Source organism: Macrotis lagotis, chromosome 7 (genome assembly GCF_037893015.1).
Source record: "Macrotis lagotis isolate mMagLag1 chromosome 7, bilby.v1.9.chrom.fasta, whole genome shotgun sequence".
In the NCBI taxonomy this organism is placed as follows: domain Eukaryota; kingdom Metazoa; phylum Chordata; class Mammalia; order Peramelemorphia; family Peramelidae; genus Macrotis; species Macrotis lagotis.
The window spans coordinates 11,755,541-11,827,629 of NC_133664.1; positions in this window are offsets into that span (position 1 = coordinate 11,755,541).

A 72,089-nucleotide genomic window follows, 5' to 3' on the forward strand; every position below is an offset into this window, starting at 1 on the left:
CTTCTATACACAGACACTGTGCTGAGATCTTTACAAATGTTATCACATTTGATCCTCACAACAATGTATAAGGCAGGCATTAATGTTATTCCATTTCACAGTTGAAGAAACTGAGGTGAAGCGCCTTGCCTAGGGCCACACAGTTAATAAATATCTGAGTTGTATTTGAGTTCAGGTCTCTAAGCCCAGAGTTCAGTCCACTCTGGCATCTTCTAGCTGTCCACAAGAAAATAGCTCTGGGAAAAAAAAAGAAGAAAAAAGAAGAAGAAAAATAGTTTTAACTCCAAGCCCTTCCTCTGGGCTCTTTGGAGCCCCTTGGCTGTATTCTAGCATTTTGAAACCCAGGATGCTCTTCAGATGGTTTTTGGTAGTGTCCATCTCTTCCTGACCCCATTTGGAGTTTTCTTGGCAAAGATATTGGAGACCTGGGACATTAGGATCCAAATGTGATATTTTCAACCTCCCTGATGATGAAAAGAGATCCTTTGAGAAGCTTCAACAAAGAGATCCTTTGAGAAGTTTCTTCTTCACTATCTCTCTTGTCATCTCTTTCCATGAATACTCATTGGAAAAGTGAGGTTGAACATCACATCAAACTTTCCCTGATGGACTAATTTTCACTTCACTGCTTTTCCCTGTTTGTAATCAGAATTTTCCCTGATAATGTTTTACAAATGAGTTTGTGCTCTACATCAGTGTGACCCTTGACCCTGCCTCTGTCCCTTTGGTAAGGGACTTACGTTTGCCAATACAGACTGTTTCTAGGCTCCGTTGGCCTCTTCATCATAGCAATAGTCTTCTGATATGACTAGCTCATGGAAAGCAAGCTCATCTATAATTGAGACATCATTAATACAGATGCCAATGCCTTAAGAGAAAGTCTTGAAAATGTCTGTAATATTGTCATGACTGTAAGGTTCATTGACCAATGACCAATCTTGTGGTAAATTCTGCTCTATTTAGTTAGAAATAAATGGATTACACTGGACAGATACAACAGTAATTTTAACCATCCAAGAGGCTTACACACTTGCAAGCCATTTGTGTGATTGTCTGTTCCCCTGATGGGTGAGTTCCTGCTTCATACCACCATTTTTGTAGTGTCCAAGAGATGGATAACTTACCATCATCTCATGCCAATACCTCTTAGGAAAATTTCCAAAGCTAAGGTGATATCCTGAAGATCTTCCTTGTAAACAAATGGCCATGAACTGAGATGAACCATCACAAGTTATTTCAACAAGTCATTTACCCTTAATTTTTGCCTGTTTTCTCCTTTATAAAATAAGAATAAAAATAATACTTCCTACAGTTGTGTAGATAAAATGAGGTCATTAGGAAGTGCTTTGCATGTTTAAACCATTATATTTATTCTCGCTCTTATCATTATAATTATTCATCTAAATTGAATTGAATTGAGTTTAATTGATTGAGAAATGTTCTTTCAGCAAAGCCAAAGGTACAAAGCAGCACATTCTCAGACTCACAAGCTCAGGGAGGACGTGGCACAGATACAAACAACATTATCCCATTCCAAAATGTAAACACCTGGCCACACCTGGCTGGTGGCGTCTGCTCCCCTACCTTGGCTGTGAGTCAAGCCAGCCCAGTCTGATCCTTCTCAGTACCTTGAGACTTTAAAAAGAGGCCATTGTGGGCCTCTCTCCCAGCTCCCAGATTGGCAAGACATGAGGGTGCCTCTAGCAGCTTGGAATTGTTTATAAGACAATGTAAACAAGCAAAATCTTGTTCTGGTTTTTCTTGATGGAGTAAATGCAATGAAAATAAATGAGTGGGGAATCTTGTTCAAGACTTCTGAGCAACTTAGGAAATGTGACTTTCAGTATGAGTTCCCCAGAAAACAGTGTTCTCAGTCTGTCATCCCTGAAAAAAAGACTTCTCTTGGAAGAATTAGTCAATACACATAACACATACAAATTTGGGATTGGGAATGGATCAAGTACAAGAGAAAAGGCATCCTGAAGACATCGAACTAGTTTTGATGGAACGAGGGAAAGACTTCAGGTTTGAACAAAGGATTCCATTTTTTCAAACTCTATCCTCACTGTCCCTTTAATGATGCATGTCCCCATATATCTTAATTATGTGTCCAACGTTAAAATCAGTACGGGCTAAAATAAATATAGGATACTAGGTGCAAGATCCAGTATGACCTTGTCTAACTCAGGCTAGTTGAGTGTCAGCTACCTGAGAGTAAGTCTCACGTTTTTTTTTTATTTCGATGCCCACTAACTAGCATGATGTCTTGGACATATTAGCAACTTAATAATTGTTTCTTGGTTATTTGGTGGATTTTAGAACACAAAACAAATACCAAAGGTTATGTATTTAGTTCCTCTCATTTCCTAGTGTTGGAAATCCAGTGACCATTCTCATTTCCCAAAACCTGAATGGCCACAGTAGCCTTGAAGCTTTCATAGAATTAAAAGGGATCTTGCTCAGCCCATTTATTTTACAGGATACGTGAAAGAGGCCACATGAACTCAAGAGCATAAAACAGGTGCTTCTACTTCCTTTACTCTCATTGTCTTAACTCTACAATCTGGTTTCTGATTTCATCAATCTATCTGAAACTTCTCTGTCCAAAGTCACTACTGATCTCAACTATCTAATGACCTTTTCTCAATCCACATTGATCTTGACCTTGGCAACATTTTCTCCCAGGTCTCTTCCTACCTCTCACAATGTTCCTTCTCTTTCTCTTTTGCAGATCTTCATCTGAGTCTTGCCCAGTAATTACTGCCATCTGTTCTAGGTCTTCTTTTCTTCTCCTTCTATATTGTATCACATGATCATCTCAGCAACTTCAAAACCTTCCATGATCATCCAATCATATAGTCAGAGATGAATACCAGACCCAATCAGCCAGCTTTAAACTTCTTTCCCTATCTCCAGTTTTGCATCTCTAACTGCCTATTGGTCATCTTTCAATGGGTCATCTCATCAGCTCCCATGGATCCAACTATTATCTCTATACAAATGATTCTTAGATTTCTTTCTCTAACACTCTCTTCTGACCTTCAGACTGTCACCTTGAACAGAATGGTCAATAGACATTTTAAATTCAGTTCATTCAAAACTGGATACTAAAAGCTAACACTGATATAATACTTGCCTAAGCTCTTTATAATTCCTATCTCATTTGATCCTCACAAGATTAAGTTCTATTATCCCCATTTTATAACTGAGTAAACTGAGGCAAGGAGAGATGAAGGTGACTTACTTTTCCAGCTAGGAAGTATTTGAAACTGTATTTGAACTCAGGTCTTCCTCACTCCAAACCTAGGGCTCTATCTCTTGTGCTAGCTGCCTAACTCATTTTCTCTTCCCCCAACTCCTCCCACCTTCCTAATTTCCCTATTATTTTCTGATCTATCTTCCCAATCTCCCAAGCTTATACCCTAGGTGTCATATGTAATATCCCACTCTCTATCAGCCCCAATAAGCACTCAACCCTCAAGGGCTGCCATTTCTACCTTTGCCACATCTCTCAAATATACCACCTTCTCTCTTACCCTGCTCCTCCCTCCCAGTGAAGGTCCTTACCCTGTCATGCCCAAACTATAGCAATAGTCACTGGTCTTTCTCCCTACCCTGTGTCCCTTCTCACATCAATCCATCTTGTACTCAGCTATCAAACTGAGCTTCCTAAAACATAATTCTGACTATATCATATCATGCCCTTCTTGAATGAACTGCAGTGGTTCCCTATCACCACCAGGTTCAAATATAAAATCATCCATGCAGCTATTAATTCCCCTTCATATCTTGGCCCCTTCCTCCCTTGCAAGTCTTCTTAAACTTTGTTCCTCTCCATTAACTCTGCAAGTCAGTGACCCTGTTCTCCTTGATTCATTTCCCCATAAGCATTTAAACGATCTTTCCCAAATCCCTCTCCCTCCTCATTTTTGCTTCCTAACTCCCCATCTTCCTTCCAATTTAAAAGAATGAATTCAGCACCTTTTCTAATATCATCTTCATAGAGCCTGCCATAGTTGTTTGCCTGGTGTCTCCCAATTTGCTCCTTGAGACTAGGAACTGTCTCTTGCCTTTCTCTGTAGGTATTTAATGATTACAAGAGAACTTGATGCCTCATTTACCCCAGTAACACAGAAAAGAGGGATTCAAACCCAGATCCCTTGAATCTATCATTAGATTTCTTGCCACATCTGACTCATCCTTATAGCTTCAGTTTCTTCTTTCCTCTAATCCACCCTTGAAGCCACAAACAGATTAATTTACCTTCCTAAAAAACCACTTTGATCATATCACAGCCTTTCATTGAATGCCCATCACCTACAAGATGGCAGATCAATCACTTACTCCAGAATTTCCCATCTTACACCAGATTCTTTGAACAGTCAAGCTTTGGCTTGGAAAAACATTTGTAAAAATCCATCTTTTAACTTCAAGATCTGTCCTCTATCTCTTTCTGCCTTGGAATGTTGCTTCTAACTCATGTCTGAACGTGTCACACCACAATGAATCCATTTGACATCAGACTTCTACAGAAGAAAGTTGTGCCAACAGGGACTGAGCTTGCACCAGGCATGCCAAACTACAAGGGTGTCAAGTCACAGACTGAGTCCCAGTAATAGCTTAGACTAGCTAAAATCCTATAGAGGCCTATCACCAAGGGTTGGTCTGTTTTTTGTTTTGTTCTGCTTTTTTCAAAGTTAAGTGACTTGTCCAGGGTCACACAGCCTGTATGTTTCAAGTGTCTGAGGCTAGATTTGAACTCCAGGGAAAGTGTTCTATCCACTGTCATACTTAGCTGCCCCTCATAGTCTTGAAGTAATCTTTTGGGATATTCTCTCTTGAGCAAGGTTCTGAAAGCTTAAAGAATATTACTGTGACCTGAGGCAATGGCTGGACAAGTCTTAGTATTAGAGTGCTAGCAGGATGTGGACTTAACTGCTTCCACATGATCCTGGGGCTGGAGTGATTTATACTGAGAGAGAGAGAGAGAGAGAGAGAGAGAGAGAGAGAGAGAGAGAGAGAGAATGTAGATATATAGATTATATATGTGTGTGTGTGTATATATATATATATATATATATATATATATATATATATATATCCCAATTTATACCCCAATATGCTGCCTCTCAATGACTTCAATGAGAGTGTTCTAATCCATATTGTGGGAATCTCCTATCTTTGTTTATCTCATTCCAGAAAATGGAAACTCCCACGGGTCTATGAGCTCATCAACTTGGGAAATTCCTCCAAAGGTAGAGGTGGCCAGCTCCCCACTCCAGGCCTGTCCATCCTGCACCCTAGAGGTTCAGCCCTGTGTTCTCAGAGCTCTTCTGACTTTCTCCTGGCCTTCTATGGTCACTGAAGCAAGTTACCGGTCATCCATGGGACCACAATCCCTCATTCTCTCTATGCTGAGTCTAGTTCTTTTGGACTTCCATCTTTCTTTCAGATCTCTTCCTTCTCATCCCTCCCTAGCTCATGATGCGCTCTCCTGCCTCCATGAACTTCTCAGTCTTCAGAATTTGCAGAAACCTCACACTGAAAACATAGCCTTGTTGTTTTTCAAGAGTTTTTATTTCACAAAGGAGATTGGGTTCAATGTCATGATGTTGCCGTTTCCCAAAAGTACTCAAGCCCATTCTCCAATTCTCAATTCAATTCATTACCCATTTCCATTCTCCAAACACCATACTGGGTAATGGTAGTCATTTAACCTGCCTGCAGAATGATTGGTTTTGAATGTTTGTATAGGCATGCAGAAAAATGTCTATAGGTAGATATATACATACGTCACTATATATAAATATATTTCTTTGCATGTGTATCCTCAGCAACTAATATTTTTTTAGTTTTTATTTTTTTTGCAAGGCAATGGGGTTAAGTAGCTTGCCCAAGGCCATACAGCTGGGTAATTATTAAATGTTTGAGGCTGGCTTTGAACTCAGGTACTTCTGACTCCAGGGCTGGTGCTCTATCCACTGCGCCACCTAGCCACCCCCTCAGCAACTAATATTAAAAATAAACATTCTCATAGAAATATAATCTTTGCAAAGCACTTAAATAGATGATTTCACTTGATACTTCCACACTTACATGGGGTAGGTGCTGTTATTATTTCCATTTACAGATGAGAAAACAACCTGAGAACATTTGTATGCTCTGCCGAGAATCATACAGCTAGCAACTGAGGAAGGATTGAACCCAGTCTTATCTTGACTCCATGACCGGCATTCTACCCACTACCTCATGGTATTTCATTATGGATGAGTTGCTGGTGCTAGCCTTCCCACAGATTTCCTTCTTTTATTTTTGTAAACTTTTGGTGTTCCCCTTGATAGAATATAAGCTCCTTGAGGTCAGGGATTCTTTCGCCTTTGGTTCTGCATCTTCCTTACCTAGCACAGTGTTTAGGAGAGAAAGGGTGAGTAATAAATATTTATGAGGATTGATGGATAAGTCCAAAGCCTCTCCTGGTGCACATGATTTAGAAATTCTTCATTAATCTTATGGCCTCATTTCAAAGCCAACCAACAGAAATAAAATATGTTTTTTCTTGTACCCTACAAGTATTCCCTTCTGAGGCAAATGGCTTCAAATGAGATTGAATTTAGATTTGGAGAGACTCTTGGCTCATCAACTTCATGTCTGCATGTGCATCTCTCAGCCAGGAACAGGTTTTATTGATGCAGTATCTCTACTGCATCAAAAGATTTGACTTGCCTCATAAATCGGAAATTAAAATCCAATATCTCGGTGGGTCTTTTTGCGAAGTTACATTTATCACTTGAACTGAGCCCAGGGAGGTAAGTCAGAGATTTTAAAGACCATGAACTATTTCCATGAATGAGTTTGTTCAGATCAATTGATTTCATAACAGGGTTAAACATTTAAGCAAGAAATGTAATTTTAAGTGCTGAAACCTAATCTTCTGGTTTAATAGACTGATGAACAGGCAAGAGCTTTGGGAAGCATTTTATACAGAAGACTTTCATCATTTAGTAGGTATATCTAATATTTAGTGATTATTATATTTCTGAATTATTTATGAGAGGCAGGGTGGTACCCTATAGATACAAGGACAGCCCTAGCACCAGATCAGGAAGACCTGGGTTCACATCTAACCTTTGACCCATCTTGACTGTGTGACCCTGGACTAGTCACTTGATATCTTAAGTTTTGTGGTAATTCTCTGACTATAAGCAATGGAGCAGACTCTCATAAACAAATTCATAAATATTTATGTGTCTATGTACACATACACATGTGTACATAGCTGTGTGTGTATATGTGGATGTCTACATACAGACATATATACATATGTATATATATGTATTTCTACATCTAAAGATAAATGTATAACTATACCTGTAGATGTATATATAAATATATATTCAGGTCATGGTCTTCCCCCCTCCCAAGCCTCCATGATATCTGGGAGGTACTACTGGACTCCTTGAATTAAGATCTCTGGCTGACCTTCCTTCTATCTACAATTCTTGACTGATGCTCTCATTGGTGGCTCCTACCATGGATCATGTCTCCTCTTCAGTTCTCACCAGGCTACACTCTGGACTTCTCCAGAAGCCTGCCTCAGAATCTTCTCCTATGCCTTCAAAGTGGCCTCTGCCCCCCATGGCCTCTCCCTAAAAGTAGGTGACTCCTTCTAGATTCTGTTCCTAAAGAAAGTACCCAGAGCACTCATCTCTTCAGGTTACACTTCAGCTTTCTGTCATCCAAGCAGTCTTTAGAGATATGACAGGCCATGAGCCAAAACACCACAATAAGGCAAATATCACAATAAAGCAAGTCACATGATTTTTAAAAATTATGTTTATTCTCTATTGTAGTCAAATGAGAAATAGTATGTCTTTTGGGAAAAGGACATATCTTAAACAGATCTGATGACAATGAAAAGTTTGAAATATTATAAGAATTATCCAAATATGACAGAGTCATGATGAAAGCACAAGTTATTGAAAACATATTATTAAGAGACATGTTCAATGCAGGATGGTCACAAACCCTTCAGTATATTTTTAAAGAAATTTTCAAAGTGAAATCCAGCAAAGTGCAATAAAATGAGGTATGTCTATATCTCCTCACTCCCTCGTCTCCTTCAGATCTCTTTGATGTATTTTCCCTCATTAGAATTTAAGCTCCTGGAGGGCAGGTACTGTCTTTTCCCTTTGCTTGTATTTATATTCTCAACACAGCACAATGAAAGATCTTCATAAATGCTTTTTTATGACCAATTGAATATATAAAAAAATCCAAAAAAGTAATGGTAAACCCAAGCCATTTTATTGTCTTCTCTTTCAAAACACCCCTTAAGGAGACAAGAAAACTGAAGGCTATGAATTTCTAATTCAGGTGAAGGTGAGCTCAATTAAAGTTCAGGAGGGAGGTGGTAGAAAGTGTTATCATTTGCCTCTCTGACCGAGTTAGTTAGGGAGCCTTGGACTGTATGAACGTTGAGATCCCTGAGAGCTCTAAACCCATAATGCCAGAAGGTTAGTCACTTTATTTTAGTCACAGGGATTCCTGATATCCAACTCCAACCAGCTTCTTCTCCTGCTCAAGAAGCTTCTGCCTGGAAGATAAAATGAAAACTATCCAGCTTGGCATTTGATGCCCTTTGAAATCTATGATCTGTATTTGATTACTAATGTTAGGGAAAGTAAGAGGAGGCATCCACAAGAAGGACAGGCCTGGAAGAAATCATTCAGTGAAGTCTCCAAGCAATAAGACAACATTGAGTGCCTTGCCAGGGAAGGCAGATCCTGGTCCTCTCCATATCACAATGAGAAAAACGACAGCATAGCTGGCAGTCTTGAAATTTGTTGAGCTCTTCATGGATCTTGCTTTAACCACACAATACTCCATGCAAAAGAGGACATTGGACAAGGGAACGAGTATTTATTAGGTACCGACAATGTACTAAGCACTCTACTAGGAAATAAAATTCTCTTATTTGATCCTCACAACTCTTGAATAAGGAAATAATAGCTAATAATAGCTAGCATTGACAGGGTTTGTTTTCAGTTCTCTCTCTCTCCATATATATATATATTTACATATATACACACAAGCACAACTCTATACATTTAAACTATGAGTTTACTGGGTTATACAAGCATATATATTATATATATATATAAATGTGTGAGAGAGAAAAAGAGGGTGACACAACACAGAGAAAGAGAGAGAGAGAGAGAGAGAGAGAGAGAGAGAGAGAGAGAGAGAATCAATCTCATTTGACCACCATAACAAGGTGTTTGGTGTATAGTAAACACTTAATAATTCCTTGTTCACTATTGGACTCATATGACCCGAAAACTGAGTGACTCTAATCTCTGATGATGTCTCCAAGAAAGTAGTATTGGGACAGCTAGATGACGCAGATGATAGAGCACTGGCCTTGGAGTCAGGAGGACAGAATTTGAATCCAGCCTCAGATACCTACTAGCTGTGTGACCTTGGGCAATTACTTAACCCTGATTACCTGGTAACCAGGGCCATCTCTAGTTGTCCTGATTCATATGTGGCCCTGGACTCAGATAGTTCTGGAGGAGAAAGTGAGGCTGGTGACTTAGCCCAGCCCCCCCCCCCCAATCAAATCCAATCATGTGCTTGTCTTGGCATCACTTTCCTGAGGTCGTGATCTTCGAAAATGAAGGACAACCATTATCATTATCTCTGGTAGGTGCTACTGAGATAGAAGGACTTCATGTGTGGACTATAAGTGGTTCTCCAAGAACTTGCCTGGCTCAATGCAGAGATGCTTATCAGTAAGTTGGCCCCAGACTGATGACTTTCCTAATCATGCTCTCTATCTTGTTTGCCTTCTAATCATAGAACATTCCAGTCTCAGTGGAAACAAAAATAATTGACACATAGAAGGACAATAGAAAAGAACACTGTGGGCATGAACAAGTTGCAACATGTAACCTGCAATGAATAGGATACTATGACAAAAGCCCTGGACAGACTCGGATCTACTGGTTTTGGTTGTTTTTTTTTAAACTTCCTAAGAGTTTATCTAACTCCCTACTCATTCTTAGGCTTGAGGTTTGTTTTCTGGTATTTTTGTTTTATTTTTATTTTTTGTTTTATTTTTATTTTTGCTACAAATCCCACCTCTAATATTTCCTAGAGAAAGTGAAAATCTTCATTACATGGGGTGGAACACATGAGACCAAATTATTAGAGGACCTGACCAAGAGCTGAACAAGATTGGCAGTCATGAGAGGTCTGCATCTTTGGAGGAGATATCCCAAACAGAACTACTGAAGAAATCAAGACTTTCTCAAAGACTTTCTGCTAAGATATCAAGAGGTTTGGACATAGTTTAGTGAAGAGAAGCCTTGGAATGGAATGATCATTAATTATTGAGGTGTCACAATATCCATCTGGTGGCAATCATTCTCCAAAATATTTTCCAGCTCTGGGAGCAGAGCAGGGCTGTTTTGTGTGTGTATTTTTTAAGAATTCATTGAGAATTTTTGATTCTGTTGAATCAAAGCAAGCCCCCTTCCCTTCCACGAGGTCTCTTCCAAATATACCAAATCCCTGTTGCTTAGATCCTCATACATAATTGGGTTCATCAATCTTGTGGGTGAGCAATCCTAGGCTGATATTTTACCAGAGAAAAACTGAGTTTGTCAGCATCACTCCCTTAGCCTTGTTGGATCACATCCAAACCCCTAGCTTTCACTGAAGCTCAACTAGACTAATCTTTTTGTGCCTCAAACAGGGAGACTTTCAGCTCCTTATAATGACTCATGTGTTAAAGCTTTGGACCATACTACTTCACTCCATTTGACTTTTTGCTGAACTGTCCAGTTTCCCTCCCCTCTTAGTCAGTCTATTGTTAGAGCCTTAGCCCTAGCATTCTCTGAGTAGGCATTTGCCTCTCAAAGTTCCAATGGATAAGTGTTCAGAGCCTAAAGAAGACAGTCTAAAGCCCATATATTGGGAAGAGAAATTATTTATTGCTGAGTTCTCACCAAGATTTCCCCCACAAACTCAGTCATCCCTTCTCTATAGGAATGATTCACATTTTCAGGAAATATGCTTCTATTCATTTTCTGGTTCATTTGCTATTAAGATTCAGAACTGGTATTTTTTGCTTTACATTAGTTGCAATGAGGTTTAGTAGATAGAAAAAGTCAAGAAATCTGCAGTTCAAGGGGCACCTTTGTGATACACAAAGGCTGAGTGATCCTGGACAAGACCTTGTCAATGCTCTAGGTAACTTAATCTTGGAGGGTAGGTTCCAAGCTCTTGGGAAGAACCTTGGAGTTCCTTCTACCAATGAAATCACAGACCCTAGTTCCAAGCCGATGTTTATGTTCTGTGAGGACAAAATTGTCCCTAGTAGATCTCCTCTAGAATCCTGACCTGGAGGGATTCATACATTGTTTGGAACATTGGTTGCTGGTATTTCATCTGGTGATTATCTTCTTCTCTTTCATGAACTGAAAGGGAATAATGGATACCAGTGAAGACCATTGATATGTCAGTTATTTAGTCATTAAGGGTTTTCTATGTCTCTATGCTAAGCACTTTGAGTGCAAAAAAAGATAAAAATAGCCCCTATTCTCATGGAGGTCAGATTCAAAGAAGGGAAATAACATACAAATAACAATGCACAAACAATAGTGATCTCATGTAAATGGAAGTAATTTGAGAAGGAAGACATTTTAATGGAGGTCATTGACCCAGAAAGACCTCCTGAAGAAGCTGAGATTGAAGGTGAGTCTTGAAAGATGGCAGGAAAGCCAAAAAGTGGAGGGGCATTATTCCAGGCATGGTACATTGTCTTATGTGAGTGGATAGAAAGAATGCCAGTGTTGTTGGATCAGAGAACACCTGGAGAAAAGCCAAGTCTAAAAAAGACTGAAAAGGTAAAAAAGAGGCCAGATGCAAGACTAAAAAATCCAGATTGAGTATTTTATATTTAATACTGATAGTGATAGAGAGTCACTTTAGCTCTTTGATCAGGAGAAAGTGATATGGTCACATTTGTACTTTAGGACAATCACTTTGTCAATTAAATAAGTGAATGCTTGGAGTCAGCAGAGACTTGAGGTGAGGAGACCAATTAGAAATTTATGCAATAATTGGGGTGAGAGTTGAGGAGTACTTCTCTCAGATTGTACCTATGTGAATGGAGAGAAGGGGATAAATGAGAAACATTTCAAAAGCATGAGTGGCAAATCTTGGCAATAGATCAGACATATTGGGGGAATGCAATTGATACTTCAGGAAGATACTGAGGCTGAGAATCTGGGGGACTAGGAAGATAGCCATGTCCTTGACAGTGATAGGGAAACTCAGTAGGATAGAGTTATGGGGGAAAGATAATGAATTCTGTTTTGGATATATTGAGTTGGAAATGACTACTGACCTTTCAGTTCAAGATGTCCAAGAGATAGTTCGTGATAAGAACATGGAACTCAACAGAGAAATTCAAGCTGGATATATTGATCGAAGAAGACATGATCATTGAATCAATGGGAATTGATGAGGTCACCAAGTTAGACAGCATAAAATAGATTTTTTTATGTATTTTAATAACTGAATTTCCAAACACTTGGTTTCTTTTGTAATACTCTATATTTTATTTTCTATACTTAAAAACAGGATCCCGAGAAGGGTTCTGTCGACTTTGTCAGATGACCATTGGGAATAATAATAATAATACTCTAGAAAAGGATTAAAAGCTAAGCTAGAAGGAAAAGAGAAATGGGACAAGAAGCAGCAGCGGAAGCTTTGCAGGATATCTCTAGTTAGTTAGTTCGACCAGAAGGAAGATCAGGCACAAAAGCTTGAGGAGGAGCCGACAGGTAGGAGAAAAACAGATGAAAGTAGCGGCACCCAAAAAATTTAAGCGGAATCCAGCGAAGTAGGGTGATTATTGGTGACAAAGGTTGCAGAAACTTCGAGAAGGATGAGGACTGAGAAAAGGCCATTAGATTTGGCAATTAAAAGAATCTTGGGCTTTTGAAAGAAAAGTTTTGATTGAAAGATGAGGTCAGAAACCAGATTGTAGAGAGTTTAGAATTGAGTGAGAGGAGAAGTTGAAGCAGTGACTGTAGAGAGTCATGAAGGAGAGGAGAGATATAGGACTGGTGTTAGCAGAATGGGACCTCATATGGAGAAAGCTTTTTTAAGGGTGGGGGAAACAGAGGTTTTTATTCTAATTGCCTACAACATCCTTTCTAGATGATCAGGTGTGCACAAACTACTCCAGATATCTAATTTGAAGAGAGCAGTATACAGGGACTATTAGTTAGACAGTGGGAGAAAATGGAAGCTAGAACAACAGATTTGGAGTTAGGAAAACCTGAGTTTAAAGTCTACCTGTGATTCTTCCTAATTTTGTCCATCACAATGGGACCGTAAGGTAGTTAAGCATGGTAAAATAGTATTGGTAATAGCTTTTGACTAGTGCACAAATTGGATTTAAGTGAGGCAGAACTTCATGAAGTTATCAACCCTACTCTCTTCCAGAGTCATTTTGGAATCCAATGGCAACACAAAAGTCAAGACACTTGGCAATGACTCAGGATACAGTGTATAACCTTGGTATCTTCAGTGTGTAAACAAGCTCTAAATACTCCATGGTGCCTGCTTCAGCCACCTTCATGACTGATGGAACAAACTGTTCTCATCCTTCCATTCCTCTGGAGGAAGTCTTCACATGTTTGGGGTAAACATCTCCCTAACTCATCAATGGGTCACTCTCAATCTGGTTTAGACCATCTGCCAAAATAGACAGCCTGGATAAGGCCACTGCACATACTATAGCTTCTTGAGACCATAAGCAAGAGTTGACACCAAAGTAAGGTAGTAAGTAAGGTAGATACCAAAGGTGGAAAGCAATCCTGAAAAGGGCTCAGCAGCCTTCACATCAGAGATAATAATCTTTCTTGAACACCCTACACACACACATACACACATACACACATACATACACTTAGAGAGACATATAGAATAATTAAAAAGAGGATAAATATAACATAGTTAAGGGCATGATGCTTGAGAAAGCAGGGCACTAGCTGATGGAGGAAAGAGAAAGGCTTTGTACAGATGATGCTGTTGGATGAAAGGGACCCTGTGAATTGAAAGTACACGGGAGGGGGTGGGGAAGTGAAGCAGTATTCCAAGGAAGGGAGACGCCAATTCAAAAGCACAGTGATGAGAGATGAAGTGTTGTGCATACAGAACAGAGAAAAGCTCTGTTCAGCCCCATCACAGAGTGTGGCAATGGGAGAAATAAACATTGAGACTGAAAAGATGGAATGATGGGAGGTTGTAAAGGACTTTCAGAGCTAAACAGAGGAGATTATATTTGATCTGAGAGGCAACAGGAAACCAGTTAAGTATTTACCATGAGATAAGTCATATAACATACTTAGTATCATTTTAAAGCCTCATGTAAATCTATTTTCATCATTAGATTATTCTTGTCTTTTTTAAGATTATCTTGAGACAGCTCTCTCCTGCTATTATTATTCTTTATATTTAATCCAAATTGCTGCACACAGAGGTAAAAATCACTGCTTTTTAAGACTGAATAAAATAATTAGAATATAAGCTCATGCTGTCTATAGGGTCACTGCCTGCAATCTCAGTATAACACCAGAAACCAGCATGGCAAGAAGGATGCCCCATCCAACATTTTCCCACATGACATACAATTTTTGTCTTTTTTTTCTAAGTTCCAGTATTTGAGATTATTTTCCTTTTATTAGTTTGAATTTTCCCCTCTCCTATGTAGCTTGAAGATTATTTGATATGGCATTATCTGAACAGTTAGGTATCACACTGGATAGAATATGAGATTTGGAGTCAGGGAGACTCATCTTCCTGAGTACAAATCTAACTTCAGACACTGTGTGACCCTAGGCAAGTCACTTAAGCTTGTCTTCCTCAGTTTCTTCATCTGTAAGATGAGTTGAAGAAGGAAATAACAGTTCTTTTCCAAGAAAACTCCAAATAGTTTCACAAAGAGAAAGACATGACTGAACAATAGTACCAAAAATGTGAAGTAACTGGGATTTGTTAGTGTCATCCTTATTAGCCTTCTCAAAGTAAGGACAAAGAGTTCTGGAATAGAGCTCACTCCTGTGTGAAATGCATAGTCTTCCCTAAACTGAGGCTTTCAGAAGGGCCTATAGCCATGGACTGTGAATGGAGAAGCAGTTGTTCATCTCTCACAGTAGAAGAGACCAATGACAACATCAGTGTTAAGGTTCAGTTTGTTTGATTGTGACTGATCAGATCAACATGAGTCATGCCTAAGGACAGGCACAACTCTTCCATTGGAACATTTGGAACTGAAAGCTTATTTTTAATGTATATCTCCTGTTTGCTTTGAGCTACTACTGCTTTGCTATAGACCACAGGATCTTTTCTGATACACATAGGTATATGCTAGGCATTCTGCACTAGTATCCCTCATTTATCACCACCAACATTAAAATTCTTCAGAGAGACATTGAGAATATTCTCATGGGGTGGCTAGGTGGTGCAGTGGATAGAGCACCGGCCCTGGAGTCCAGAGTACCTGAGTTCAAATCCAGCCTCAGACACTTAATTACCTAGCTGTGTGGCCTTGGGCAAGCCACTTAACCCCATTGCCTTGCAAAAACCTAAAAATAAAGTTGAGAGAGAGAGAGAGAGAGAGAGAGAGAGAGAGAGAGAGAGAGAGAGAGAGAGAGAGAATATTCTTGTATTGCTTCTTCTGCTTTCCACATGAACTTTGTGTGAATTTTCTATTAAATTGTCTTTTAGGCAAGCCTACATTTGGCATTCAGGCTGATGGCCAGTCCATCAGTTGTGCTCTCTGCTGTACAGTTTGAATGCTTAGTAGCTCCACTTGAGAAAGGATCTCAGTGTACAGTACCTCATCCTGTCAAATCATTTTCAGAATCTTCTTAAGACAACTCAAATGGAAACAGTTCAGTTTTCTAGCATGATGTAAGTATGCTGTCCTGGTTTCACAGACATACAATTAGTTCAGCACAATGGTTCTATATACTTTCAATTTGGGAGTCAGTCTAATACCTACCTCTTCTCTCCCACACTCCTTCTTCAAAGCCTCCTAAACACTGAGTTTGCTCTAGTAATGCATGCATCAACCTTATCATCTATATGTACATCCCTGGAAAGTTTACTGCCTTATCAACAATATTCAAAATTTCTTTCTTTGCTGTAATCGATGGTTCCACCTATGGATAGTGCAGTGCTGGGTGGGTAAGAGATCCATCCTATTTCATCTCAGCCTCAGTGGCTGTATTGAGTGCACTATCATCTGTGAACAAAAAGCTGTGCATCAATTCTTCTTCCACTTTAGTCTTGGCTTGAAACTTTTTCAAGATAAATAATTTACCATCAATGCAGTAGATGACCTTGATGACATTCTCTTTTTTTTTAAGTTTTTTTTGCAAGGCAAACAGGACTAAGTGGCTTGCCCAAGGCCACACAACTAGGTAATTATTAAGTGTCTGAGCCTGGATTTGAACCCAGGTACTCCTGACTCCAAGGCCGGTGCTTTATCCACTATGCCACCTAGCCGCCCTGCTTGATGACATTCTCATCCTTGTTTGACAATATCAGTGAAAAACCATGCTAAAAAATCACAGAAGCAAGCTTATAGTCCTATTTCACTCCATTGGTGATTGGGAAAGCTCTAGAATATAGTCTATCATCCAGAATCCAGGCAAGCATACCATGATGAAATTAATGTACAATATTGCTGAATTTCTCCAGGCAACCAAATTTGGACATAATTTTCCATTAAAACATCTAGACTTATATTATCATAGGCTTTGGTCACATCAACAAATGCTATATTCAGACTTATGTTCTCTCATGTTCTCTTCCTGACTTTTCTCCTAGAGTTATTGGACAGCAAACACCATGACAACATCCTTCAGCCCTTTCTGAAGTCATTCTGCATCTTGGGTAAATGGCCATCTTCCAAGTGATACTAAAGTCTACTAAAGAGGGATCTGGCAATAATTTGCCACCAATGATTAAGAAAGTTTCCTTCCCTACTGTGACTGTCCCAGGACAACCTGCTTGGTTTTCCTTTATAAAGATGGACAATGAAAGCAACCTTAAAATCCTGGGGATAGTCTCTCTGGCCATATAATTTGGATGATTTCAATGAGTTTTTATAGAAGCAGTGGGCCCTCTGCTTGCAGACCTCTGCTGGTATGGAATCAGGTTTTGCCTGATAGATTAATTGCATTCTAAATCTCTTCTTCACTTGGAAGCTGGACTAAAGAGGGATTGACTTCAGCCTGAGGTACTGGTTGAAAACAGTCTTTTGTTAACCATGTCTCCAGCTTCATGTCTTTATAATTGATCAGTATGGTTCCATCAGTACTTAGTAGATGAAGGGCACCATAGTTTTTGAGCCATAAAGGGTCCTCAGGGTATCTCAGAAGTGCTTTGGATTGGTGCTCTTGATAGAAAACTGAATCTCATTGTCCTTCTTCTTAGAGATGAATAAACTGTCCTGCTGGGAAAACACATGGAGTTCTCATTTTTCATTTATCAGTTTATGAATTTCCTCTTCAATTTTTGGTCAAACTAACCCTGATGCTTGCAAATGTTTTGACACAGATAAGTAAAGGTGCAAGTCTCTGACAGCTGTCCTCTCCCTTTTTTGGCTCACTGTTGCAAACTGTGCTGACTTTGTTTCCATCCATGTCAGCAATGAATTGTTCACTCATGGAGAAGTGCTCTAATTTCTTCATGTTACATCTCCTAACAATCCTTTTTCTTGCCTTAGGACCATAGCCTTCATAACTTTTTTCTCCAGTCTCATCAGGGTTTGACATAGGAGCATATGGACTGAGGATGAAGGTATGCTACCTTACTGAAAGTGGAAGTCAAATTATTTCGATCCCATCAGTCACTCCTTTTATTGACTGAATTAAATCTGATTGCAAGATCTATGTCGCTTCATGACTGCCCTTCACTATGGCCACTTCAGAAAAATATCTATCCCATTCACCCTTCATTAAGCTGGACTTCATTAGCCAGCCTTGGTTCACTCAGAGCTTCTATTTAGATATGATACCCACTGAGTTCTCTCACTGGTCAGCTTTCAGGACTACTGAATTTCAAGTTGTCCATAAGCATGCCCACATCATTTTCACCAAAATTTTTGTACTTTTTTTGCATGTTTTGAACAGAGGGTAGGATGCCCAGTGGCCATGATAAGCAGACCAGGGTTGAATCAGTTGAAGCAGACAATTTTTAGGGCACCTTTTTTCACCCCCCCCCTTTCTCATACCAGAAGGTGAATAGTATGACCTTTAAAAAGGCTACTCAGGCACCTAGGGGGCTGCTAAATCCCACTACTGCTTCAGTTCTATCAGAATACAACCTTAAAGGTCAAGGTGGTCTGTGTGCAGGGTTGTGACTACAACTCCCTGGGTAATCGTACCTACTGCTTTGTCTTTCTCCTGTCACCATAGGACTTCAAAACAGATCAAATAGTCAAAAAATAGTAAAATAGTAGATGATGAATGATGTTCAAACTTGTGTGTGTATTGGATTTAAATGAAGCAGAATTGCGAAACGTCATCATTGAAGTCAAGTGGCAAGACAAAAGTCAAGATACCTGGCAATGGCCCAGGATACAGTGTATGGCCTTGGCATCTTCAATGTCTGACCAAATTCCAAATGTACCTTCAAGGTGTTGAAACAAATTGCTCCCCTCACCTGTTCCATAGGGGAATATCTTCACATGCTTGGAGAAGACACCCCTCACCAATTATGCTTAGCCTGGTTTAACCTATCTGCCAAAGAAATTTTTCTCAAGGTGTGGCAGCTTCTCAGAACCCCAGGTAGTACTTGAGTGACAGGTAGACAACAAAGGTGGATGAGAAGTCTTAAAGGGTTTGATAACCCTCATCCCAGAGGTACCACTCCTCTCTGAATACCTCATAAGTAGCTAACACGCTTGGGAAAAGTTAGCAGAGCAAACCATGAGTCCCTGCTTCTATCTTCCAATCACCCACCTCTGGGTCAGATGGTGAAAACAAGAATCATTCTCAAAATGCTTCTTAGAGGAGGTCCCTTTAAAGACTCTGCCACATTTAATGCTATACTAAGTTTACAAATACATCATTCAATATCCTTGTCATCTGGAACACAAAGGCTGCCTTCATTTCTGAAGGAACAAAGGTCCTTCTGAGTGGAGGCAAGGGAGCATTAACAACAAACAGAAATCCTCTGTCAGCATCACTTCCGTTCAGGCACTCCCAATTCAATGAAATACTGGGCAAAATGGTTGTTCTTTGAACAAGGATGGCCCATAGGTTTGATGGTCTGTATCCATGGGCAGCGGCTTTCAACCTGAATGAGGTCTGCCAAACTTAGCCTGCCTAGCCTCTCCAACATGTCAAAAGTGGATCCAGAGGGATGGATGCCTCTAAGCCAAGGGGGCAATAAAAGTTTTCTACTAGTTTGTTCTTAAATTTCATATGGCATATTTCCCCACCCGCCTGCAATTTATCAAGGCACCATGGCCTTTAAGAGGATAATTAAGATTTGATTAAAAATTTATTTTTAAAATTGAAAGCTATCTTCTTTTCCCATCCTGACCTTTCATTTCCTGGCAGGACACCAAGAGAGAACTTTGCGTTTACATTAAAAATTAGCTATTGTCAAAACAGGGCAATGCATCCAGGAGTGATTCATTCTTTGGGAAGGGCGTTCACTGCAAGTCCCAGCCTGGCAGAAATCAAGTGACTTAGTTAGCTTCAATTAGTTCCAAATAGTCTGAGGCAAGGAGCCACCTGCCATGATTGTTCTGCCTAGGGTTGAGGAGGATGAGCATGGAGAGCATAGATCCACTGGCAAACTTGGGGACAATTTTATCTATCTTGATCCATTGGGACCAAGACCAATCAGGTCAACCAATATGGATGTGCCAGTTAATCAAACAAATTCATAAAGAACTTCCAAGTACATTGTAGAGATTCGTGGTGGATTTTTTCTCAAACGTTCAAAATAAGGTAGATAGATCACTGGGTTCAGATACTGGTTGAAAGACCTAATCTTTGAATACTTACATGCCTCAGTTTCCTTCATCTATGAAGTAAGAGGATCAAGCTTGGTGATCCTTAGGGTCCCTTCCAGTGCAAGATCTATGATGCCATAACCACAATGACTATTCACAAATAGAGAGATTCTTCTGTGACTATTTGGAGTCAACTCTAATGAAGAAATTTGATTTCTTCCAGTCTTTGATGAAATAAATGTCTTGCAAAAAAACTTTATAAAAAAAACATTAATAAAGAAAACTACATGTAGTTCAATCATAGTAACTAGCAACTATATAACTCCTTAATCTTTACAGAGCACTTTATAAAATTATTTCATTTGAATCTTATGAAAAGCCTGTGAGATAGGAACCAGAGAGATTCCCTTTTGCTAGATGTGGAAACTGAGCTTCAAAGACAAGACCTGACTTTCCCATGGTCCTACAACTAGTAACTGTCAGAAGCAGAATTCCAGTGCCATGCAGTGACGAAATCTTGTCAATGCCACCTCTATGTATCCTGTATTTATCCTAAGTCCCCAATTTCCCCAAAGATAATTCTCTTCATTTTAATGTCTAATTCACTTGTCCTTTTTTCAAGGTCTGTCCAAGATCCATGTCCTAATAGATGAGCTCCAGCAGCTGAACATCTGGCTGACCAATAGCTATCTACCTAGTTTTTGTTGTGTGGAAAGATATCTGCCATTGGTCCTCTTTGAGAAAGAAGGTAAAGCCAACTCCTTAGAAATGATAGAAGGTAAGTCAAACTCCTTAGAAAGATTCTAGAATTCATTTAGGAGATTCTGCAATGTGCCAGAGCTTTGTGCAATCAAGATAAAGATTTCTCCAAACAAGACATCTGGGGAATTTCACATCTATATAACAAAGGTTCTTAACTTTGCTTGTGTCTTGGACATCTTTAGCAGTCTGGTGAAGCCTCTAGATCCTCAATCACAAAAATATTTTAAGTATCTAAAATAAAATATATGAGATTGAAAGGAGACCCATTATGTTGAAATAAAGATAAGTTTTTTTCCCATCCGAATTCATGAAATCCATCCAGAGACCCTTTTGAGTTGGGAAGGTGGGGACAGTAGTTCATAGAGACTCCTGGAAGCTGTTTTCTTTCTCCAGTGATCTCTTCTCTGTATCTGTTTATCTGCAGTATACATTTGTAGATCTTCCCATATTCAAATAGTTCCAATTTCAAGGTTATTGAGATACTGGAGAATGAAAAAGATAGAAAAAAATCCCTCAGCAGTGCCTTCCTTTATCTCTGAACAATTTCATCTCAGGTACCAGGTTCTCCCTTCACCACTGCTTTGAACCAATAAATTTGACCAGGATAAAACTATTTAAACCCTAACAAGGCAAGTTCACTTTTTGTTCATTCAATGAGGTTGCACCTTTTAATTTAATCAGAATGAAAAAAAAGGTCTTTCTTAAAGAAATCATCAAATAGGATAATATGAATGCTTTTTAACCTATTAACAGTTTCATTACCCAGTTGAACTTCAGTTTCCACACTAGTTAAATAAAAAATTACCACTTCAGTTGAGAGAAAAGTTAAATGCCCTACACACACGCACACAACACACACACACACACACACACACACACACACACACACACACACACACCCCTAACAATAGCTAACATACAGTAAGACGTGGGGGGATGGATTGTAAATGCCCTGGAAGCTTTCAGACAATTGCGTACACAGAAGTGATATTTGATAAGTAAATGGAAGCAGAAGCAAATAATCATTCAGAAAAGAAAGGTCTCTGTGAGACCACCCCATGTGTCAATAAAAACAACCAACAAGGCTAGGTTCCAAATCTGTCCCTAACAATATGACCTTGTGACAGTGATGCTCCCTCTCTGAACATCAGTTTGCACACTACTTAAATAAAAAGTTGTGTCATATCAAGTATATGTCATATTATCGTCATTGTTGATATATAATTAAGTACTGGGGTTAGAGTCAGACAGATCTGAGTTCAAATGTGGCCTTGGATACTTACTAGCTGTGTGACCTTGGGAAAGTCATTTAACCTCTGTTTACCTCAGTTTCTTCATCTGCAAAAAATAGGAATAATAACAGCACCTCTATTCCAGGGTGGTGGTGAAGATCAAATGAGTTAATATTTGTAAAGTGCTTCGGGTCTGCTGCATAGTAGGCACTCTACAAATGTTAATAATTAGTATTGTTTACCGCTGTGGTCAAAGATTTGGAATCACAAGAAGAAATGGAGTCTGTAAAGCAAGTCAATGGTTAAAATATTTCTATAGTAGCTCCACAGAGCCAGCTCTCCATGCCAACTCATAAATATTTCCATGCACATAAGGCTAGTTTTCCAAAAGCTAGCTTTCCAGCTTCAATTAAACTCCAGACGCCAAGCTGTTATATGCTCGTCTGCTTCCGTAATTATGTCCCTGCACAATTAACGGGATGTGAAATGAGTACCCAAAAAACAAGATATTAATTGTGATAAATTCTGCTCACACAAACTTTCCAGAATCATGTTACTCTATGCAGGGAGCTGGGCTTCAGTTCTTGAGATGGTACAATGGCGCCTTATGCAGAAAGGTAACATGGCGCCTTATGCAAAAACCAAATAAGACTTATGGTCTATAAATCAGAAGGAAGGGGATTCAAGATCTGTCTTTGGAGTTGCAAGCCCCTGGGCAATCTGTCTGCTTCTCTGGACCTCAGTTACCTCATTAGAAAAAAATGGAGACAAAAAGATGGCGTATCATATAATTTACCTTTAGTATCTAGGGTCATTAGGTTGTTGGAAAGAAAATACTTGGAGGATAGACAAACGAACTATAATCTATAAACTTTTTAGGAACATGTACTTTTCCTGGTGATACAAAATGAAAACTTTAACAACAAAGAATTCCCATATGCCTCTGTGATAGTTCAAAAGACCAGGATGAAGTCCCCCTATGCCACTGCCACTAACCTTCAAAATTTTTTGCTATTTCTATGTGTATTCATACAACTGATTCATCTCAAACAAGTTTGAATTTAGAGAATATGGCATGGATGTCTGATCGACCCCAGCAAAGTGACATTCTTTTTTTCAATTTGGAATTATGTTTTAAAAGTGAATTAAATGATTTTGATTCGGAGATCTCACTGTTAAACATCTATTCCAAAAAGGACACAAATAGAAAGAGAAGAACCATAAACAACAAAATATTCATAGCCACACTTTGTTGTGGTAGAGAAGAATTGGGAACAAGGGAGATGTCCGTCAATTCGAGGACTGGTTAAACAAACTGTGGTGAATGAATGGGGATTTGGTGACTGCCTAGATTACCTAAGAGGGAGGCATACATGTGGATGAAACCTGGGACCAACTTCTAAGGAAAATCCTGATACAGGTGTGGACATCCTCTGTTGTTCTACCAGGTGACTGAGAGCAGCTTCTTTCTCTTCACTGTAAAACCAGAACTGGCTGTGTAGCCAGAAGAGTCCTGTCTAAGACTCTCTCTTCATGGGTCTTTGTGTCTGGGTCTTTCTTTTTTGTTCATATTCTCTCTCTCTCTCTCTCTCTCTCTCTCTCTCTCTCTCTCTCTCTCTCTCTCTCTCTCTCTCTCTCTCTCTCTCTCTCCTTAACCACATCACCACCACTGCCAAAACAGTTTAATTCAACAATAACAAAAAATTTTATAGAATAACAGTAAGGAAAAGTATATCTCCACAATCATGCACATCACACTCCTGATAATTAACCCCCTCTATAACAAATGTTGGGATCAGTCATTATCATATTTAGACACAGCATTTTTGTAGCCTTGCATGCTTTGGGATATTTTAATAGATCTGTGATGTCATGAGTGTTAGTACTCTCCCTCCAACCATGTTTTCTCACCCTGTGAATTTCTCATTCTTGCTTTCCCAGAAATACTCTGATGGAGATTTTCCTCAAGTATAGGAGACCTTCCTCTTTTAGTATTGTGTCACAGATCTAGATCTGGGCAGGATCTTGGGATCATGTAGTACAACTCCTGTTTTACAGATGAGGAAACTGAGGCATAGAGAGAAGAAATTACTTGCACATGATTGCATAGGTAATAGATGGGAAAAACAGGGATAGGGCAACTAAGTGTATAAAACATTGGGCCTATAGTCTGGAAGACTCATCATCCTAAGTGCAAATATGACCTCAGGGCACTTACTAGTTGTGTGACTTGACTTGGGGTTCCTTATGACAAAATGGGTTAGAGAAGGGCATGTCAAATACTCTAGTGTCATTGCCAAGAAAAACCCAAATGGGGTCACAAAGAGTCAGGCATGAAAGAAAAGTAACTGAACATCATTTGATAGTTCTTTCCATTGTAGCATACCATTGTCAAGCCTTCATCCTCACCTCATAATTTGCCCAATTTAATTTGGTTTATACATAGCCCAATAATGTTTTATGTGACTTTTTGCATGCAAGTAAGTCATCAATGATTATGTTCTTCATTTATCATTTATTCCTACTATTCGACATTTGACTGCTTTTGATTTATCCACCATTTTGATTTTCCAGGTTCATGGTATTTCATGATTTGTAGCTATTTAATGCCAATGGGAAAACATTAATGTTAGAAAGATGAACTGTTTTGTTAGAGAACACCTTCGAATCATTGAAAGTGTTATAAATTTTTTAAAATATGATTCAGTCCACTCTAATTTCTTCTCAATTCTGGCTTCAAATCAAACTCCATTGGCAATGCTAGGCCAAGATATAAGCCTCATCGATGACCTCAATAGACTGACCACTTAATTGTACATCATCATTTGAGTGATTGTTATTCTTTATCCTCTTGATTTTTCCATTGTGGATGGTAGAGCCAAGAGTGCTTGAACTGTCATCGACTTCAAAAAGGAGACCCTGAAGTATGCACAGCCTTGAAATAACCCAACATCATATCTCTGTAATGGGAGCATCTGATGGACTTTATAAGAGATCCATCTTCACATCTAAGGTAAATCGTGGCCCATTGAGACTCTCTTCAAAATATCTTCTATGACAGGAATCTGTTTCCTTATTTTATGCCTCAGTTGATATTGCTGTGCCATCTTTAAAAACACAAAGGAGAAATCCTGTAGGAAGTAAGCTTTTAAGGCCAGATTTTTCCCCTTAAAGTTAAATGACATTTTTTGAATCACTGAACAATATACTCAGTAGTGTTTTATATTCTCTACACCACTCAGGCAAATGTGTAATTATAAAAACATAATCTATTATGGAGAAAGGTTTCCTAATCCAAGACCAAAGACATCTATTTTCATCAGACTCCTTTAATAATAGGATAGACAATTCTAATGAAGCAACAAGTTGTAGGAAGAGGAAAAACAGATTCAAGTTTGAAAAGATTTTGAATCAGGCCCAAATCACTTGTTTTACATATATAGAAACCAAACTAAAGTGACTTGCAGAAGTCGTAAGATTTGTAAGCTTTAGAGCTGGGATTTGAATATAGTTTCTAAGCCTGTGTTCAACATTCTAGAAGTTGCTAAAAACAATCAGCTCAGGCATTCTGCTAATCCACCACCAATGGTGTTTTGGCCCAGGCCAATTCATGGTGGAATCTATAGGGTTTTGCCTCTAAAGGAGAAACCCATATTTGGTTTGGATTTTAAAGAGTGGGCAATCCTGACTCAGATTAACAACTAGAGAGAAGAGGCATAATGCACGTGGGAAGGGTAATCCTTGTAACAATCTCAAGGCAAGGGGCGGCTAGAGCACTGGCTCTGGAGTCAGGAGCACCTGAGTTGAGTTCAAATCCAGCTTCAGACACTTAATAATTACCTAGCTGTGTGGCCTTGGGCAAGTCGCTTAACCCCATTGCCTTACCAAAAAAAAAAAAAAAAAAAAACCCGAAAAACAATCTCAAGGCAGGAATTAGAAGGAGCAAGCCTTGATCCCAGAGTTGGAAATTAGAGCCTTGGCTTCATGGCCACCATGCCTGTTTACATCCAACAGGTCTAACAGCCAGAAGCAGTGGATGGAAAACAACGCTGGTTTCCCATCTCTCTACAGTTCATGCTTTAAGAAATAGAATAGGACCCACAGTTCTTTGTGCTCATATTCATACTGAAAATGAAAATTTAAAGTACTTTCTAAAGATAAAGGAGATTTACCAGTGAAAGGCTGGTATTATAGATGGGGGGGGAAGTTTGGGAAATCAGAGGGGTCTAAAATTGCAAGAGACCCTGGGCAAGTCATTTCTCAGTGTCCCAGGCAACTAATATAAAAAATTACAGAGGAGTAACTGAGCTACATTTCCCACTATATCCAAACATTATCTCTGGACAAAAATAAATAAGATTTTTCAATATATATACTGTTTGTATATATAAAAATAGCCATTAAAACTTAGTGAAATAGCTAATTCTTCAACAACTTAGAGATCATTTGTTTTCTGAAACCTTTCCATCATGGTATATATGGACATTGCAGAAGCATGCATGAATGAATGAATGAATGAATTGCACTTATGAAGCAACCACTATGTGCAAAGTATTGGCAGACAGGAAAGCAAACTCCCTACTCTCAAATCCATTCTAATGAAGGTAGACACTCATAATCCATAGAAGATCCCATGATCCTTAGGATACAATAGCAAATCACAATGTATCTTCTTCACGTCATTTTTCCTGATGCCTCTAGGAGTTTCTGGTGTTGAAGTATCGGACAAAAGTAAGGTCTTGAGGGATAAGAACTTTACTTTCTGGGGTTCCAGAAGTGGTAGTTACTCATGAAGCAGGGGTTATGACACCTACAATATAATAGTAACTATAAAACTTGTTCTGACCCAGATCTGTGACTTCATTGAGGTAGAGCACTCCCAAGGGAAGAATTTTACTCTATCTAAACAGATTTGTCTGCAACTTTACTGTCTTATAGTGTTATGGGGCACAGAGAGATAAAGTCACTTGCCCAGGGTCACCCAACCAGGAGGCCTGACTCAGAGACCAATCCTCTATCTACTACTCAATGCTACTTCTTCAAAGACAATTATATAACATAATTTTATTAATTATGCATAATTTAAATGTTTCCAGATAATATAACAATCAAATTTGTAATTATAATGGAAGAAATACTACAGTGAGATCATAACAACATCAAAATATGGAAGCATAATTATAGATAATAATTAATAGACATTGCCTGTCCTAATATATTAAACACTAGTATATTAAGGTATAATAATGGATGCTAATATGATATCATATTTATGATTTGCTAAATAATAATAGAATATATATAATAAACAGCAGCTATGCCAAAACTATAACTGTATGATAATGATAACTAAATAGTTGAAAGTAATTTTTAAAGGTGAATTCAAGCTTTTTTGCAATGAAAGGAGATAGCATCACTTTGAAAGGACCTGGGACTTGGCATCAGAAAAATTCCCTGGCCTTGAGCGAGTTACTTTCCTATCCCAACAAATGTTTCCATTTGTTTAATACCAATTGCAGGCGTCAATCCCTCCTCCCCTTCAATGAATTTCTTAAGGGAGTTGAGGATTAGAATAGTTCATGACTCTTAATAATTGCAGGGCTTTCTGTTTAAAAAGCTTTGCTACCCCCAGGAGGAAAGCTTTAAACAAAAAAAAATCTGTTGCAGGCTATTGAAAACAACATCAAAAAACAGCAATCAAGGCACTGGATCTTCACTGGCTTTGTCTTGAAGGAGCCCCACCAGTCACTCACTCACTCACTCATAATTAGATCAACAAAACACACAAAAAAGTAGCATGGTTTTGTTTCTTATTCCAAAGGAGTAATGTTTGCCCCCAGAGTAAAGGAGAATCTTTCCAATCACCATCCAGTTTGGTCTTCAGAAATCCAGTTTCATGTAATCAGTGACTTTCTCAAATCTTAGGACCTCTGGACTAGAACAGACTTGTTTTCTCCCACAGGAGCAATGACACCTCATGATTGGATGTTTCTGATCAGGTTTGAAGCTTATGGAGCTATCCTTCAACTCATGAAAATTCCTTCCATTGAGCCTCAGGACAAAGGCAAATTATCTTGACAAGAGTCAACCAGAAGCCTCAGCTTAAGTCCCAAGCTCACTAGAAATCCAGGTGCTAGTATGATGTTTCCCTACATCAACCATTTGAGTTGTTCCAACTTGCCAAGACCTGACTTTTCATTGAGATTCACATGGTACTTTGTAAGGAATTTAGAAAACAATCATAATGGAATCTGGGGATAATGGATAATGTTGCACAGTGAATAGAGCAGGACCCAAAGCCAAGAAGACAATTCAAGTCATTCCTCTTAAACATGTGTGAACAAGGGAAACAAATACTTAACCTTCCAGTGCCCCAGGGGACTCAGAATATACATTATTATGAGCTTCTGAACTACTTCAATAGAGGAGTTTGCACAGTGGAAATTAATTTCCCAATGAGATCACAGGGAGGTGTGGAGAATGGGAGGGAAAATTAAAGGGTGAAAGAAATAGGAGAGGGAGAAAGAGATAGGGGAAAAGATAAAACACGGAGAAAGAGAGGGATGGGGAAAAGAGGAGAGAGAAACAGAGATAGAGAGGCTGACACAGAGACATAGAGACAAAGGGAGACACAGAGACACAGAGAGGCACAGAGGAAACAGAGACAGAGACAGAGACAGACAGACATCATTTGGCTTTAGAACTTAAAAATGATTAAAATTCTTTGTCCCAAAGCAATTCACAGGTTTGTCCACATTTTTTATGGTTTAAAGAGTTGCCTTGATTTCTGAGAAGTAAAGTCGCTTGTTCAAAGACACCTGCCCAAGATGTGATCCCAGGTTTTCCTGATTCTAAGACCTAACCTCTCTATACATGAAGCCATGTTATTTCCAATAGTGGATAGATGGATAGACAGAATCAAAGCCCTTTATAAACATTGCAAGGTGGTGGTTTTATTTGAAGTCTATGGAATGGAAGCATATTTTGGTAAATGTTTAGAAACTCCTTCTCTAAGAACAAAATGTACCCACATTTTAAAGCTTAATTTGATTTAGGGGCAGCCAGGTGTTACAGTAGATAGAGAACCCATATAGGTGTCAGGAGAGTCTAAGTTCAAATCTGTTTTCAAACACTTTATACTTACTAGCTATGTGACTTTGGGAAAATCATTGAAACCCATTGCCTTGAAAAAACAAAAAGAAAGTTTAATTTGAAACATTACAATTTTATCTAATTTCTTAAGTCTAAGTAGTCAATAAAACAATAAACCAAGCCCTGATTTTTTGGATTTATGGATGTCAGAGGTGTAAAAATGTTCACACTGAAATTTGACAATCTGCCCTCAGGAGTCATTTTGACCCTGACTAAACACTTTCCTCTACCTCCAATCACTACCTTTCTAAAATGAAAAGTAGAATGGTACTTTCTAGAATGAAAAGCAACCACCAGAGTTGGGAACATCTAAGAACAAAACCCCTATTTTCAAACGAAGAGTCTAGTTATTTAAAAATAATTAATCATCTGGAACTGTATTCCTCAGATATCTTTTTCTTATTAAGTCACTTAACATATATCCCCATATATTATAAATTGCATTTTACAACATTAGTCTAGTCATGAATAGGACAAGGGAAACGATCGAAGACCTGAGTACTTCCTTGTATCCACATAACATTAATAAACCCCAAAGGCCTCCCTTCGACCTCAGTTTCATGTTTGACCATGCTCTATGAAGGATTGTTGAGAAATCAGAGACACAAGAAGTAGAAGATGAGAAAGCTGCTATAGCTTGCCATCTGCGCCATTGAAGACAATAACCGTGTTTGAGATCCTAGGGCCTTTAGATTAAAATACACTCTTCGTCCTCTTGGTTTTTCCTGTGTGAGTTCCTAAGTTTGTCCCTTCTGAGACAGCCTGAAGCTCAAGGAGCAGGACTGCTAGTGTGATGGAGTTTCACACAATTAGCAGAGTATATCCCCAGACAGAAGGCTCTGAAGAACCTCCCCATTACTACAGAAGTTTTCCTCCATTCGGACTTTTTGGAGGGCCTTCTCCAAGCCATCTATGCTGAGCATGCCTCTCTTTATTTTAGACCTCACTTGATCATGATTAAAAAGAGGGTTATTAAACATTTCCAGGGTTGCATCTGTCACTTCCGTCTTGTAGAATCTTAACTTTTGCATAGGATACTTCATGCTGGGGGATACTTTGAAAGTCCTATTCTGCCTCATCCAAGACAAATACTATTGCTGCTCTTATTGGCATGATTTAATTTATATTTATTATATGATATAAATTATATCCTCTCCTTTATCATTATATTCCAGACCTTCTCTCATTACCTTTCTATTCTGTATGTTTCTCCCAGTTTCAGTAACAAGTTTTTTTCAAACTCCACAAACCTGAGTGTCCTATTAACAATGATAATAAATAACAATTGTAATACCTAACATTGGTATATTTTTAAAGATTTATTAAGCATTTTACATGGTTAGCTAGGTGGCCCAGTGGATAGAATGCTAGACTAGTGGGTAAGAAGACTGATGTCTGAGAATTCAAATCCAGCCTCAAATAGTTACTAGCCATGTGACCCTGGGCTAGTCACCTAACCCTGTTTTCCCTCAGTTTTCTCATCTATTAAAGGGGTTGGAATAGGAAGTAGCAAATCATTGTAGTATCTTTGCCAAGAAAATCCAAAAGGGGGTCACAAGGTATTGGACACTACTGAAAATGACCCAACAACAGCAAAGCATTTTCTCTAGATTATCTCATTTGATTCTCACAACAATCTGGTAAGGTAGGAGCTAGGATTGTCCTCATTTTAGAGGTGAGGAGAATGAGAGTGAAAAGTTAAAGGACTTAGAGTCTCACAACTAATCAGAGGCAGATCTGAACTCAGATCTTTGGGGACTTCAAGTCTAGAATTCTACTCATAACTATACTATTCAGTTGTCATCATATTGTTTTCTCACAAATGAAATCAGGATAAGCTCCCCAGAAATGGGGTGGAAGAATTGTTGTGGCCCATCAGGGAGACTTTTCTGTGAGAGGGTCAATTGAGTTCATAACCCAAGAAAGGAAATATGCAGATCAGCCATTATGTGTGCAAGCAGGCTTGGAAAACATTTCTCTTTCCCTTCTCCAGTGGTGTTTAGTTTCATGACCAATTTGCTTTGCAAATTCACAGAATATCAAAGAGAGGAGGGACTCCAATGACCCATTAATTGAAGCCAAACCTTAATAAGAATCCCATCCACAGACTCACTCTCCCATTTCCTCAATTGGAATATGAGGGAGTTAAACCTGGGTGGTCTCCAAGGTCCCTGTCAGTTCTAGATGCTCTAACCCTATGAGTAGTCTCATTGAATGAAGATCTATGTCACACCCTGGAGAAATAGATGGTATCATGAGTTGGGCAACAAGGATGGACCAAGAGACAAATGTGAAAACTTGCAGAGTTAGGACAGTTCATCCTTTCAGCTCATGCTCACCTGAAAAAGTCTATGAATAGGTGTTTCCTGTTGTACCAAGACTGCTAACCCACTAACAGTGGCCCTTCGAGGACTTCCAAAGGAGTTCAAGGCACAAGCAAATAGAATCAAATGCCCAGTTTGATTTAATTTCCCCGAAATCTACTTTGGTCAAATTTGGGCTCTGTGGTAAAAAATTTACCAGCAGTTTATTTATTTATTTTTTTGGTTCTCTTATATAATAAAGGGATCTTGGCAGTTTGATGAGCTGCCGGAGGCACTAACATATCCCTAAGATGTCCTGCCCTTTTCTAATGCTGAGTTCACTGTTTATGACTTTTCAATCTTTACTGCCATCTTTTGAAGAATTCACTTTCATGTGCAAATAGGTAGGGCCCAGACCCAAGCTAATCCCCCTCATCTTTATCTATTACAGTGACCTGGCTCCACCAGGACTTTGTAGTTGGAGGGGAAAATCAAAATTGAAGGAAGGTCTTTGGCTTACCAGGCTCAGCCAGGGTAGTGTGATGGTAGGGGGAGAGGAAAGAAATGGCATTTCCTAAACTTTCTCAAAAAAAAAAATCTCTTTACTCCTTGTTTACTGCCTGAAATTCTCCTGGAGTATTACATTCCTTTGGATTAAGGCTTTATTGAGATGCAACTACCTCTGGGAAGTGTCACTTTGGCTATGTTTATAGATTAGATATAGATAGATGATAAAGATATAGATATAGAGATAGATAGAGATAGAGATAGAGATAGATGTAGAGATAGATGTAGAGATAGAGATAGAGATAGAGATAGAGATAGAGATAGAGATAGAGATAGAGATAGAGATAGAGATAGAGATAGAGATAGAGATAGAGATAGATATGGAGATAGATATAGATATAGATATATAAATATATGTATGTATGGCATATGATATATATGTGTGCATATGGACACATAATAATTTTATATATATGCACATATCCATGCAGGTACCTACAAGTAGGGCAATGAATATTCATGGATCCATCTTTAGAAAGATGAAAACACATGTATTTATATGCATTTGATATATGCACATCAACAAATATACATGGGGGTGGCTAGGTGGTACAGTGGATAGAGCACTGGCCCTGCAGTCAGGAGTACCTGGGTTCAAATCCAGTCTCAGATACTTAATAATGACCCAGCTGTGTGGCCTTGGGCAAGCCACTTAACCCCGTTGCCTTACAAAAAAATTTTTTTAAATAAAATTTTTTTTTAATTTAAAAAACAAATATACATGCATGTGCATGGATGCCCACATGTATATGCCTGCCTATAGATGCTAAACACAGCTTCACAGGCTGGATGAGTATATGAAGAAATATCTGAATACACATCCACACATAGGCACATGCATTCAAGTACATGCATCATTCATGCATATATATATTATATATCTATTGCATTTGCATATAGACATATATACATACATAATCTTTTCCCTAGAGGACATAGACTCTGAGGAGGCAGGGAACTCTTGACTTTTTGGCTTTCCATGCCAAGTCACTTGTTCTCTCCTTAGAATATAAGAATCTCTCCTAGAACATAAGCTTCCTGAGGGCACATGAAGTCCTTTACACAAGGATTTCTTTAATGTTTTCTTAGCACATAATAGACCCTAAAGACACATTAGTTATTATTACCTATTGTTCTAAGATATAAAATGGATGATATCGGGCAGAAAGATATTGAGCTGAGGACTTATGAACAAGGATAGAACAATTGAGAATAAAGAGAATTTCAACAGAGAGGAGGGAAAGGGAAGAAGAAATATGAGGGAAATGGAGAAGAGGAAATGGCAATGTGGAGGAGACCCTCACTTGAATCCCTGACCCTACTACGGTTACAGAAGCAGTCAGTCAATTAAGCCTACTATGTGGGGGAGGTGAGACCCTAGAGTATTCTCCCCCCCAATCCCTAAAAAAGTTTAGTAGTTATTACCATTCAATCAACAGATGGCTTGGGAAGCCTGGCCAAGAGACAGATCCAAAAAACTCCCACAGCTGAGGGAAATGGCTCTGAAAACCCTCTAGGAGGGTTTTCACGGACTGTTGAAGTCACCATATAGGAGAAAACCAGTGCTTTCTTCAGTGACAGCCAGTGCTTCCTCCAAAGCACTGCCCAAGCAACATACTCAGGCACCATCCCAAGGCAAAGGAGCCCAACAAAGACCCACCATGCTGTGACCAAAGAAACTCTACCCCAAAGGCACAATCTAGGTTACTCAAATCTAGGAAAAGGAAATTCCATAAACACATGTGAGTAGAGCTAGAACAAGGTCTCTTACTTGAGACCCTTGAACTTTTAAAGAATATTTTTCTAACTACCAAATAGTCATCATCCAAAATATTCAGATTTGTACTCCTATGTGTTTTATAGATTTAAAAGCATTATTCTAAAAAGAGGGCCACTGGCTTCGCCAAATTGCCAGATGATCACAAACTCACACATACATCAATATTAAACATAGAGTCGTCATCAAAAAAGCAGTATGTCATCGGGGAGATGGATCTTTGCAAAAACAAGACCCAGATGAATCAGAAATGAGAAATCTCCAAACAAGACCTGTGCAAATAGTGGCAGAATGAGGAGACAACAGTACCTCTAAATCAATAAAGTTCATGGTGAGGGTACTGAGGAAAATTCTTAATAAATGTTGATCTTCTAAAATAGAAACAAACTTTTACTGTAGTCATTAAGCACCAAAGTCACAACATCCTGTATTTTAATCCAGGACCATTCGTCATGGCCTCATCTTCACATCTGTTCCTCATCTCCATGCACCTGGAAAATTTTATGTTTTGTTCACTTCAACACTGACGACCCTCTGCTTTAAGCAAAACCTTTTAAAACTTTGCAAAACTCAGAGGCTACACTTGCCTCACTCTGCCATAAGGCCCAAGGAGAAAGGTGGCTCAGGTTTGTGTGATGGGAACAATGAGGAAACATCTGTGGCAGGACCCCTGGAATATTTGGAAAAGGCATCTTGCCCCAGTAGAATGAGCAAGAGGTGCCATCCCCTGTGATTCATCTCTCTATTCTTTTCTTTAAAAAAAAATCATACATACTTTGCGACCCAGAGCAACTTTTTCCAGATGGTCATGCCAGGATTTTCCCAAAATTGTAACAACTTAAGGGTAATTTGGAAATCTTGGTCAATTTGAAATTCCTGGATTTTCACATCAACCCTGAATATAAAAGAGCAAAACCAATACACATTTCTTGAAATCATATGACTCCTGCTGAACTTAATCATATAATCAGAGTTTTTCTATTAAATATGTAAATCAATGAAGCTAATGAAGCAAGCCAATGACCCATGTGTGTTCCTAAATGGTATCTCATCCCCAGAGCTAGAGTTAGAAATGTTTTCACTAAGAGCAATGGGTGATTCATGGGGGAGGAGGGAGTTAAGAGGATGGCCTAAATAGGGATGTACCCTCTTTCCCCACAATTAACTCGAGATGGTGAACTCATGAGTTGAGTCAATTGTCCAATAAGTCTTTATTAAACCCTCCCTCTATGTGAGGAGGCAATGTGCTAAGCATTGGGGTTATAAAGAAAGGCAATAGTAGTTCCTGCCTCCAGGAGGCTTATAGTCTGGTCAAGGAGACAATATGAAGACAAGTCAATATAGAGAAAGGAAAGATGTAAAACATAGATAGAAGGAAATCTCAGAGAAGTACTAGCACCTGCGGGAACTAGGCAAGGTCTCCTTAAGGAGAATATGAGTTGTCTTGAAACCAGTGAAACTAAGAGGCAGAAGTGAGGAGAGAGAACCTTCCATGTATGAGAGGAATTCAGGACAAAGATAGAAGAGAAATGGAGCATCATGTGTGAAGGGCAACAAGGAGGGCAGAGTGACTGAATTATAGAATCTATGGAAAGTAAGGAAATAGAGCATTCTAGAATGGTAGAAGAAACTTAAAACTATGGACATTGGTCTATGTGTTAATAAGAAACTCTGAAGTGCATTGATTAGGGAAGGGGTTGACATGCTCAGACCTGACCAGTTTCCTGACCTCCATCTTCAACTGTTCAGGGGACATTTCAAAATGTAACTAGATGTCCCACAAACATCTTCAGTTCAACAAAACTTACCTCTCTGAAATGTAACATACCACATACCCTTATGAGGGGACCCATATACTCTCCTCTTCTAAGCTTCCCTGTCAGAGTCAAAGGTACCTCTCAGTCATCTGGGTGCCAAGTTGGGTATCAGTCTTGATCTTGGCTCTCATTCACCATCATAGGCAGCAAGTTGCCAAGTTCTGTCAATTTTATTTAATAACATCTATTATCCATACGCGCTTCTCCAACACCAACATCATTCCAGCACAAGCTCTCATTGATTCCTACCTGGATTTGTGGTAAAAAACAGTAACAAGAGCCTGGACTATTGCAATAGACTCCAAGTACATCCAAGTACATCCTTTTACTCAACTGCTAAAATGATTTTTCTATAATTTCTATAATCCCCCCATTCAATCAACTCCAGTGACGTTTAGGATATATAGATGCATGTATGTACTATTTTTCTGATATACATATGAGCATCTGTAGATTATATATATATATATATATAGTGAAATAGAGGAAAGAAGAGAAAGGATATATGATAAATAAATGGCATATATACAAATATATTTCATTATTTCCAGCCTGAACAGCCTGAACCACAAGCTATTCCTTTCAAACAATCTCCCATCTACCCCTTCCATGTCGTTTTCCACATCCCATGTCTGAATTCCTATCCCCCACTCACTTCTGCCTCTGGGAATCCTGAATCCCCTTTAGGATCAGCTCAAGAATCACCTCTTCCAAAAAGTCTTTTCTGAAGGTCCCAATTATTAGTGGGCTCCTCTCACCCCAACCAGGATATCATTTTGTGTATTGCATATTTTCCTCCACGAAGCCAAGGATCATTTCCTTTTTGTCACTGTAGCTTCCCCTGCAATCCCATCTTCTGAGCACACTTCACTTTGTCACAGGAGCTATTTTGTTTGTTAAAATGAAGTCGAGTGGCCTCCTATGCGGAGGATACTCTCCCTCTTCTCTACCTCTGAGAAGAATCCTCACTCCTTTCCAAGTTCATTCCAGGTACCAGGTTCTACAGATCATTTTTCCTGACTCCTCTACCCACCAGTTGTTAGTTCTCCTCTCCTGGAAAGCATTTTGTATTGGAATTATATAAATTACACACTCCACCCTCATAGAGCACAAGCAACTTGAGGGTCGGGACTGTTCACTTTTTGTCCGTGTCCCCCTCACCTTGTTGTTCAGTAATTCGCGATCATGGCTGGCTCTTTAAGTCCCATTTGGGGTTTTCTTGTCCAAGATGCTGGGATAAATTCCCTTTCCTTCTCTGGTTCATTTTACAGATGAGGAAACTGAAGTAAATAGGGTGAAGTGACTTGTCCAAGGTCACCCAACTTGTGACTGTGGCCAAACTGGAACTCAGGAAGATGAGTCTTCCAGACTTCAGACCCAGCATTCCATCTACTCTGCTCCTAGCTGCCCCAGGCTTGACACAGGGTAGACTCTTAATAGATGCTTGTTTAGTTGAATTGAATTGCTTGGCCATTAGTTTTATAGAATTCCAAGCAGAAAGGAACAGTCATAAATGATCTCAATAACAATGAAGAGTGGACTTCTTGTGAGCAGGTGTTTAGGACTGGGGGAGAAAGGATATTCTGGGAGAATGGTGAGAAATTCTCAAGTACTGGGTGCCCATTCTATTCATTATGAAAGCCATGGAGGTCCAGAGCCTCCTTTTCCCCCAGAAACCATTGCTGCTGATACAAGCCTCACATTCAGCTCCTGAGATCACACCAGCCTCATACCTCACAAAGATTCAGTAGTTTTCTCCTTTGACCTTAAAACAGAGCTATTTATGAGGTCTATGGCTGCTGCTGAGAAACCTACCCTCCAAACCACCCACAGGAATGTTAATATAGATAGATCCCAGGGACAGAATGAAATTCAGCAAGAGGCTATCATGGGCAGAGTCCTAGACTGTGAGTTCAGTAGGTTTGGGGCCAAGACAAAGCAATGGCTAAGTTCCAAAATTCTAGAATTCAACAAACCAAAGTGGACACAAAGTCTATATCACTCTGACTCTGGCATGCGGTGGTTAGGCAGCCAACCGAGCTAGACCATTACCAGATTAGTCTTTGGACAGACACTACAGATGGACAATGAATTTGGTTCCTAATTCAATAAGAGAAAGAAGAAGCAAGGTCAGATTATATTTGGAAACTTGAGAAAAGTTTTCATGTTTCAAACTGTTACTGGAACAACAAGCACCTCTCCTTTATACCAATTTCCTCCCAGTGATAAAATAGGATTTGGATCATGCAACATCATGCCTTGGGAAGAAGAGCAATGGAAAGATCCACTGGGAATGAGTAGGTGGCAGCATTTTGCCAGAAATGATTTGCATGAGGGAAATGGCATATACTAAATCATTCAGTTAATAAGACTACTCCTCAAGCCAAAGTTCTGTTGTTCCTTGAAGTAATCATTCCATTGGGTAGTCTACAACCCTTTCACATTCTTGGTGTGTTTTGGGAATTCTCTGGTTTCTCAATGTCCTCCCTAAAATGCTGCATTCTGGATGGAACCCAGTGGTCCAGATGTACTGTGTCCAAGGAAGAGCCTGGAGGAGGCAGTCGCCTCCTGCTCACCATGCCTCTGCATGAGGAATAGGACTCTGCCTTCATGACCATGGTCAATCTTCTGATTGTTTCTAGCCTTTCCTTTCTCTCCAATTCACAAAATTATAAGCATCCTTGCAAATTTGCAGCCATTTCAGGACTAGTCAGAGTTAGAAATATGACTGTCTATGTGACATTTTTTAAAATTTTTTATTAACATTTTGTTTTCCAATTGAATATAATAATAGTTTCTACCTACTTTCTGTAAGGTTTTGCATTTTACGCTTTTTCCCCCAACCTCCCTGCCCTCCCCCACCCCCACACAGAAGACAGTCTGATCATCTTTGCATGGTTTCTATGCTGTCTATTGATCGAAACTGAATGTGTTGAGAGAGAAATGATCCCCAAACTGAAGGAATAGACTTTGGTCTTTGTCTAAGCTCCACAATTCTTTCGCTGGCTACAGATGGTCTTCTCCATCACAGATACTCCAGAATTGTCCCTGATTATGGCACTGAAAGGAGGAGCAAGTCCATTAAGGTGGATCATCAGCCCCATGTTACTGCTATGGTGTACAGTGTTCTCCTGTGTGACACTTTTCTCCAGCCATGTTTAAAGAAAGGATTCCTCTATGACTTGACAAGTCAAATGATTCTTTGGGCTTCAATTTTGATACAAGAAGGACTAACAGGCAGTATTTTGTTTTTTTAGGGGTTTTTTTTGGTAAGACAGTGGGGTTAAGTGGCTTGCCCAAGGTCACATACCTTTATTATTCAGTATCTGAGACTGGATTTGAACTCAGGTACTCCTGACTCCAGGGCCAGTGCTCTATCTACTGCCCCAACAGGTAGTTATTTTAGCCTGTAATTGTTTTCATACAGTTTAAGCAGGCCAAGATGAAAGTCCAGTTAGGCTGTACACAGTTCTGTAAAGATGCTGTTATACCTCCCTACCACTCATCTTCTACAAATCCCAGAAATGGGTTGAATTCCCTCCCCTAGCTGACCAAAAACAGCCATCTCTCTCTACCTTGCCTAGGATTACCCCCTCCCAGGCTCTTTTTAGGAATGAAGGGAGGTTGACTGATCCAGGGGAAGGGAGAGTTAGCATCTTAAGAAGCCCCCCCTTTTTTAAATCAGAAATTCTATGAAAGCTGGGAAACAAGGTCACGTGCATATACATCAACAGCATGTATGATGTCCAAAGGAACCTATATAAGGAAAGAAGTCATTCCAGAAGATTCTAGGCTCCTTGAGGGCAGGAACTTATGTCATTTTTTTCTTTATTCAATTTTTCCATGTGACTTGCAGATGGTTTCCAATTTTAAGGAAATCTAGAAGCTAATGATCTCACTTCCCTTGAGGTCCAAAAGCTATTCAAGTCTCTGGTATCAGAATTGAGAGGTGTAAATGATGTGAGACAGTGAACAATGGTCCTAAGATGGACAGAGGGCAAAATACCCTTGAAATAAGCTCTGGCTTCATGGTAGACACTGGATGGGTGGTGAAACCTCTGGTCCCAACTCAGGAGTGCTGTACAAAGAGGATCATCCCCCACACTGGGGAAGGCAAATCCCTTTAAGTCAAGTCAAGGGCAATGCCCAGATCACAAAGTGGATGTGGAAATTAGGAAACGCCTCTTGCAAAGGAGACACTGGGGCCACATTAAGGTTTATTCCAGGGTTGTTGGCAGGATTGACCCCCAACTTTTCCTGTCAGACATGAACTTGGTAATGGAATTCACATCACTTCTTATGGAGCAGACACTGTTAATAGCATGGTCTAAGAAGTAGCATCAACATAGGGCTTCATGGTTTGAGAATCTCTAGATACTTATCTTGCTGAATCTTCCCAACCCTCTGATACAGGCTTTGTTATTATCCCCATTTTATAGGTTAGGAAAGTTGGACTGAGAGAGCCCAACACCCCCCAAGTCATGGATCAATTAAATGTCTGAAGAAGGATTTGAACCTGTATCTTCTTGCTTCCAATGTCAGTAATACCATCAACTGTTTGACAAGTCTTCCCAGTGCTAGCTATACTGCAGCTTAAGACCACCTGCCATCTTTTTTTTTTCTCCAAACAGTAGAATATCTAAACTCTCTCCCCAAATCCTTTCGGCAAACTCAAGTCTATCAGATAACATGCAGAAAGTATACTAGATACCAGATACAGGCAATATAACATGGAAAACAAACAGCGAGGAATCCAGGTCGCTTAGGAAGCTTCTGCTTAGGAACTCAGACTGGGAAAAGACAGAACCCATAAATGTGAAGTCACTAAAAAGTGAGGTGTTTTCATGAAAATATTTTTGGAGTTAAGGGAGTCAAGTTCTATGGACGGAGGGGCATAGAGTAATGCTCTCCGTGAGCACCAGTTGGCAAAGCAGTGATGGAGAAGCCATGCCTTAGCCCAAAGGAAATGTCCAATGTAAGCCACTTGTCCTAGAGATCTGGTGAGAAGGGTTGAGATATTTGAAGTCAAGCAGTCAACTCACAGTGAGGAAAGGGTAGCCTCCCCCCACCAAAGGGCAGGACCAACTTTAGATACTTCTAAGCTATGTGATCCCTGGATGAGTCAATTTGCCTCTTCTGCCTCAGTTTTCTTGACTGTAGAGTGTGTCCTTGGGCTGTTGGAAGGGTCACAGTAAAGCAAGTGGCACAATCTATGGCTTAATAAATATTGTTCCCCTCCTCTTTCCCCTTAGCCATCTGTGGGTAGCCCCTCACAAAAGGTACTGCCATGGTCCATTAGTGAGCACAGGTGCCAATTCACACAAGAGAGCTCACACCTGCTGCTCAAAATCAAAAGGGTGGGTATATTGTAAAGCAAAATCAAATCCAATCAAATCAGTGGTACAGGGTTGAAGTCCAGGGGCTTTTTAGCCTCAGACAAATACTGTCAAGTTGTAAGGTAGGAGCTCTGCAAGGTTTTCTGCCTCTATCACCTGGCATCTACTTTGCTAGTATTTTTTTATTCAGAGAGACCAAAGGAATGCCAAGGAGGCTCTTTATTATAAAGTTTGGGTGGTGGGAGGCTGCAGGGTCAGGGTCACCCATAGGTCTCTCTACATAGCCCAAGTCTACTTATCGTTCTCCAAGTTTCTAGTCCACTGCTCCTGTCTGCCATTGCCCCTCCATGCCGCAAGTTCCCATGTGCCATCCTCAAGCAATGCAAGGTCTGACTGCCTCACCACATGGTCTGCCACCTAGCCTGGACAGTTATAGCAGCCTCCACCAAAGTTGGCATCGACCAAGTCTAAGACTTACCTAAGTATGTCAGCTATAAACAAGGTGCAAAACTAGCTGCATCTGGACTCTATGCCAAATATGGATTAAACATCCGGCCTAATTTTATAACCATAATCTCCTAAAATGAGTTTTTTCAGTCATGGTGGACCACTGCGATTAAGGAAAATTCATATTCACATCAAACAAGGTTTGCCTTTCAGTGGGGCAATCTGGGCCTGTGATTTTGCCAGTTCTGGAAACTTCCAAAACAGAAACAACTCCCTCCAACTCTTTCTATAATTAACCGCCTTAGAAAGTAGCTTAGGACTCTGAGAGTTTGTGACTTACCCAGGGCCTATGTGTCAGACAGGATTGAAATACAAGCCTTCTTGGCTCTGAGGCACTAATCCCTCCTCCATACTCATACTCCCTTTCTTGAAAAATTTTTGACCAAAAATAAATTGCAAATCATTGAGTCCTGGCAGCCACAAAAATGCTTTATTCACCTCCTAAAATATTTTCCTTATATTTCCTTAAGGCCTCTGACCTTCAGGATGAGCCATTTGAGAAGCTGAGAAGTCCTTTATAATCCAAAGGGATTTTTCACCCAAAGCAGGCCTTTCCTGAGCCTTCTGCACAGCCCCCCAAACAGGAAATGCCTGGAATTCCTAAGGCAGGTTTGCCTGTTTGTTGAGCATCACTCCCTTGACATTTCCAATTTAGAAAAGGTCGACTGTTCTCATCCTTGGAAGGCCAACATAATGTACCAGGTCTAAATTGGGCAAGGTTGCTGGTCCCTGTGAAGGATTACAGCTTCTCGAAGAAATGCCTCCTCCCACATGATGCTGGAGATATCAGCAAGGCAGCCTCCATGTGTCTTGGAAAGGAAAAATGAGGAAGCCGCTGAGCAGGCCGAGCTTGCCGGGCTTGTTACCATAACTGGCTAGCTGATGCTGATCTGGGAGATGCCAGAGCCCCCGAGAGGAGGCCTTTAGGTATGGCCTTCTCAATTTTGGCCCAGCTCCCCATTTTGGATCTGTAAGCTGAAAATGAACTGGGATGGGAGAAGTCATGGTCACTTGCAGAGAAAAAATGAAGAAATTAGAAAGTTAGTCATTTATGGGTGCTCAGAGAGAGACTCCACGCTCAGCCTTTAGAGAGATCATATCTCCCTTCAAGCCCCAGCCTCACAGCTGCCTCTTCAAGAAATCCTCTCCATTGCCCCAGCCATGTGTCCTGGGATAAGGGTTACTCTTTGTAGAATGTAAACTCCTTGAGGGCAGGAATTGTATTTGGAACTATTCAGTATGTGTATAATAAATTCTCAATAAATATTTGTGGAATTTGATTAAATTGAATAAGGGAAGGATCTTTCATTGGCCAGGACCCCACATGAAATCTTTGGTCTTAGGCAAGCCAAATGGCAAGGCTATTTGAGGTAATTAAGGGAGAGAGAACAACATAATTAAAGGAGAATAATTATATCTCACAGTTATATCTCACTTTAAGGGTTGCAAGGAGCAAGGCAGATTTAATCCTCACAACAACCCAAGCAGCGGGTAATGGTATTAAGTCCATTTTACAGATGAAAAAACTGAGATTGAGTCTGATGGTCTCCAAGATCCCATATAGCTCTTGGTCTATTCTGCTATCATCAGACTTGCCATGGGATTTAATGATCTGATGCAGAATTCAAACTCAGCTTTTCTTCACTCTAATATTTGTCTACATACTTAGAATCATAGATGGGCTAGAAGGGGATTTAGAGGCAAACCCCCCATTTGGCAGATGAGGGAACATAGACTTAGAGAAATAAAGTAATTTACCCATGGTTCTAGAGACAATAAGTAAAGAATATTCTCTCTCTCCACTACAATGTAGCCTAGAGAGTAAAAATTCTTCATGTTAATATCCACAGTTCCATGAATACATTACTGTTATTTGTTCAGTTGTTTTAATGGTGAGGTTTTCTTAGCAAAGACACTGGAGTAGCCCATGATTTCCTCTGCCAGCTCATTTTACAATTGAGGAATCTGAGGCAAACAAGGTGAAGTGACTAGTTCAGGGTCACCCAGTTAGTAAGTGTTTGAAGATCAATTAGGTTTTCCTAACTCCAGGTCCAGTCCTTTATCCATTTTGTCATCTTATTTGAGACAATATATTTTTAATAGATATATTTCCTTCCTGATGAAGACTGCAACTTCTCCATGCCTTTTCTTATGTCCACACCACACTTGGACAAGTCTCCTTATTGAAAGAAACTTGGTTTGTTTGTTTGCTTGTTTTCTTTCTGTATGGTCTGTGGTGTCATGCATGGCCCATAGAAAGTGCTTGGTGGAGTGGAAACCTTCCCTTAAGTCTTCTACTTCACACCATGACAGCCTGCAGGCTCTCATCTAGTCCTCTTTATTTCTCCTACGTGACCAGCCCACTGTCTTTTCCTGTCAGGAATCTAATACATATCCTCCTCTGTGCCATTTCTTACAAGAAAGGCATTGTGAGCAAAATGGTAGCACCGACTCATTCTTGTCATGTGTCATTGGCCTTTGTCTATGGATCACCCACAATTCTGAGTCATTGGAAACTATCTTGCTCCTTGAATGGTGGCCTTATCATATCACTGGATGAATATTGGCATCAGAAAGAGTTTTTGTTTGTCTGAACCTCACAAATCAGAGAACATTTTAGCAGCAATGCTAGGTCCAGTGACAATAGAGATACAGTATAATTCAATCAATCAAGCATTTCTTCAGCTCTTGCTGTAGTTCAGATACTAAGCTAGACACAATAAATTTCCAAAAAAATGCAAGAATATATCTATGTCAAGCCCTCCAATAAAATATAACTGCCTGGGACTATCCTCTAATCCCACATCATTTATATTTTATCAGTGGGATTGACAAAGACATATATAAGAATATGGAAAATAAATGCAAAATGAATAAAAATAAAACAAGTCATTTAAGAAGGAAGGGAGTGAGCCTTTGGGTCTTTGGGGGATAAGAGAAGGCTGAAGGAGGTGACTGAATCAAGAAAGAGATCCTATGAGACAGAGAAAAGAGAACCTCCAGTCATTGGGAACAGTCCCAGAAGTCAAAGGTATCTAGATAAAAAAGGCCAATTTTAACAGAAGCATCTAATAGAATGACCACCTAGGAACACATAGTCACTGTGCATTGTGTTTTCTTTGTCACAAAGAATGATCCATTTGGGTATTTTGAGTTCTTTTCAGAGTGGCCCCTTCCTACTTTTCCTAAACCCTCCCACTTGACTCCTCTCTGAGCATTCTATGGCCGAGCTAGTCCTCAGACATCTCCAGCCTCCATGACTTTGAGCCGGCTGCTGCCATATCTGCTCTGCTCTGCCTCTTTACCTACATCTCAACTCCAAGGTCATCTTCTTCAGAAGGCATCCCTCTACCCCACCAATGGCTGGTCCCTTCCCTCTGGGATTACGTTCCATTTACTCAAAGGAATTGGCCTGTTGTCTCCTCCTTTATAGCATGAGCTCCTTGAGGGTAAAGATTGTGTTTTGTCCCTTTTAATATCCCCAAAGCTTTGCCCAGTATACAGTAGGTATTTCATTAATGCTTGTGGACTGATTGACTACTTCTCTCTTAACTCTCAAATCCTCACATACTTTCTAGTCTTCAGAATGTATGTTTATTCAATGAGGTTTAATGAGTCAGGTACCTGATTTCCAAGGCTTAAAAGCTCCTGACTTATTGACTGAAATAATCAGGAAATAATGACTGCTAGAGAATATTGGTACCAACTTGAAAAGAGACAAATGGCCTTCAGTATTAATGTCCTAACTTACAACACTGGATGTGTATTCTTTTCCTAACAAAGTCACCTGCTCAAGAATCTTCAATGGCTCCCTGTTATCTCTAGAAAAAATATATATTCATACTCTTCTTTTTGACATCGAAGCTAATCTGATTCCACCCTATCTATCAAATTCATTTCATACTTCTGTCCTTCATGATGTCTATGTTCAAACTAAACCAATCTGCTGGCTGTTTCCCCAATTTGGTGTTCATCCTATCTCCCTGCCTTTATTTAGGTTTCTCCTCAAGTATAGAAGGTATTTCCTTCTCCAGTCATGCTTAAGAATCCAGAGACTCCTCAAGGCTCAGTTCACAGCCTCCCCAGGAGCCTTCATAGTACAATGAAAGAGCTCTGGGTTAGAAGAAGAGAAATGAGGTTCAGATCTCACCTCTGGTGGGGACTTAAACAAAGCACAATTTCTCCAGTTCCTCATTCATAAAATGAGGGCACAGAATGAGGGGGCCTTGGGGGTCCTTTCTGGTTATCAATCTCTGAGCCTGCCTGGGTGACCTTAAATAAATCACTTCCTCTTTATGGACCTCATTGAAAAGAGGAAGCTAGACGAGCTAACCTTAGAGATCCCTTCTCCTAACAGATCGATGATTTATTGGAACAGGGACTGGACTGGAGATTTCATCTGTCCTGGAAACTATCAGTGGTGAAGAAACTTCCTCTTCCAAAGGCAGTCCGTACTTCTCTACAGGCTGTGTCTTGGAGAACTGCCTGGGCCATCAAAGAGGTTAAGTGACTTGCCTAGAGTTGCAGAGCCAGCATTTCTCAAAAATCACATTTCTATCCATAGAAGTCAACTATTTACAGTTAGGTGGTACAGTGGTTAGTACCCTGGATCCAAGATCAGAATGATCTGAGTTCAGTACAGATTCAGATACATACTGGCTATGTGACCCTGGGCAAATCACCTTTACCTAAACTATATTTTACTCAGTTTCCTCATCTGTCAAATGAAGATGATAACCACCCACCTCTCAGGCTTTTTGTGAGGATTCAATGAGCCTGGATTTGCAAAACCCTTAGGAGAGTGCCTAGCAAATGGAGTGGGGGTGGGGGTGTAATATATATATCAATCCTCATTTACACTAATCCCAGAATACATTTTTGGTTTTCATTCTACCACCCACCACAGGTTCTTTGTGGTACTTCATGGTACCTCAGGGTTGCATGTTGGCTCCCCTTAAGATGTTCAGGTCCTTGAGGACCATGAATCATCCCAAATTCATTTGTGTACACGCCCACCACAGCCCCATATAAGCCCATGGTAGGCCCTCACAATAAGACCATGTATTTCACATGCAACAGTGACATCTCCTGGTGCCAAGAAGACTTGGGGCTAGAGCTGGATAATCCATCATTGAAGAGCACTGAACATATCTTTTCCTTTAGGTTTGCTTGTAGGTTCCAAAGACTATGTGTGCAGCACTCCCACACCTATTCTCCTGTGGTGCAACGGCCCACATTGACAGCCATCCAGCTGGGGCGTTTGTGGGGACACCAAGGTGCCCTGCCTCATAACCACAACTTCCTCTTGCTGCTGAGAGATTACCATAAGCATTCACAGAGAGTTTCTGAAGTTTTGTTTCCAGTTAAGACCCAGGCTTATGGAAACAAATATTTAACTTGGAAAGAGAGTTTGTAATGGATCCTCAAAATATTGCCCTGATGGAGAAATTCAATGGGAAACCAGGTGGTGGATTTCCTGTCTTCTTGTGAATGAATCTCTTCCTTATCTTTAGCTTCCCAACTAGGAAAAGCAATGCCAACAGTCAGTAGGTGTCTCCTTAGTGAAAGGAAGGACTGTGCCTCTAATATCCTCCTTCCCTGTCCTTTGACCTTTTCTAACTGGGAAAATGATTATAAGAGATGTAAAAGTCCACCAACTTAGATCATGTTAAGCAGACTTGGACTTAGGTTTTCCCTCTGGCATTTATTGAATGACCCTAAGCAAGTCCTTGTCAATCCTCCTGTTAACCCATAACCTCTCTTTGGTTCAAGCAATCCCCTAGGACCTATCTAATCTGTCAGAGAGAGGTTGATAGATGGAGTTAGGTCACTAAGTGGTAATTAGTACAATGGAGTAAAACATTGTCATTAGTGTTTAAAAAACACACCTGAGTTCAAATAATGACTGATAATGACTATGTTTATGATCTTGGGTGGGTCACTTAACTCAAAAGTTGTTTCTTCATCTTTAAAATGAGGAGGTTGGACAAGAAGGTCTCATCTCCTTCTCTTCTAGATTTAGGACAACAGGATTCACCAGTTGAGACTTGTTTTGATGGATGGAGAACTGGAGGACCAGACCTTCCTAGTCTTACTTATTTGATTTGGATCATTTGAACTTATTTCCAGTCCCCATCCCCAAAGGTTGGGTGGTGTTGGGGGGGGGGGGCTAGCTCTTGATAGCTTCTAATTCAGAGGTCATTTCTCAAATATCAATAGGACCAAAAAGGAACTTCTAAAATTAGTGGTAAAGCATGGGCTTAGGGGTAAAAGGTAGCTTTAAGGCTATTCACATTTAATTCCTTCTGCTTCCTGAATTGGGGCAGATTAGTTTTAACTCTCTATTACCCAAATGCTAAGAATTGGAAGTGAGAAGAGGGCAAATTATTTCTCATGGTAGGTGGCATTTGAACTTTAAACCAGAGGAAGTTCAGGATTCTAGAAAGCAGATGTGATGGGGGATACATCTAGGAAAAAGCCTGGAGGTGAGAAGTGGATTAGTATATGGGAAACAATTAGTTGATCAGTTTGGCTGGAATAGAGAGTGATTGGGGGGGAAACAGCAGCAGTAACATATTTTCAACAAGCCAAACAGTACATGTAAGAGGTGAATCACGGAGAGCCTTCAATGAAAGCTGAGGAGATTGGGTTTTATCCAAAAAGCAAAAGGGACCTTCCCTATGAGAGATTCAATGGTGGTATGTTGAGTTATGGGAGTTGGGAGAATTCAGAAAGCTAATTACAGAGACAGACTGGGCAACTTGAGCAGCCACTCCAGCCTCTTCTCCTCCTCTCAGTGTGAAATAAGAGTAGCACAACAGAGCCAGGTTTTCTGTTAAAGACTGTCAATAGTAGCAAGATAATGTGAGTTTGGGGAATCTGGACTCTAAGGCTATGGATGAATCCCAGCTTGCTCAGAATGAGCAAGTGAACACTCCTCACTGGGTCTCAGCTCCTTCCTTTGTAAAATGAGGGAATTGGATTGGGTGATTTGTCAAAGTTTGGTCATCTCTGAATCTATGACTCTGGCCAGTGTTAAATTTCTTCAAGATTCTAAAGATAAATCTCAGTAGATAAAGACAATGGTGAGCTGGTGCAGAAGTGCGAGGCTGTACTGACACCTTGTGGCTTAAGGTATCTACTGCTACTGACCTGAAGCTCTATAGCAGATGTGGAGAAATGGAACAGGGAGCCACCTGGTGAATGACTTTGGCCAAGTCTCTTCATCATTTCTGTCTTAGGTACCTCCCCAAAGGGGACCCACTGAATCAAAGATGTTTGCTACCCGCTGAACCCCCACACATTCTTTAAAGTCTGACAGAGTGGGCCATGTGATATACATACAAACAAAGCTAGGAAGCACTGTGTAAATATTCATCTTCATTGCTGACGTAGCACGATTTTTGAAATTGAGATATTATGCCTGGCTTTCCTAGCCTATTCCTTCTCCTTCTAAGCCCTCCATAGCCCTACTCCAGATATGATTCTGTTGGTCATACTCAATAGTAGGATGTTGTAGAAAAGCTGTTGACGTTTAAGGAAGATATTTGAGTGAAAATAGGCTATATTGCTGTTGGTTAGACATATTCCTGGGAAGTGAAATCTGTAGAATTCTAATTCAAGGAAGGAATCCAGAAAAGGCATTGGATCAGAAAAGCATGCAAGAGTCTCCAGAACACTGTTGGACTAAACAAGACAAATATCTACCTCAAAGACAAAGCTTTGCCTCATGAGGGATCTATAGGGGACATTGCCACATGAATCCCCAGGGATAGAAAGCCAAGAAGGCAGAATGGTGAGGAGGTTCATTGCATGACAAGGAACAGAGAAGTAGTAGAGGATCAATGCCATCTGTTGGGATCTAAACAGAACAACAGGCAGAATGATAGGGAAGATGAAAGGCCATGGGAAATCTCATTGGGAGACTCATACTGAGGAGACTCCTTATAACATTATAGTCCAGGCTATATGGCTTTCCAAGGAAGAATTGTTCACTGGGAAGTTCTAATTTCAGGGACTCTCATGAGCTCTGGTCCATGATCTGTCATGTTGGTTTCCATTGACAAGACTCTTTGGTGAGCATTACATTGTTGTTTAATCTTTTTTTTGAAGAGGACTAAAGACATCATAAATGATATCTTGGTTTTCATGTGAATTAGATTTAAGTGAGTCAGAATTAAGTATAGTTATCAGCCCCATTCTCTACCAGAGACATTGAAGTCCAGTGGCAAGACAAAAGTCAAGATATTTGCAATGTCCCAGATGTAATGGATGACCTTGGCATGTCTGATGCCTGACCAAATTCTATTTGTTCCAAAAATCCAGTTTCAGTTGACTTCATGACCATCAGAACAAATTGTTCTCATGTGCCCATTCCATGAAGGAAAATCTCCATGTGCTTGGAATAGATATCCTCCTAACTCACCTATGAGGCTGAGACCTGTCAATTATCCTCAACTTGGTTTAGCTCATCTGCCAAAATGGTTTTATTCTGATGAGGCCACTGAGGATGCTCAACAGCTTCTTAGAGTCATAGGTAAGAGCTGAGTGAATCAAGTGGACACCAAATGGATTATCATCCCTGAAAAGGCCTTAGAAAGCCTGCACATCAAAAGTGCTTAGTCTGGGGTGGCTAGGTGATGCAATGGATAGAGCACCAGCCCTGGAGTCAGGAGTACCTGAGTTCAAATCCAGCCTCAGACACTTAATAATTACCTAGCTGTGTGGCCTTGGGCAAGCCACTTAACTCCATTGCCTTGCAAAAACCTAAATAAAAAGTGCATCATGTGGGAGGTTCTTACACAAGGGTTCCAGCATGTAAATACATCAGGGTTATGTGCACTCATGATCAGTACAGGTCATGACCTCTTTGTAACTTAGTAGGTAAGATTTAGTTGTCTTTGGCTCCTAGTAATTAGATGACTTGTCCAGATGTGATATTCATCTTTTCATAATTATATACTTGCTCCTAGTTCCCTGGGAAGACTCATCTGGTTTTTTACATATCCACTGCTCAGATACTTAAAGAATGGTTATGGCATCACTCCCAATGGCTTCCTCAGTTTCAACATTTTGGATTCTTTCAACTTGTACTTATAAAGTCATCCTGCTCAAGCCAGATGCCCTCCTATTACTCAATATCCTTCCAAAATATGTTATCTATACATGAACTCAATGATTCAGCCTGGAAATCATCTCCCTAGTACTGGATTCTCTTCTTCTCTTGATGACTACTATTGACTTTTTTGAACCTACACTTCATTAAAATTAGCAGCCCTTTCCCCACACAACTAGCTTACACAGGGACAGCTTTCAGCCTGTCCCTATGAAGTACATTTTTCTTTAGACCAATTGAAAGTCATTTTAGAGCTTGTTCATAAAATTTCCTTAGAGGTCCTAATTATCTTTGTGCAAAATGTATTATCTGTCTGACTCCTACCTCCCATACTTGAGAAGTTAATTTTGAACCCCATTTTAATCCATATACATATATATATACATATATGTATACATATATGTGTACATGTGCATATACATACACATATACATACACATACATGTACATGTACATATACATAGGAATTGATTATCTATCCTATGGATCTAATCTATCATTCTAAGTTGTTGAGAATTTTGAGTCTTTATTCAGCCACAAAACATATTAACAGTTCATTCAAGCTTTGCATCATCTGCAAATTTGGTAAGGCTCTTAACTGTGCTCTTATCCAATTTATACCAATGTCATACCATGGGAGGTCAAGGGCATTTCTCTTAGACAGTCGGCCAGAAACATACGACCAAGTTGATATCAACCTACTCCTCTTTAGGTCAAGTCATTGAGTCCCAAATATACTTAATTATGCCAAAATTCAACCAAACACTCTCTAAATCTGTTTTTAAGACATATTTCATATCTCAATAGCATAAAAGAAATTTACTTCACTATAGAAAACTGACGTATTAAGCTTACAGCATGTCAGTCTACAGGCATGTTTCAAGTGTCTGCCATTTGCCAACCATGCTAAGCACTGGGATAGAAATACCTGAACCCGCAAGGAGTTAACTGTAGAATGGGGAGTACAACATGCAAACAACTATGAACAAACTATATACAAGAGAAATGGAAAATAATCAAAAGAGAAAGTGGAAGCAATGAGGGAAATTGGGAAAGTCTTCCTAGAAAAGGTGGGACATGAGCTAGGACTTGAAGGAAGACATGAGGTGGAGATGAGGAGGGGGAAATTTTCGTGCATGGGGAAAATCTGTAAAAAATCAGGAAATAGAACGATGAATTTTCTTGTTTCAAGGGTAAGTAAGGAGACCAATGTCACTAGACCAAAGAGTACATAGGATGAATAAAGGTGTAAAAAAATTGGGAAAGTAAAGGGAAAACAGGAGCAGAAATGATAAGCTTGATAGATTGAAATGGTGAGCACAGTGATTTCAGAAAAACATGGAAAGACTTGCAATAATGAAGAGCAAAATGAGTAGAAGCAAGAGAACATTGTAACAATAACATTGTTTCAGGAATGACTGAAACAAAGTCATTTTGACTATTATTAAACACCCAAATTAACAATAAACAACAAGAAATTCTATCTGCAGACAGAGAAAGAACTGCTAAATAAAAGTATGTGTAGAATAGTTTTACACACACACACACACAAACATATATGCACCTGTCTGTGTCTAATGGTAGCCATCTTTAGCACAGGGGGCAGGGAAGAACAAAAAGAAATTTATGTGATCAATTTTTTATATAATTAAAAGGAATAGCATATTGTACAAAATAGACTTGCAGTCTTGTGTGCATTCATTTCTTTAATTATACTATGTTATGGAAATGTTTGCTTTATTCCATAAATTAAAAGTACATTGAATTTTAAAGTAACCTTAGAGAGATTTTTGAGGCAAAGAAGGAAGAAATTGATTTTAAAAGGCTGGGGATACTTATTCTAGAAGGGAGAAGGCTTGATAGCCATCATTCGATATTTGAAGATCTATCATGTGAAGGAAAGTTTAGAGAGATTCAGCTCAGCCTCACAGACAGAAACAGGAGCCATGGGATGGAAGGGCAAAGAGGCAACCATGGGCTTGACATAAGGCTAGATCTTCACAGGTACAGTGTGGGCTGCCTCTCCCTAGAAGTCTTCTAGCAAAGGGGAGATGTCAGTTTGTTCAGGAGATTGTAGACCAGATTCTTATTTGGGGTAGGTTGGATGAAAAAATTGTCTATTATTGATGTTTTGGTTATTATCAGTCATTTCCAACTCTGGGTATCTCCATTTGGGGTTTTCCTGAGAAAGACCCTAGAGTGGTTTACCATTTCTTTTCCAAGTTCATTTTATAGATTAGGAAACTGAGACAAACAGGTTGGAATAACTTGCCTGGGGTTACACAACTAGTAAGGATCTGAGACTGGATTTGAACTCATGAAGCTGACTCTTCCTGATTCCTGGCCCCCTATGCACAATGCCATCCAGCTTTTGAGCCCAAGGTTTCCACAAAAGATAAATAGAATGGCACACTTGGAGTTAGGAAGACAGGGTTTTGCCTCTAACATTCACTGTGTAATTATGAGCACATTCTCTGAGTCTCAGGTTCCTCTTCAGGAAAATGGGAAAATAACAAAGCCTGCATTACCTCCTTCACAGTGGTCTGCTTTAAGATCCAAAGGAGATAATGTAGATGAAGCACTCTGTAAGCTTTAAAGTGTTATCTAAATATCTATTATTACACCACAGGAAGAGCTAGGTAGCACAGTGGCCTTGGAATGAGGAAGACATCTTCATGAGTTCAAATATGGCCCCAGACACTTCTGTGTGACGCTGAGCAAGTCACTTAACCTTATTTGCCTCAGCTTTCTCATCTATGAAATGAGATCAATAAGGAAATAGAAAACCACTCCAGTATTTCTGCCAAGAAATCCCCAAAATGGGGTTAAGAAACATGACTGAATCAATTCAACAAAGCCCCCAAACCTTAATGGCTTCTACTTTTGAAACTTCCAGGGAGAGATATTCATCATTCTTGCCCCCAGTCTCATATAGTCATTCAGTTGTCCAGACCTGATGCCTACTGAATCTCCCACAACCATCCATCTCTCATCATTAAACCATCATTGCCTCTTTCTTAACCAGTCTTACCAATAGGGGTAACTAGGTTATGCAGTAGATAGAGCTGTGGCCTTGGAATCAGGAATCTAACTTCAGATACTTGATACTCATTTGCTATGTGACCTTGGGCAAGTCTCTTAACTCTGCCCCAAATCGAGAATTATCTCCAAGTATCCTAACCCCTATCTGTCTACTGGATCCAGATTGTTCTGAAGGATAAAGTGAGGCCCACTCACTCATATCCAATTCTCTTGCTTGTCATAGCATCATCTCCTTGATATTGTGGTCTTCTTCAAGAATGACAGGCAAACATCAATTGTTCTTACTGTCTCAAGTCACCTCTCCCCATTCTAATTTATCATCCACACAGTCAAAATGATATCTTTAAGCACAATTCTGAGTACACTACACCTCTGCTCAAGAAATTCCAGTATCTCCCTATTTCTCTAAGAATGAAAGGCAAACTTCTATATTTGGTTTCAATGTCCTTATACAATCTGATTCCAGTCTACCTCTCTCATATTATGTATTACTCCATTCAATACATTTTAAGTTAAAGCAAAACATGATATTCTCCATGGCTGTCCGTCTCCATCTCTATGTCTTTGCACAGGCTATCTCCCAAGGCTGGAATTCACTCCCTCACCATTTCTACCTCTTACAATTCATTGCTTTTTTTTAAGGCTCAACTCAAACATCATCTCCTCCATGCAGCCTTTTCTGACCCACCAGCTACTAATACCCCCCTAATACCCCCCCATTTTTATTCACATTGCAAATGTATGTAATATACAAATAAATATACTTTTGTTTATATATACAGAGAGAGAGAGAGAGAGAGAGAGAGAGAGAGAGAGAGAGAGAGAGAGAACTTACTTAAATGGATCCAGGTTGTTTCTTGTGGTAGATTTGAGTCCCTTGAGGGCAGTAACAGTTTCATAGACTTAATGGATTGCCCAAGGCCAGTGCTCTATCCACTGTGCCACCTAGCTGCCCCAACATCTTAATGGTCTCAGAGGTCTCTTGCAAATCTGTGATCCTATGAACAGATTAAAAAATGTCTAAAATGACTCCACATTTAAATGAGTATTTGGTGCTATCTAACTGAAGAACTCAATATTGTCTTTCCCAGATCATATATGAATATGAATGCAATAGAATTGTTTGCCTTTTTAGACTATAGCAAAGTTCCCATTTCACATTAAATGTCAAAATTCTGGCATATTGTGTTCTTAGGAAGTTGACTAAGCTTGACTTTGTGAAAAGAGGATGTGCCTTAAACTCAAGAAGACCCAAGTTTAAATCCTCTCTGAACCAGATAGTTACATACCATCTCATTACACACAGCCCTGGAGAAATTATTGAACCTCTTAGTGCCTGAGGTTTCACTCTAAGACTGGAAGATAAAGTTGTCATTGGCTGTACAAATGGAACAAATTTCCACACAAAGGTTTTCATACACCAATGAAATCACAAGTCCTAGCAGCAACAAAAAATATGCAAAACTTTACTGTTATTTAATGAAAAACTATTGCTACCCCAATAAAACATAAAAGTCTTCCAGCAAGCAGGCACAATTTTGAGGTGTCTGTGACAGAGAATGCCATCTGTATCCCGAAAAAGAATTGTGGAGTTTGAACAAAGATCAAGGACTATTCCTTTAAATTTAAAAAAAAATGTTATCTTATTATGTAATTCTGCTATATCTCATACCATATCTCATCCTTCAGGATATGATTTCTCTCTCATCACATTCAATTTAGATCAATCCATATTATGGGAATGATGTAAAGACTAGCAAACTGCCTTCTGTGGGGGGGGACAGGAAGTGAGATTGGGGAGAAAATTGTAAAACTCAAAATAAATAAAATGTTTCTACAATTAAAATAAATAAATAAATAATTTAATATGAAAATAGATCACTGAGAACCTAGCAGTTGATCTTCTCACCTTTTTTTTAAGGATGGAAAAGGGCCACTTTTTGCCCCTCTATAGTTTAGTAAATTGTAGCACCCAGCTTTCATTAGAAATTTCACAGCTCAGCTAATCTCAGAATAATTATCAGGATAGCAAATGGAGTCAATAAAACACCTCACCGTTTTCTTTGTCACCAGATCACAACGTTGTCTCCATCTTTCTCAAAACTGAACTTCCCAAGTTTAGTAACAGTGACTACCAAAATCTGAAGAGATATTGCCACTTTGAACTAGTATTTACCTTTTTTAGCCTCAGTTTTCTCAATTATAAAGTGAAGGGGCCGACTCTATGACCTCTGAGCCGTATTCTAGTTCCCCATCAATGACTCTATGATGCTAATCCTGAATTGAAGCCAAAATATTTGCCTTGAAGGATGAAAGTATATCTGATAGGAGCATTCTTTTCCAATATTATTCTATTTTCCCAATTGATTGTAAAAACAATTTTTAATATTCATTTCTTTAAATTTTGAGATCTATTTTCTCTCCCTCCCTGAGATAGTAAGCAATTTTATATAAATCCTTTTTGTATAATGTTGTAAAACTTATTTCTATATGAGCTGTGCTGCAAAAGAAAACAGACAAAAGATGAAAAAATAAAGGAGAGAGTAGTGTATATCTCTCATTCAGACTCTCATTCAGTTTTTTCACTAGAGGCGGATAGCATTTTTCATCATTAGTCGACAGGAACAACTTCAAACTGAAAGGAACTTCAGAAATTATGTAATCCTGCTTTCTCCATTGTATAGATGAGGAAGCTAAGACCCACAGGGGATAAATGACTTAGTCAAGTTTGTAGAGATCGAAAGTGGCAAAGCAAGGATTCTAACTCATGTCCTAACTACAAACGTCACACTCCATTCCACTTTGCCAAAATAATAATAACAACAATAAGAAATGACACCAACACCAATATAATATTGTCTTTTAATCATCATTGGCTGAAATAGAATTTTTATAAAGTGAGCTAAAGCCTGCCAGAATTTCCAAGCTATCAATGCATCCTGCCATCTTGTGGCTAAGTTTGGGAATTTCATACAGTCTTCAAATTCCAGTTTTTGATGTGCTTTGAATAAAGATGACTTCACGTTTTACCAGAACTTTTATCAGAGCACAGAGCTAATATAGGATATGATGAGTTTTTTTCAATCATTAATGATCTAATAAATAGTAAAACTTGGCAATTATGATACTTTAGAAACTATTGAGGGAGTAGAATTGATAAGACCTGACAAGCCATTTGTAGGCAAAACCCTCATGTTTATGGGTACCAAGATCCTGAGTTCAAACCCTAGCTTTGACATTTACTATCTGTGTGCCTTTGGAAAAACTGATCAAACCATTTAACTCTTCAGATTCTTCAATTGCAAAATAAGTTTCCTCTAAGTTTCCCTGCGAGTCCTATATCTAGGATATTATGATCTACATGAGACATGTAGGTGGCACAGTGGAGACATTATCAAGACAAAAGACAGTTTTTAGTTTCTTCCCCTTTGGATATGAATGGTGTTTTCCATCAAAAGTCTTTTAGAGTTATTCTTTGCCATTGAACTGCTGAGAGGAGCTAAGTCCTCATAGTTGATCATCACACAATGCTGATGTTACTGTTTACAATGCCCTCTTGTTCCTTCTGCTCACTTCATTCAACATTAGTTTAAGCAAGTCTTCCTAGGCTTTTCTTCAGTTTGCCCATCTGAACTTCATTTTGCTTGGCGCTAAATTAGAATGAATAGAAACTTTATTAATCAAGTGGTCACTTCATTCTGGAGTCAATCATAGAGATTGAGAAAACAACCAGGAAAAGTCTAAAATATCTAAGATTTTGAAAGAACAGATGTGAAAAGAGGGATAAAAACCATCAAAACTCACTGGCTTATAATTTTGAAGAAGCTGACTCAAGATAGAGTAGACTCAAGAATTCTAAGACCATAAATAGAAATTCTTTTAGTGCTGAGAAAGAGGTAAACTACAGAATTAGACCAATGTTGACAGGAAAAAAAACCCTAAAACCTCAGATTTTTTTAAAAAGATGTATAGAGAGAGGTATAAAGGTAACATTTTCAAAAGACACAGATGTTGGGGCAGCTAGGTTGCCCAGTAGATAGAGCACTGGGCCTGGAGTCAGGAGTACCTAGATTCAAATCTGGCCTCAAACACTTAATAATTATCTAGCTGTAGGGCCTTGGGCAATCCACTTAACCCCATTGCCTTGCCAAAAAAAAAAGCTAAAAAAAATATACACAGATGTTGAGAAAGGGTCATATAGGGGCAGCTAGGTAGCACAGTGGATAGAGCACTGGCCCTGGATTCAGGAGTACCTGAGTTCAAATCCAGACTCAGACATTTAATAATTATCTAGCTCTGTGGCCTTGGGCAAGCCACTTAGCCCCATTGCCTTGAAAAAACCTAGAGAAGAGAGAGAGAGAGAGAGAGAGAGAGAAATGTAAGTTAGAATAGTATTGAATTAAATTTTGTGTATGTTTTTAAAAACAAGCCAAACATAATAGAAATGAGAGTTTCATATACAATTCTCATTTCCTATTTTTTTAATGTGTTAATATTTAGTTTTGGTGTTTGTCAAGGTCAAGATCATATTTTTTAAACTGTAGAGGTGATTAAAGGAAGGGCAAATAACTCAAGATTAATACAAAGGAGTAACCTAATTATAGAATAATTGTAGCAGAACAGATATTCTTAGGGAAGCATACTGTAAATTATGAATGCTTACTAGATCAGGTCGTGAACTCCAGTGAGTCAGCCTGGGGTGGCAATGACCTGAAGATCCACTTTGGAAGGATGGTGCATGAGACTTAAGGGTCACCTATCAACCAAGGTCTTTCTCTACTCCCATATATCTCCTGGAAGACTGGAACTCCCAAGCTTTGTAAGCATCCACTTTGAAGTAAGACTACTGGAGCCTGTTTTACTTATAACTTTGCAGAGACAGTGCTAAAATTGACCTAACTACAAACTGAATGCTGATCAATCATCTAATAAATAGAGGATCTGCATTCTTTTACTGCCTTTCCATAGCTGCTTACCTGTCTTTGTTCCTTCTGCCAGATAACCTCCCATGACTTACTTCTCAGAGTATTTCAGTTGGGAAAATACAGATCAAAGCCAGAGTGAGACAAGCCAGGACATTGCCTTATGTTCATCCTGGCAATTTCAGGAGAACTTGTAGAAATATAGGAATCCTTGTGAAGAGTATGTGTGCTCACAACTTATTTTTATGAATTTCAAGTAAACATCTCTAAGTGTTAACCAAGTGTCAGTAGAATAACTTATCCACATTTGTATCCCAGAGAATTTGGTTTATCCTTCTATTGAAGAGACTATGCAGATTGTAGGGCAGGGTTAGGGGAATAGTGGGAGGACCTGACATTCTGAATTATCATTTCAGAAATTAAGGATGTTTAATGTGGAGAATAGAAGTCTTGGTAATTGGATGGGATGATGACCAAATGTGGGGCTGTCATGTGGAACAGAGATTTACCTTCTCTATTTTATCCCAGATGGCATAACTACACAAAGAACAATAAAAGGAAGTTGCAGATTTGGCAGATTTGACTCTATGCAAAGGACCATTTGCTAACAATTATTGGAGCTCTCCAAAAATAGAATGAGCTGCCTTGTTAGACAGTGAGTTGCCCATTTCAGGAGATCTTTAGGAGATACTAGATAATGACTAGCCAAAATGATTATGAAGTGGATTCTTCCTTAATTGTTTGTTAGAATAAATGGTTTCAGAAGTCACTTCCAAAATTAAGATTTGGTCATTTTTATTAATTAGGATGGAAAGCAAACTTTGGAATGTACCTAGGTATATGAAATCATCATTTTAACAATGGTGACATCTTCTATCCGCTTCAGGGTTCTGTGATTCCAGTCTTGAAGGTATTTCCTTGACCACAAACCTTTCTGGGCCATGACAGATGATTTCACAAATTTCACAGTCAAAAAATATCTTGCAGGCTGAAAGCCATACTTACAGTAATAAGATTTAATTTCCAAAATGATATATATCACTCTCCACACAACAAAACTTTTATAACAAGGGCCATACTTGAAACTTCTTCATGTGTTCATAGATTTAGAACTAGAAGGTGTCTTGGAGGGTGTAGGGCAGAAGCTTTGTGCTTTAAAAATGAGGAAACCAAGGCCCAGAAAGCTAAAAGACAGCTCAGAGATCATCCAGCCCAGCTGCATTTTCCATTTTATTACCTCTCTGCTTCTACTTGGCCAGACCTGCCAGAGCTCACTGACTTTGCCTTTGGGAGCTTGGGAAGGAAGGCATCTTCATGAGTGGGGAAACCCCCATCTCTGTGACTTAGATATTGAGTGGTGAGTTTGGTTGAGATCTGATAACTTCAATAATCCTTCAACTTTGAGACTCCAATCATCGCAGACACTGAGGGGGTGGACAGAATGGGATACAGAGAAGATGAGATTTCACTGATGTAGAGAACTCCTAGAGGAGGACACTCCCTATACAAATTCAGGTAAGAACATCTCTGCTACTTATGGGCTTAGAAAATTGTCTGAGGCATTGAGGGAAGAGAAAGGAGGAATGGGGAAGGAAGGAAGGGAGGGAGGGAGGAAGGAAGGAAGGAAGGAAGGAAGGAAGGAAGGAAGGAAGGAAGGAAGGAAGGAAGGAAGGAAGGAAGGAGGGAGGGAGGGAGGGAAGGAAGGAGGGAGGGAGGGAAAGAGGGAGGGAGGGAAGGAAGTAGGGAGGGAAGGAAGGAAGGAGGGAGGGAGTGAAGGAAGAAAGAAAGAGAGGGTAGGAAGGAGGGAGAAGCATTATTAATTGCCCACCCTATGCCAGGTACTGTTCTAAGCACTTTTTAAAATATTCTTGGCTAGAGTTATATAACTAGCATGTGTAGGTAGCTAGGCAGTATAATGGATAGAGTGAAGTCAGAATTCAGAAGACTTAAGTTTCATTCCTGCCTCTGGCATTTACTAGCTGGGTGATCCTGGGAAAGTCATATCATTTCTCTTAGCCTCAGTTTCCTCATGTGTAAAATAGGCATAATAACAGCACTGAGCTCCCAGGATTGTTGTGGGAATCAAATGAGTTAATATTCACCAAATTTTTTTTGTAAGAATTAAGACACTAGATAAATGCTAGATATTATGATTATTTAATTACTGATTATTATTGCTTACTAGCTTCTGTGATTGTTAATTAGAATAATTATTATGATTATTCTCTTATGATTGCTATTGCGATATGACTAGCTGTTATGATTATTAATTGCTATCTGTTTGGACTTGACTCCAGGCTTTCTTGAACTCACAGCCATCTCTCTCCTCACTGTGCCATACTATCTCATACTAGGAGAATAAATGGAGCTTCTAAGGAAATTTTGTTTTCACTGAGAGAAATGCCATCAATCACCATGCTCATTATCTAGAATAGCCAATAAACCTACTACAGGACTTAGAGTTAGCTCTCTAATTAGTAGTAAAACCTCAACTATTTCTACCTACACAGGGAATGAAATGAAGGCCACAAGAGGGCATCAGATTGAACTTCGACTGAATTTTAGACATGGTCCAAGGCTTCCATATCATTCCCAAATTGCTCCGCTAAAGTCCAAGAAGACAAACAAAATTATTACATACCTGCACACACACACACACACACACACACACACACGTATATAAACCTATATAAACTACACACATACATATACATGCATATTATGTATATGTTTATTATTTGTATGTATAGACAATCATTTTTGTCTATTTTATATTTATTCCTCTTTATGCTTGTCTACTCCCAGCAGAATCTGAACTCCTTGAAGGCTGAATCTATTTCATTTTTATCCTTGGGTTACTAGAACCTATTACAGTTCCCGGAATGGAGTAGGTCCTTAATTTTACTTATTTCCTTATCAAGTGAACTAACAAATAAATAAGCTCCAGCACAAACAATAATACTATGTGACCTAGGGCAAGTCCCTTCACCTGAATTTCTTCATCTATAAAAGCCAGTTTTAAGTTAGATGATCCCTAAAACATTTGTTAGCTTTTTGGCCTTTTTTCTTAACTTTCACATGCCACTATTAGCTCTGCTTTCATGGGCCAAAGAGAATAGGTCTTCCTCATCATTTTAAATCCAATAAACATTTATGAAATGCCTGCTATATATATCAGACACCATACTTAGCATTTGAGATACGAAAAGAGGCAAAAGATAGTCCTTCACTTCAAGAAGCTTACAATCTAGAGGAGAAAACAGCATGCAAACAAACATTTAAAAAGCATAGGGATATATAGGAAATAATATCATGTTCTCATAAGTCTTCTCTTCTACAAGTAAACATTTCATTTGCCTTCAACCAATTCTCATATGACATTATCTGCAGGCACAACATTCTATTTGCCTTTTTTCCCCATATTCTCAGTGTCCTCCTTAAAACATGGTAACTGATATTGAATAAAATGCTAGAGGTGCCATTAGACTAGGGCAGAATGCAGATTGTCACAAGGCTGGTCCTAGCAGCTGTGCCTATTATAATACATCCTAAAAAAGGTCATGTTAATTTTTTAGCCTGCTGTCATTTTCCTAGTAATAAAAATGTGTATCTACAAAGGCAGTTGCTGCCACTCATTGGCAACCAAATTGATACTCATCACTGTCTCAATGAGGAATCAATCAGTGGAGCAGGCTTTACCAAAATCACTGACCATGGTGCTGAATTATTTTTGATCCTAGGAGGGCAATCACTGGTATTCACCATTTTTGTTGGGGTCTTTTGCAAGGCATGGAGCTAAGTGACTTGCACAAGGTCACACAGCTAATTGAGAATTAGGTGTTTGAGGCTGCATTTGAAATCAGGTTCTCCTAATTCCAGGGATGGTGCTCTCTATTCACTGCATTACCTAGTTGCCCCCCAGTATTCACTTTTCAATTTTATTTTGTTGCTGTATGTTTGCCATTAATCTGTCTCAATGGATATTGTTTTAATCCCTCGTCTTTCTAGCAATCCTAGATAAAGACTTGAAATTTCCTTTACCCTTGGACTTCTACCTATGACTTCTTGTACTAGTATTCTGGGGCATTATGACCAGTCATCTACTAGACTGCAAAATGGCAATTTCATTTCCCCCAGAACACAAATCAAACATTTTTATCAGGTTCTATCTGCATACTAAATGGCATTACAGGGCCATTAAGCTACCATTTAGCTATACAACACTGCATTGCCCCTCTTACTAGCTATGTGATATTGGATAAAACACTTAATTTTTCTAGCTTTCAGTATCCTCAGCTATAAAATTTGTCTAATAATACCCCATAGGCCTATCATGAGGATAAAATAAGATAATAATGTATATAAATTGCATTGAAAACCTTAAAGGATTAGTTAAAAGTCACTTTTCAAATTATCATATTGCAAAATGTTTCCTGAGATCACATCCCACTATCTGTGGTTTGAAAATGTGCATGACTACGATAAAAAACATTGTAAAGTAAAACACCTTTAAAAACTTAAGTCTGTTCAATGCAATAATCTATAATGATTCGAGAAGATTGATGATAAAACCTTCCTCCAACATCTTTGAACAAATTTGATGGATTGAAAGTGCAGAATGTTTTCAGATATGACCATTGCAATGTGGATTTATTTTGTTTGACTATATTTTTGTTACAAATGAAGGCTACTGGTTGTTGAAAGTAGATTGGAAGTGTGACAAGTGAAATATAAAATAACTGAAGAAACAAGTTTTAGACTCTGAGCATATTGATTTATTAAGCAATTTTTAAACCAATTGCAAAACAGACAATATATATAATAAGATACAAGATTAGGTCATCTGATTTCTAATTGGAAGAACGATGATGAATATTTCAAGTTAGGAGGGGGTGAAAAAAAAGCAGAAGCAATTCCCTGAACTCAGAAGAGGTGCCCCTCCCCTCCAAGGGTCTCTATTCAGTTAAATGGTCATGGAAGCAGTAACTGACCATTATGGGGCCAATTTTTCATATAAGCCATATGAATTGCTTGAAATGTATAATTGTAAGAAAATTTCTTGTGTCAATCTTTACATCTGACTGAGTTTCTGGCAAGCATAACCTAGGTCCTTAGCTAAGGATCTCTAAGCAAAAGGTAGATCCAGCTTCCCAGCAACTCAGGTTTAGGTTCAAACAATGTAATAACATTTTCTAAAAATTCACACAATTGAATAAATGTTTCTCACAAGGCAGAAATTGTACTTTACACATAATTGAATAGATGAAGAACTAAGCTGGATCCAGAATTCAGTCATAAGATGAAGTCAGTTTGGTTCACACAAGTCTCACAATTCCCTCAGAAGCTGTAGGGGAAGAGTAAAGAAAAATTGTAATAGTTATGTGAAAAAAGAGTCTCAATGAAACATGAAAAAGTAATCAGAGCAGGAGGAAGTTCATAAGGAGAAAAGCAAAAGAAAGTTGGCAGTGTCATGTTAAATATAAACTAGATATATAAATACATATATATATGCATGTATGTGAATTATATATAGCTTTATAGGTCTAGATCTATGTCTGCATTTATATATAATATATATATATATGTGTGTGAATATATAAATATATGTAATATATACATTTGATATAATAGATTTATAGTTTTTATGGTCTTCATTTCTGGTCATGCTTATATAAATTTTCATGTTTGATGATGATTTTCTTGTTAACTGTGATTTTTTTAACATCTAGGAAAGCATTTCTGTTTTTGTTTTTGTTTTTGCAAGGCAATGAGGTTAAGTGACTTGCCCAAGGCCACACAGCAGGGCAATTATTAAGTGTCTGAGGCTGGATTTAACTCAGGTCTGTCTGACTCCAAGGCCAGTGCTCTATTTACTGTGCTACCTAGCCACCCCTAGAAAAGCATTTCTGAAGCATCCATAAGTAACCTAAAGATTCTAAGACTGGAGTAGCTAGGTGGCACAATGTGCAATGAATGGATAGAGCACTGTCCCTGGAGTCAGGAGGACCTGAGTTCAAAATCTAGCCTCAGACATTTAATAAGTGCCTAGCTATGTGACCTTGGGCAAATCACTTAACCCCATTTCCTTAAATAAATAAATTTTTAAAAATTTTTGAAAGATTCAAAGACTGTTTGGGACTCAATCAGTGTTTTCACAGAAACAAGTCATAAAATACCTTATGTTTAATTTTGAGAGTAGAAATCTCTCTCCCAGAAATGTGATCTTTCTAGGTCAGTCTGACTTCTGGTCAAATGGGATTCTAGATAGGCAATATAATTCTCATTTCACATGATAATTCCGGAGAAATCAAGATGAACTTTAGGAGCTTTTGTCTTGGTTTTCCCAGGTCTTAAGGAAACCTTTTGAGGTAAAGACTCTCTTCCATGTTGATTAGGTATTCTCCCAAAACCAGAAAACCAAATCTGTACCATGAGAAAAGTCTTATAATTGCTGTAGTGAGGATACAAACAAAGGATGTCATAGAACTACCTTTTACCCAGACTACTTGGCTAAGAATCTGTATTGGCAGGGCTTGAAGCTTTTTCTTCCCTTCCTTTTAAAAATATAATAGATTAAATACACAACTAATAGCAATAGGCTCATTTATAACTGGAAATTCATTTATAAATGGAAAAGTTAAGCAAAATACATTAGAAAGAATAATATAATAATATATTGTTTACAAAAAATATATACTTTAGATATAAAGATGCCCATAGAACTAAAATAAGCATGTAAATCAAAACACATTAAGCTTCAACTGGACTCAGAAAAGCAGTATGAGTTCAGACAAGAGAAACACAGACTTGGTTAAAAGAGATAAAACAGGGAGTGTTCTATATGTTTAAAAGCACCATAATTAATAAATTAATAGCAATACTTAAATCGGCAGAGCATCTAAATATCCAAAAACAAAGAAAAATTAAAAGATTTACATGCCCGAATAGAAAGTTAAAATAAAACAAGTACATATTATTGTGTGAGTCATTAAGTAATGGGCACCATTCCTCTAGAACTAATCTGACTCTTTTGTGCTTTTGGGCATGGGTGACTGGGTCACCATTTTCACCTCTGAGCTTCAATCATTCCAAATAGCTGATTTCCCAAAGTAAGAAGCACATATCATTTCCTTGAACAATTGTTCTACCCGAATTTCTCATTTTTCTTCAATCTCTCACCTTCCTGATTTTATGTTGCCTCAAAATATCCAAAATGACAGGTTTGCTTATATTTCAAGGAATATTAAAAAAATTGTTCAAGGTCACCTTTCACACATCATTCTAAAAATCAACTCATTGACATTTGCTATATGGTAATTGAATTTATGGTTAAGTAAAGGTCGAACCACAATTATAGTGGCATACTGGCTTCCTATAGTTAGGATAGCAGATCACATTGCCACTTTACAGGATGGTGTGAGGATTAAACAAGGAACACATCCTGAATTCAAGTTAAAACCATGATTTTATTATTCCCATAAAAAAACACAGGTAATGATGAAATCATTATAAATGTCCTGTGATCTAGATAAGCTTATCAAAGATCAAGCTGCCCAGGAGGTAGAAGTCCTGGCACTCAGGGTGGGTTTTGACCGACTTCCCAAGGGATCAATTTCATTTAGTAAAATTGGAAATCAAAATATTTAAAATGCTTGCTACTTTTTACTAAAATGTGATGAAAATAGTCTTCCTTGGGTTCTAATTGAGTTTTCAGATCAGATGTTTTGAATGGTGAATCTAGAACAATTTTGGTGGTAGACCAGAATGCATTGCTCCCTACATTCTTAGCACTTAAAGAGATTTTGATGTAAAAGAGAATGTAAGCTTCCTGAGGGCAAGAACTAACTTTTTTTCTTAGTTCTTAATTTAAAATGTTGATGTTTGTCCTTCATTCTTAAAGAATTCCATGACATCAGAGAGGTGATGCCATGACAAACACATGAATTGGACTGGGGGGGGGAGGGGCAAGGTTATAAATCTCACTTTCTCCATATCCATCTGGATCCAGTGTCCACTTAGGAATCAGGACACCTAGAGATGGCCCTGGATACAAGGCAATCAGGGTTAAATGACTTGTCCAAGGTCACACAGCTAGTGAGTATCTAGTAAAGCTGGATTTGAACTCCCATTCTCCTGACTTCAAAGTCAATGCTCTATCCACTGCACCATCTAGCTGCCCTTTCTTACTGGATATTTATTGATTGCATAATAGAATAAGATCTCTTAAAGTCTGCTTTTTTAAAATTCAAAAACCTGCAGAGAGTCTTTTCTAGCATTTAGAGATTCTACCTGAAAGGTTGAAAGAAAATTAGTGAAAAACAACAAAGGCTACAAAGGGAGAATAAGGTTATGTTCTCATAAACTGGATATAGTTTGTCTTTGTTCTGATTCCCTGACTTATAGATTCAAAAGAAGAAAGAAGAAAAAACAAATCCCTCAAGACTTTTTAATTGAGATAAAATTGTTTTCTTTGCTTTCCTCAAGAGAAAAATATTACATTAGATTTTCTTTTAATGGTGGCTTTCCAATGGAATTTGATGACATATTTTAGTAATTAACCAAGCACATATATACCTTCAATGTGCAACTCATTGTACTAAGCACTGGGGACACAAGGACAAAAATATGAAAGTTTCCTTGCTCTCAAGGAGTTTATGTTTTACTTGGAAGAAATAGTATATGCAATGAATAATTCAAAGTACCTGGGGGAAGTTGGTACCATTAACAATTGAGATGGTAGAGGGAAATATGAGAAAAGTCATTAGATAGGAAGAGATGCCTCACACAGAGCCTTTAATGGTGCTAGAGATTCCAAAAGGCTGAGACCTTTGGCTCAGAGAGGTAGAAAACAGAATATGTGAATGGCAAGTATGTCAGTTTGACCAGAATGCAAGGTCACTTGTTAACTTGGAAAGTCATTTGACTTCTCTAGAACAAATCTACTTCATGTTTCCTCATGTAAAATCAGAACGGAATAAATGATCAATAAAAGCACTCCCAGTTCTAAATTCCATGATTCTAGTAAATTTACAAAACAGATTCAATTCTCTTGATTCTTTACCTTTGGTGCAAAAGATGGTGTTTCTAAATAGATTCTAAAATAGTTTAAGAAAGTTGTGACTGTATTTAAATAGTTTTACAGTTTGAGATTTTCTTAGTTTGAAACAATTCATACTTATTCAGTTTGAGTTTCTATTTTTTGTTTCCATGGGGAAGAAATGGAACCAAGGTTTTCTTGATCTTCATATAATAGCTTTGTTTTAATTCATTCAGCCCATATTTTTTAAAGTTAACAAGAGGGAGCAGCAGCAAATATGTATTTTCATCATCAGCCAGGCCTTACTTCAAGGTATCTGCTATTTGTGTCCAATTCCTCTAAAGAAGAATCTCTTTAGAATCAGCCTGGATATGAACAATTGCAGTATTTTTTTTTCATCTTGACTGAATTCAAAATTCTATTAAAGCTAAGCAACACATTGCTTCAAACTGTTGGGCAAAGACTATAAGCACTTGGCTAAAATTTTAAATTCACCCTAAAGATATGTCTACAATCCCAGTTTCCTTTGCTACACATTGAAGGGTGGGACTTTTAGTATTGTTGAAGTTAAGCATTAATAACATTTTGAAGGGGCAGCTAGGTGGCAAAGTGGATAGAGCACCTGCCCTGGAGTCAGGAGTACCTGAGTTCAAATCCTGCCTCAGACACTTGATAATGACCTAGCTGTGTGGCCTTGGGCAAGCCACTTAACCTCATTGCCTTGCAAAAAAACCTTAAAAAAAATAGCATTTGAGTCTTTCAAGAACACACTGACATTTGACAATTTATGTGTGTATTATTTTCTGAACTCATTTGGTCCCTTTTCCATGTAGTAGCAAATGAGGATGTATGAAAAATATGTTTGCTTTTATTTTGGGATATTCCATTGGGACAGGGACTCCCTTTAAGGAAAATTCTCTTGACAGTGCAGACGTAGGGTCTAAGAGAGTTTTTAGGGATTGACGAGAATTACCCAGGATCACATCGTTAGATGCTTAGTAGCTAGAGTGATGGACCTGGAGGCAGGAAGACTTGAGTCTCTGTTACATAATAGGTAATTTCAATTTCCTCATTTATAAAATTGTGATTCTATTAGCACTTACCTTCCAGAGATGTTTTCATGATTAGAAAACAAAGAAGTTAAGTGCTTTGCCAGATTTAAAAACACTATAAAATGAAGTCCAGCACAATCATACACATTATAATTATTATAATATATTTAGGATATTTTTTATTATTATTATTAGTCAAATTTTATTGACTAATAAAAATAATAATGTGGCCCTTGAACACAGGCATTTCTCCAAGGCAGACTAGCTAACTCTATGCAAGGCCTGAGCTATTTGGAGCTGCCAGTCAAGCGTAAAGCATATTTTCCAATTTCAGTAAAATCAGTCTTATCATGTGTCTTGCAGCGAGCAGTGCTGATTATATGTTTAAGTATGACTTGGCCTAGATGACCACGAAAGGTGCTTTGAACTCTGAAATTCTTTGCTTCTTCTGGGTATCAAAGTGGCTCCAGGATGTTAAGAAACATTGCTCACCCCTAAGTCCTTTTCACTTGTATCCCTTATGTGAAGTGATCCTTGGACCAGCTCTTGACTTCAGTTCTTAGCAGAACAGAAAATCTCAGTGCTCAAGGAGAACACATATTTTGTCAAGAATAATTATAGAAAGCACAAATATAACATGAACAACTGACAAAATGTTTTCCATATAGTATCTCATTTGGTTCTCATGATAACCCGATGACCTAGGCCCCCATTTTACAGAGAGGGAAATGGAGGATGAGAGAAGTTAAATAATGAGAAAAGTCACTGTAGGGGGTAGCTAGGTGATGCAGTGGATAGAGCACCAGCTCTGGAGTCAGGAGGACCTGAGTTCAAATCCAGCCTCAGACATTTAATAATTACCTGTGTGACCTTGATCAAGTCATTTAACTCCATTGCCTTGCAAAAAAAAGAAAAAGAAAAAAGAAAAGTCACTTACCAAACAGATCAGCAGAAGCTCTGCAAAATATTGCATTAGAAGGAGACCTAGGGCACTGAAATAGCAAGTGACTTGGATTGGGTTTTATATCTAGTTTATATCAGCAGTAGGACTTGAATGAGGTCTTTCTACCTCTCAGGTAGCCCTCTCACAAAGAGAGGCTATCTTGTAGCCATTTCCCAGGGTTCCCCCTCTCTTACCTCACCAGAGTAAAATTCTTCTCTTCATTCAAGGCTCAGCTCAGATGCCACATCCTCTATAATGCCTTCTCTCATCTGAAAGTGGTCTCTCCTGCCACAGATTTTGGGATCTCCCCTTTGCTTTCAATCTTCTCACCTTTGTATTATTTTTTTTTATATCCTAAAGCACTAAATGGAGGAATAGAAGTTCCTGGGGGCAGAAACCATCATTTTGCATCTTTGTATCCCTAGCCCCTTGCACAGCATCATGATACATGTGACATAATGTTACAATAGCACTTATTAAATGTTTCTGTGATTGGTCAGTCTGATTTTCTCTATGAATATGAAATAGCCCAAACCTTGGAGCATCAAAGAAATGACTTTGAATTGTGAATCTAGTACCTTCATACTGAATGATCCCCTGCTCATTTAAGGATATACAGAAAAAGTGCAGAGATAAAATAAACCCACATAAAACCTCTGCATTTCTACATATTTACTAACAAGCTATTTACAAGCATCAAAAGAGAAAAAGAGGAATCCCATTTAAAATAACATCAGACAACATAAAATACTTGGGAGTCAACCTGCCAAGGCAGACTCAAAACCTTTATGAAAGCAACTATAAAACACTATTTAAATCAGATCTAAATAACTGGGAAAATGTCAATTGCTCGTGGATAGATTGAACTAATAGAATCAAAATGACAATTCTACCTAAATTAAACTATTTATACAGTGCCACACCAAAAAATTACTTTAGTGAGCTAGAAAAAATAGTAATTAAATTCATATGGAGGAACAAAAGGTCAAGAATATCAAGGGAATTCATGAGAAAAATGAAGAGAAAGAAGGTCTAGCCACACAAGGTCTAAAATTATATTATAAATATCAGTCATCAAAATTGTTAGGTACTGGCTAAAAACGAGTGGTGGATCAGTAGGATAGAGAAGGTGAAAAAGAGCCAGTAGTAAATGACGATAGTAATCTACTGTTTGATAAGCTCAAAGATTCCAGCTTTGGGGATAAAAACTCACTCTTAGATAAAAACTGCTGGGAAAATTGGAAGATAATATGGCAGAAACTAAGCATAGACCAACATCTCACATCCTAAACCAAGATAGTGTTGAAATGGGTGCAGCATTTATGCATAAAAGCTAATATTATGAGTCAATTAAGAGAACATGGAATTGTTCACCTGTCAGACCTATGGAAAGGGAAGCAGTTTATGATCAAAGTAGAGATAGAGAACATTATAAAAAACAAACTGGATAATTTAGTTACGTTAAATTAAAAAGGGGTTGCACAAACAAAAGTATTGCAACTAGGACTAAAAGAAATTTAGTAAGTTGGGAAACAATTTTTACAGCTAGTGTTTCTGACAAAGATTCAATTCTAAAAGATATAGAAAACTGATTTATAATTTATATATGATCAAATTATAAAAAATCATTCCCCAATAGATAAATGATCAAAGGCTATGGAAAGGCAATTCTCAGACAAAGAAATCAAAACTATCTATGGTCATATAAAAATTACTCTAAATTGGGGATGGCTAAGATGGTGCAGTGGATAGAGCACCAGCCTTGGAGTCAGGAGTACCTGAGTTCAAAAATGGCCTCAGACACTTAATAATGACCTAGTTGTGTGGCCTTAGGCAAGGCACTTGACCCCATTACCTTGTGAAAACCTAAAAAAATTACTGTAAATCATTATTGAGTAGAGAAAAGAAAATTAAAACCATTTCATACCTCTCAGATTGTCCAATATGTCTAGAAAGTAAAATGATCAATTTTGGAGGAAATGGGGGAAAACTGGTACACTAATACATTGTTGGTGGAGTAGTGAACTGATCCAACCTTTCTAGAGAGCAATTTAGATTTATATCAAAAGGGCAATTAAAATGTGCATACCCTTTGATCCAACAATACCACTTACTGGGTTTGTATCCTGAAGAGATCATGAAAAAAGGCAAAAATTCCACGTGTATAAAAATTTTCATAGCATCTCTTTTTGTAGTGGCAAAGAATTGGAAATTGAAGGGACACCCATCAATTGGGGAATGACTGAACAAATTGTGGTATATGTATGTAAAAGAACAGCATTGTTCTATAAGAAATGATGAGGATGGAATATCAGAAAAATCTGGAAAGACTGCACAAATTGATGCTGAGTGAAATGAGCACAGAAAATTATATACTAACAACATGAGATGATGATCAACCATGATGGACTTGTTCATTTCAGCAGCACATAATCAAAGACAATTTTAAAAGATTTGTGATGGAAAATACCA